Genomic DNA, 72089 nt, shown 5'->3' with positions numbered 1-72089 from the left:
AAACTTCAACTCAACGAGTTGGAAGAATTGAGAAATGAGGCTTATGATAGTGCCAAGTTATATAAGCAGAAGATGAAGATGTTTCATGATAAGCGTATTCTACGCAAATCCTTCACTCCTGGTCAGAAAGTCTTGCTGTATGACTCCCGATTACATCTTTTTCCAGGAAAACTGCGTTCCAGATGGAAGGGTCCGTACCTAGTACGCACAGTTTTTCCTCATGGAGCTGTAGAGCTGGAGGATGTTTCCAACAAGAACGTTTTCAAAGTCAACGGGCAGAGATTAAAGCCATTCCTTGAGCCATTTCCACCCGACATTGAAACAACCAACCTGGAGGACCCAGTCTATGTGGACTAAACTGGTCCACTCTTTCCCTAAATAACCAAAAAGTTTTCCAAATCTTTCCCTAAAAACCAAAATTTTCGTTTTCCCATCAAAACCAAATGTTTCCCAACAAAACCAAATTTTTCCAAAAAGTCCAATCCCATTAAAAACCAAATTTTCTTGTAGATAATGTGTTAGTTAAATTTCCTTTTGTGTATATTTTGTGCTCATCCATTGTGACTCCTAATATGATGGATTTTTGCCTTGAATAACGGAGTTTTAATCGAGCTTTCGCCGTACAATCGGGTATTCTCTCTCCTTTTACTCTACTCAGCATGTTCCTCTTCATATATTGTTTTATAATTCTTTCCATATTTTGAAACATTGAGGACAATGTTTAGTTTAGGTTTGGGGGTATAGAGTAGATACCATGATAATATGCTATAATTGAAAACGAACTCCTTCTTTTGAAAAAATCGAAAAAATTCAAAAAAAAATTAAAAAAATGAAAAAATCATAAAAAATGGAGCTCATTTACCTTGAAATGTTGACTCTTGTGCAAATATGTAATTATTAGGAGTCTTAGTCTAGATATTTAGGCACCCTGATTCTAGCACAATTCACATAGTGATAAGAAATTTGCACGCGCACGATCTACCAATACATGTATGGCCTCGATCTTCAAGGTGTTTGATAGGAAGTTACGATTGCCAATCACTTTAGAATACTGAACGAAACTTGACTAGCTTGTTCTTTGGTTGGTTGGGATAGAAGGTGGAGGTTACATTAAGAAAGACAACCATCGAATTTAACTGGGTGCATCAAAAAGGGCTACCTCTTGCAAAGTGTCATGTAATTTTGTTTCCTTTTGTTATGTATCAAAGAGTCTTTGTAAAAAAAAAAAAAAAAAAAAAAAAAAAAAAAAAAAAAATATCAGAAAAATACAAAAAAATCAAGTATTTATCAATTCCATCTCTCTTGTTCCAAAAATAAAAGAGAGTAGTCAATGTAAATAAGAGTCATGTAAATAGTCATTTTGTTGTTTCATTGTAATAAGCAAGGAGGGTGTATGCCATTGATGTACAACGCGAGTAATTGTGAAATACCTCCAACTCATTCACAATTCTCGTAAAGTCCGGACAGCTAGCTAGATTTCGACCTGGTTCTTAGCCTGAGAAACTATCTCTTGGTGATTAGTAGTCATAACTTCAGATCTTTCTTTACACATGTGTAGATACACTTTACACTCTTATCACATGTCTTTTTTGTTATCAGTGCTAGGATTGTGCCTTTGATAGCTAGATTGACATCTCCATTTTGCTGTGAGCTTAAACTGTTTGCACATGTCACATTTGATGGAATCTGAGCTTATATTTTGACCTAGAACTTTGTAGGTACGTTCTAAGCAAACCTTCACGAGACTTCAACTCGTCCACTAGGGACACTTAGTGGTTTAAAAGGCTTAGTGCATACGCTAAATGCATTCGAGAGACCAGCGACAGTGGTATAGGTAGGATTTCCTTAGTTTTGTTTTACTTGAGGACAAGTAAAATTCAGGTTTGGGGGTATTTAATGAGTGCCAAATATTGTATATATTTATCCCTTTTTGTTGGCATTTAACTCATCTTTTGTGCAGTAATTCTATATTTTATCCCATATTCTGTAGTTTCATTGTTTTCTAGAATAAATATTTTTCTTACTTAATTTTGCATTTTTAGGTAATAAATAAAGTTTGGATGAATTGCGGAGCGAAAAGAGAAGAAAAGTAGTGAAAAGACGGGAGGAATTACACAAGGAAGCCGCGAAGAATGTCGTGCACAAGACCAAAAGGCTAGAAGTGGGCTTGAAGAGGAAGAATTGTCCTTAAAGAAGACATGGGCTTGGCATACCCAATGCCCAAAACCTCACCCAAGTCCATTTCCTATATCCATACCCGTTTCTCATGTAGCGTCAGATTGGATCCATATCATCATCCAACGGTCGCTCCATCACGCACATCAAACTCCGAAGCTCCCGCTTTACATCGCAACACCCATCTCCATCTTGGGTCGTCCGTTTTGCTACATCCCTTCATCCGACGGTCGCTCCACGCTTACCTCCGTATCGCCGTTGGATCCACCTACCATCTTCCATCCATCGCTTCTTGTCGCAGATCATCAAACCTCGCTGAACCCGCTCAACACCCTAATACCCCATTCTATACCCATTAGCCAAACACACCCTTCTCCCAAAACCATCGAATCCATCTTCTTCCCCTCTTCTGCAACAGTGACGCTCCCCACAAATCACTCCACCATCTTCTCCCACAAATCACTCCACCATCTTCCCCCCCAAATCATTCAACCATCACCATTCGAGCCATCATTCCCCTACTCCTCTAGCTTTCTATAACATCAATTCCTCGATCTTTTCCTCTCACAGGAACCCTAGGTTAGGGGTTGATGAAATAGATGAGCTATAAAAGCAATTAGGGCATGGGAAGAACAAGAGAAGCATCAGGAGAAGGATTGGAGGCATGCGTCGACATCTACCAGTGTCAACAGTGATTAGGTAAATTTTAATAATTTTATAAGAACCCTAATTTTTCTGATTTGGGAACTTTTTGGGGAAATCAATTGTACGTCTAATTGAAGCATGGGTTAGTCTATTAGGGTTGTTATCATAGTTAGGTAGGATTTTCTTTGATTTATTTTGTATTTTCACCAAACCCTAATTGGACTGATGTGGTCCTGATTTTTGGGGATTTTGTTTTTTTTGTATAAATGGGTGATGAAGAGGGGTAGAGGGGGATGATCTCTGGACTAGCCAGAAAAACATTTGTTCTGTTTTATGTCACAATTTCAATTTCAGTTACTGCATGACAGTTGATAGTGAATGTTATATGATGTTTTGATTTTTATCTTCAATGTTGAGAATGTTGTTTCAATTAGCATATGTGATGAATGTTGATGCTGTTAACATGTGTAGTATGAGCTAATTAGCAACAAGCTAAGGCTTTGATGAAGCCTTGGTGCACTGTCAAATGGTAAATTGCTAGGATAGGATGTCATATGCTTGTTTTTCTTGTGCATTGGGAAGAAAGCAGTGCTATGATTGCTTGTGATTGATTGTGCTGTCAAAAGACAGTCAATACTAGGGGTATTTCTGTTAGCAAGCTGTTTTTCTTTCCTTTCTATTGTATGCATAGGACTCAACTCAACCTAGGAATATGCTATTTGATTAGGACACAAGGTGGAATCTAAGCCTTAGCTTAGCCACAATTCCTTTCTTCAGTCATTTATAATTCCTGCTCTGCTTTTATTCACTGCTTAGTTACATTGCTTTACTGTTTTGCTTAGTTCTTGCATTTTGAAGCCTATTGTGCACTGAAGTCAGTGCACAAACTCACCTCTGCCCTTGGCTTCCAAGCCTTGGTTCTTAGCTGTTTTCTTTGCTGCTTTGCTTTACCTTGCTGCTTTGGTTCTTTACTTCTGCCACTTTGTATGCCATATTACTTTGTCTTGCTCACTATCTCCATTGTTAGCTTAGGAAAACTTCTTATAGTGCTCCCACTCCCTGTGGACTTTACCCTGCTTACCTTCTATTCTATAAACTTGGCCTTGTATACTTGCAAGTTTCTGTGTGTTTTCCATCGGCACACCAACATGCCTTAAAATTCGCAATAAAAATGAAACTAGAAAATGCCAAGATCACTAGTGATTCGCAGCTAGTTATTCGCCAAATAAAGGGAGAGTATACTATAAATGAACCATCCTTGAAGAAATACAAGAAGCTGGTTGAAGAATTGTCAGCGAAGATCCCAAAAATAAAATGGAGGCACATTTCAAGAAAAGATAACAGACTCGCAGATGCTTTTGCTTTCATCTCAAGCATGATGACAGATCCAACTGCGAGATGCATAAAAATACAAACACTTCTGTCACCATCAATAAAGAAGAAGAAGACGTGGACGTGATGATAATAGACAATGAAGAAGAAGAACAAATGAACAATATCGCAGACTGGAGAATGGAACTTCATGCATATTTGGCGAAAGGAGAAACACCAAGAAATAGATTGGAAACACACAAGTTAAAAAGCCGTGCAACGAATTATGAATTAAGAGATGGGTTGCTATACCGAAAATCCTTTAATGGACCATCACTCAGATGTTTGACACGAGAGGAAGGAGAAAAGGTGCTAAAAATGTTACATAGTGGGGATGCTGGCAATCATAGTGGAGGAAGATCTTTGGCACATAGAGCAAAAATGCAAGGTTATTACTGGCCATATATGCATGAAGATGCAAAACAAATATCAAGACGTTGCGAAGATTGTCAGGCATGGAAAGAAAATACATGCACCTGGAGCACCATTGTCATCTTCAACTAGTGTATGGCCTTTTGGAAAGTGGGGCTTAGATATTGTGGGGCCATTTTTACCAGGATCTGGACAAAGAAGATACTTAATAGTCGCAACAGATTATTTCACGAAATGGACAGAAGTGAAGGCAGTACAGCATATTCGCGACAAAGATATCTTTACATTCATATTCGAAAATATCATTTGCAGATTCGGAATTCCTGCACAGTTGGTATCTGATAATGGGAAACAATTTGAAGGACAAATATAGAAATGACTTAATGCATTCAAGATAAAATGTGGAAAATCTACTCCTTTGTATCCACAAGCTAATGGCAAGTAGAAGCAACAAAACAATTGCAGATATATTAAAAGAAATTGGAAGGACATCACAGAGCATGGTGCGAACAAGTACATAATGCAGTATGGGCTTATAATACAACTAGAGAAGCTACTGGAATGTCACCTTTTTGTTTAACATACGGAGTTGAAGCGGTGTTACCAACAGAAGTTGTTATTCCGACAACAAAAAGAGAAGCTTGGGAGAAAAATCTTAGTGCGGGCTTGATTTTAAATAAACTTGATGAATTAGAAGAAAGAAGAGAAAAATTTACAACATATGGAGAATTATCAGCGAAGATTAGCCAGAGAATATAATAAACGTGTCAAAATACGCGAATTTCAACCAGGAGATTTAGTTCTGCGAGAAACACCAATATATCAGCGAGAAAATGGTGGAAAATTAGCGAAAAAATGGGATGGACCTTACATCATTAAGGAGATAGTTGGAACATGAGCTTATAGATTAATGGATCCAGAAGGAAGAGATGTTGGTCATAGATTAGACAGACCATGGAACAGGTTGTACTTAAAAAGATATTATCCGTAAGAAGCTTTGAGAAGTTATGAATTCTGAAAGAATAATTGCAGGATTACTCATATCAAAACAAGATCATGATGTGCGAAATTTTCGCAGAGATAATCACAGAAGAATGACATAAAAGAAAGGGGCGAACCTTTATGGCGTACACCCTAGTTCGCGAATAAAATTTCGCAAGAGGAAAATGTAAGACCTAAAGTACGTCATATTAGGGGGTACCTGTTACATGGCTCAGGGAAAGGCTACACCGCCACCGGAATCTGAGCCATGAAGATTTGGGGTCAATAAAGCCCATCCGGGAGAGGCACCTCGGATTCTCAGGTTAAGCATATGACTTGGGTTGGGCGACTAAGGTAATAAGGACTCTCCCAAGGAGTGCAGATCTGATCAAGGCGCCGAGGTACACGGTTGAGTCAAGAGTGCCAGGGACGTTTGAACCGTACCTTGCCATTCTTGACAAGTCTTGGCTTATACTGCACTCGGCCTGAAGAAAACCCCACTTAGGGTGCAGTCTCGTGACCATAAGCCTTATAGGTAAAGGGATAAGAGGCTTCGAAAACAACTGGTTGTTGTTAATACTGGATGGGAAGAGCTAACCTTGTATGGTAGAAGTACGCCTCCTTGAAGGGGCAACCAGGGGGAGATAAGAACGGCACCCTCCAGTAGGGAGATGATAAGTGTCTTAAGACGCAAATGTCATGAGGATTTTTATTCTCAAGGATATTAAGGTTTGTCATATTTGTGCAACAATCCTGAAGAGGCAATAATACAAAAGAAAAGGATAAGACGAGATCAATGGGTTTTCGCATGAAAGTGCGAAGACGTCCTGCGATTTCGTCGCAAGACGGAAATGTCATGGGACTTCATTTTCACAAGAATATTTAGGACTGTCATATTGTGGCAACATTCCTGAAGAGGCCATAATACAAAAGAAAAAGTTAAGGCAAGATCAATGGGTTTTTGCATGAAAGTGCAAGGACGTCCTGCGATTTTGTCGCAATGAAAAGAGGTGGCATAATAAGACCTTTAATTAGGAAGGCAAAATAAGACCATATGATCAAACAAAATATTTATAAGTATTCGTAACAGATTATTTTTTGCAAGAAAGATAATGAGAGGCAAGTATGGGAATCAATACACAAGAAGCATTATCTTTCTCAACAACAAAATATTAAAAGGAAAAGTGACTCCAAAGTTGGTTGAAAAATGTAACTCACAAAAGTGATAAAAATAAGACAGTTCAAGAAGACAAAGCTAAATAAGAAGCTCAAGCTTCAGTATTAATTTCAGTAGCAGGAGATAACAGAAATTCTTCGCCAATTTTCTCGCAAGCCTCTCCTTCATTTCGGTTTTGATCTTGTCCTTGACTAGCATCTTGATTATCGCCAGCAATTACTTCTTCAGGAGAAATTTCTTTCTCATTATGATTAACACCAGCAGATGCTTCTTTAGAAGGAACCTCTTCTTCATCTTCTAAGAAATTATCCTCTGCACCGCTTTCGTAATCATAATCACTATCAGCAGGACGAGGAACTTCATCATCATCTACTTCTAAAGGATCAATTGATGTAGGAGGAAGAGAGTTGGACAATAAAATGTCATTTACAAGGACTTCAGCCCGAAGATGAACTTGGCGAAGAAGTGCTCTCTGATGATTCCTATCTTGAATATCCTTAAAATAAGAAAGATAATCAAGTCTTCTTTCTGCTCGGTCGCGAGAACCAGTAAGGGTAGAGACGAGCAATGCATTTTCTTTGCGAATTTTTGGCATATTTAGCCTCCAAAACAGAAATGGAAGATTGAAGATTCTTCTCAGACTCTGCGAAAGATAGAATATAAAATTTTATTAAGATAAGGAATTCAGAGAGATATGACAAAGAAAAGATAATTAAGGCAGTCAAACTATTATGACTACCTTCCTTTTGTGAAATAAGGTGTTGAATCAAGGACAGACAACTATTCTCCCAACGGTCCATTGCGTCATCAAATTTATCTCCAACTAAACCTTTAAGTCGAGACTGAAGATTTTTCTCTTTAGAAATAAGAAAGGCATTTTTCTTCGCAAAAGAAGAATAAGATTCTTCTAATTTGGAATATTGTTCTTTAAGCTGATTCGCCGTTACACTTAAATCTATTCTACCTTGAATGAGTGTATCTCTTTCAGCGATAGATGACTTTGTTACTTCTTTAAGTTCATTCTCAAAGAGCGAAGGGATTGCTCTTGGTCATCACATACTTTTTGAAGAATACTAAGTTGTTGCGAAGATATCGCCATCTTGTTTAAATAAGTTCTCTTCTCTTGGGACAAGGTTTTATTCTCATCTGATAAAGTTTTCATCCCTAAATTAGCTTTAGTTAAAGAATAAGAAAGATGAGATACTTCATTACTTAATAAATCTTGTCTTTGAATTAATTGGGTATTTTCATTGGTAAGATTATTTATATGATCAAGAGAATATGAATAGAGGTTATCTAATTGGTTATATTGATCCATCAAGATTTTTTTATCAACACGGGCTTCTTCAACAGCAGATTCAAATTGATATCTCTCAATTATTCGTTTCTGGTTTAAAGCTTAACATGCGAAAGAGGGATTTCAAGGATAATTAAACATGGGAAGGATGAAACCATTAAAAAGGAAAATTAAAGACACAGATAAGAAAATTATACCTCTCAACTCATCATTCTTCTTGCGAAGATTATCACGATCCAGTAAAACATTCTGAAGCTTCTGATTTTTGAGACGAAGAGCATTACATTCTTTTTCCAAAGCTGTCTGCGAAGCAACTCTGTCAGAACCCAAATGCTTGCTCAGAATTTCGCAAACATTAGACTTGATAGGATCAATAGAAGACTTCTTGACATCATCCAAAAATTCAGATAAAACTTTGAAGGCAATATCTATCCCTTCCACGGTTTCTTTCGAAAGAGGAAGAGACTTAGGTGAAGAACTGGTAGAGATAGAAGGTTGAGAAACATTCTCAATGGGAAGAGAAGAGGTTTCATTCACAACAGGATCAACAAGGGGAGTTTCAATCATTGAGAGTTCAGCTGAAGAAATGAAGTCTGAGGCAACTTTTTCGCGAATTGGAGATAAAGGTTTATCTTGCGAAGATGTCGCAGAAGATTTAGAAGAGATGAGTAAGTGGAAGGGAACAGAAGTTGGAACAGTTTTAAGGCGGCGAGATTTCTTGTTTGGTTTATTAACATCTTTATCACCCTGCGAATTACAATCCAGATAAGAAACAGGGGCAACAATATTGTTATTATAAAATGATAGTGTTTCTTACTACCTTCTCATTCGCAAACTTTCTTTTATGCGCAACAACCTTATGCTGCGACTTGGGAATGTTAGAGTTCTGAACTGTAAATCTAGTGTTGGAAGCGCTTTTGATGAAATAACAAGAGTATGGGAATCACATAAACAAAGCTGAGATTATTGAGGAGATCGTCAACCAAGATGATGATTGTGAGTTGTTTCCTTCTTATTACGTTGAAGCAGAAACTGAAGAAGAAGATGAATTTGAATTGGTTATTCCTTCTTATTTCTATGAAGAACAAGATGATTCTCTAGATCTAGAATGGATTCCTTCGTTCTTATTTGATGAAAAAGAGTACCCAATCACTGATGTAGAAGAATATTTCATTCCTTAGTTTTTCTTGCATGAAGAAAATGATGATTCAACTAGTGTTGTACTCAACACAATTCCAACCAGAGATGTGAATGAGTTCGAGAGGAAGATTCAAATCGGATTGCGTAAGTGTTTTTCTATTATTATCAATTCTGCTTATTCTCTATTTCATCGTGGAAAGGAAAGTGATGGATCACTCGTAATGTGTAACTACATTGTATATGAGTTGTTTTTAAAGCATGGGTATCGATTCAGTTCATTTTTTCTGGATTCTATTGCATCTGTATTAGTTAGAAATACTAATAGACAATATAATTCTGTTACCTTATTTATCTGGGAGAATATACGATATGCAATGAAGTCTCCCAGATTTCCTGTAATACTATTTATATGAGTTTATGGAATAAGAATAATCAAACGGATTCATTGACATCCGACATGGTATCACGAGGCAAAAACCGGTCCTCCTTCTTCTTCCTCTAAAAACACCAAAAACACCAATAATCATCAATGGAAAATAATCGATCCATACCGAGTAATAAAAACACCATACATCCGGCTTTCGCCTTTTCCAACATCAAAGTTTTGATCCCTGTTACACTAGATATCAAACAAGACGAATACTCTTCATGGGTTCTCCTATTTCAACTTCATCTTCAAGCGCACAACCTCCTTTTTCTTATTGATAGTTCTTCTCCCACACCAGATCTTGACGCTGCCACCATTCTACAACTTGACGCCCTATGTCATCAATGGATGTTCTCCACCATGACCAAAGATCTGATGCTGACTGTTCTCAAAACTGGAAAAACTGCAAAGGATTTATGGAATCATCTCAAACGTCTCTTCCAAGACAACAAAGGAAACCGCGCTGCCAGCCTTGAAAGTAAGTTTGTAAATCTAAAATTTATTGACTGTAACAACGTTGATGATTTTTGTGATAAGCTACAGGCACTCTCCAATCGATTGAGTGACCTCGAGTTTCCAATGGATGAAAAACGACTAGTTATCCATCTTGTCAATGGACTTCCGGAGGAATATAATACTGTTGCCTACTTCATTCAACAATCGATGCCATCGTTTGACACTGCTCGATCTCAACTACGCACTGAAGAGATTCGCCGTGAACATCAATCCACATCAAATACTCATGCTTCCCTTGCTGCCGGAACACCGCACACCTCCCATCACCTTCCTGTTGCTGCACAGCGTCATCAACAAAGTCCGTTCTTCTCTACAGAACAATCACCTCACTCCCTGGATCGCACAGCGCCGTTGCTTCCCAACCCAACAGGCCCACTGCTTTCTCACCAGAAGCCCACTACTGGATCGAACATAAGCCCACTACTGCCCAACCTAGCAAGCCCATTTCCTCCTTACCCACGCTGGGCTTCTCCCTGGAACGCTGCTGCACCTGTCCCATATCCGGCTACTCCCTACTGGATTCTCCCTGGAATGCTGCTCCACCTGCCAATCGCGGACGAGGCCACCATAACCATGGTAGAGGACGGGGTCGTGGACGCCATCCAACAGCCGGCCGATCACCGCAAGCCTACATTGTTCCGACCACGGACTATCTACAACCGTCAGATATCGCCGAAGCCTACAGCTCTATGAGCATTTGGACACCCGATGATGATTTCTATATGGACACCGGAGCAACCTCACACATCACCTCGGATCCAGGTACATTACAAAAAGTTTTTTAATTCTAGTAATGTTCGTTCTATCTTGGTGGGAAATGGCAATAGCATTCCGGTAACTGCTAGTGGCTCTAAGTACATAAATCTTCCAACTCACACCCTTCACCTCAACGACACCCTTGTCGTTCCTTCCATCATCAAAAACTTAATCTCTGTTCGAAAATTTACCACTGATAATCATGTGTCTGTTGAATTTGATCCTTATGGTTTTTCTGTGAAGGACTTGAGTTCGAGGAAGACTATTCTCCGATGTGATAGTTCTGGGGAGCTCTATCCCATCACCACCTCCGCCGTGCAATCCTCTTTTTCGCCACCACCTCACCAATATTCTCTTGCCGTATGCTCACCTACCGTTTGGCATAGTCGCCTCGGCCACCCTGGCAAAGCTGTCCTCGATGCTTTACGCACAAAATCTTTTATTCAATGTAATAAGGATATTTCTCCCAATCTTTGTCATTCTTGTCAAATTAGCAAACATGTTCGTATTCCCTTTTATGACTCTCAATCTACTAGTATTGCTCCTTTTGTTATAATTTATAGTGATTTATGGACGTCTCCGTTGAATATAGATACGGGATTTCGTTATTATCTTCTATTTTTGGATGATTTCACCAATTATTTATGGGTTTTTCCACTAAAATTAAAATCCCAAGTCTTCACCAAATTTTTGGAATTCCAATCTTTTGTTCAAACTCAATTCGAACGCCAAATTAAATCATTCCAATGCGACATGGGTCGCGAATTTGACAATTCCACTTTTCACAACTTTGCTAGTAAAAACGGCCTGGTTTTTCTCTTCTCGTGTCCTCACACATCATCTCAAAATGGTAAGGCTGAACGCATGATTCGCCGTATCAATGATATCACTCGTACTCTAATGTCTCATGCCTCCGTTCCTCTCAAATATTGGGTTTATTCTCTTCTTATGGCTGTCTACCTCCACAACATTCTTCCTACTAGACTTCTCAATTTCAAATCCCCAATGTCCATCTTATATATACGCCAACCCACATATACTCATCTTCGCATTTTTGGTTGTCTTTGCTACCCTAATCTTTCCTCCACCACACCATACAAACTTGCTCCTCGCTCCACTAGGTGTGTTTTTCTTGGTTTTCCACCCAATCATCGTGGTTATCGTTGTCTTGACATTTCCAAAAACAAAATCATTATTTCGAGACATGTCACGTTTGATGAGAACGTATTCCCCTTTTCTATTTCTTCTTGTCCAGGCTCTTCCCATACTCACGACCCACAAACCCATCCTCTCTATTCATTTCTAGATTCCTCCACCTATCCATCACCTGTGCCTTCAAATTCTGTTGAGCCTGTACCCACGCTCACTTCCGCTCCACCTCCTGAACAAGGCCCATCTCCTTCGCCCTTGTACACTCCTCCACACCGCAGGCTAGCTTACCCCTCTCAGCCCATTTCTACTCAACCCACTTCCACTCATCCCACTTCTACTCAGCCCATTTCCACTCAACCCACTTCTCCTCTGCCCATTTCTATTCAGCCCATCTCTTCTCATCCCATTTCCAATTCACAGCCCATCTCCCTCGACACTCCAACAACCTCCCAAACTCAGCCCATCTCTGTGCCTGTCTCTTCCAGCCCACTTCATCCAGCCACACCTTCCTGCCCACAGCTTCGAGCGGCATCTCGCCCAACCACCAGGGCCTCCCGGGGCATCTTATGTCCCATCCAAAAACTCAATCTTCATGTCCAATCCATAATTCCCATTTCCCCTCTTCCCCGTTCTCATCTTTATGCACTTAGGGACCCCAACTGGAATGCTGCCATGCAGAACGAATATAATGCTATGATTATGACCAACACTTGGGAGCTGGTTCCTCTCCCTAGTAACGCTCATATCATTCGGTCAATGTGGCTTTTCCGTCACAAGTTTCACGCTGACGGAACTTTGCAACGTTACAAGGCTCGACTAGTGGCCAATGGAAAATATCAACAGGTTGGAGTTGATTGCTTTGAGACGTTTAGTCCAGTTGTTAAACCAGCGACTATACGCACTGTACTCAGTATCGGAACATCTCGTTCTTGGGGCATTCGTCAACTAGACGTCAAAAATGCCTTTCTTCACGGTGACCTGGCTGAAACAGTATATATGCATCAACCACCAGGTTTTGTAGATTCCGCTCATCCTGATTATGTTTGTCGCCTCTGTAGGTCTCTTTATGGCCTTAAACAGGACCCTCGAGCATGGTTTCAGCGGTTTGCACAATTTATTACTGGTTGCGGTTTTCGTGGAAGTGTTTGTGATCCGTCACTTTTTGTCTATCACTCTGGTTCGGACACTGCATACTTATTACTATATGTGGATGATATTGTCTTAACCGCTTCTAATGATGCACTTTTAGAGCGTTTCATTGGGTTGATGAAATGTGAATTTGCTATGACTGATCTTGGCGCGTTACATCAATTTCTGGGTATTACCGTGACTCGCTCAGATTCAGGATTATTTCTATCACAGTCCTCATATGCACAAGATATTATTGCTCGTGCATCGATGGCGAACTGCAACCCAGTCACTACTCCTGTTGATACACAACCGAAGCTCAGTACTACATCTGGCCCTCCACTCGAGGATCCGACTTTATACAGAAGTCTGGCCGGGGCTCTTCAATACCTGACGTTCACCCGCCCTGATATTTCATATGCCGTGCAGCAGGTTTGTTTATTTATGCATGATCCCAGGGAGATACACATGCAAGCTATTAAGCGCATTCTCAGGTATCTTCAAGGCACTCTTGATCACGACTTATTTCTCTCTGCTTCCCCTATCACGGGCTTGACTGCATACTCTGATGCTGACTGGGCGGGTTGCCCGGACTCTCGTCGGTCGACATCTGGCTACTGCATCTTTCTTGGAGACAACCTGATTTCTTGGTCATCCAAACGACAAGCTACTGTATCTCGTTCTAGTGCGGAAGTCGAATACCGAGGAGTTGCCAATGCCGTTGCTGAGACTACTTGGTTACGCAACTTACTTCTCGAACTTCACATCCCTCTACGTCGTGCCACAGTTGTCTACTGCGATAACACTAGTGCAATTTACATGTCAGGGGATCCTGTCCAGCACCAACGCACTAAACATGTGGAGATTGATATTCATTTTGTACGAGAGCGTGTACGTATCGGTGAGATTCATGTTTTGCACGTTCCTTCTGACAGTCAATATGCAGACGTCTTCACCAAGGGCCTTCCACGGGTATTGTTTGTTCGTTTTCGTTCTAGTCTTAACGTGTGCTCCTCTCCCGTTACGACTAAGGGGGTGTAATAGACAATATAATTCTGTTACCTTATTTATCTGGGAGAATATACGATATGCAAAGAAGTCTCCCAGATTTCCTGTAATACTATTTATATGAGTTTATGGAATAAGAATAATCAAACGGATTCATTGACATCCGACAAATAGTGATACTGCTGATATAGAAAACCTGTTTGGTAAAATGTCTGCAAGGGAGAGATATTTGTTTGAGTTTTTTCTTAAAAATGGGTATCAGTTGGATTTGTTGATTGCAAACTCGATTAGGATTTTACTGACCAACGAAGGTGAAGACTGTTACACTTGCAAGTTGTTTGATCCTGGTACACATAATTTTTATGGTCATGAAGGTATTGTGACTTTCTTACTTAGTGGAAGTGATTGTAATAAGATCTTGAGGCTCAATGGGCGTAGTGAATGGATGAGAATTATGAAGGGTTGTCCTGATGGTGTTGGGGGTGATTTTATCTTACAACTTCAGCTGGGTAAGGCGAGTTACAACTTACTTTCCACTGAAAATGTTTTCCTTATCGTTGCTGTTGTTTGTTGGGTTTTTGATCGAGGAAAAGAGGTCGACCTTATCATATGGAATTCTGGTTTTGCTAAATGTGTTTCGAAATTTGAGTATGATTTTTGTGGGTGTATGAATGGTAGTACTCGTTATGTTAGCCAGCTGTTTGATACAAGTCTTCGAGCAAGCAATGTTCTCTGGACTATTTTGATTCTTGAGGTGCCAAGACAAAGTGAGGCTAGCAATGCGCACCAACGGTTTAATCAATTTCTGGGAGATTTTAGATTCTGTCGTGATGGGATATTTACTTCTGGTTCAATATCAGTGGCTTACTATAATGAAAAATTATGTCATGAAATTATTACTAAGCATGGGTTTGCATTATATTCTAAGTTTTGTACTTCGATTCTTTTAGTGTTAGTTAAACCAAGTGATACTAGTACTAGCAGGGGGCAACTTGTTCAAATAGGGGAGAGCAATAAAATTTGGCTACTCTTGTTGGTTGGAGTGTGGAACTTCAAGTTGGAGGGTGCTTGTTTTTACCAACTACTTACAAGGGATGATTTTCCTCCACTTAAGTTGAATCCAGATGATGATTTTGTTAGCCTCCTTCGGTATGCAGTAACATTGTTTCTCTCAATTATTAGAAGTTCTTTTAGGCTTTTAAAGTTGGGGTTCTCTCTGCATAGTTCAATACCTATATTTGCATTACATGGTGGAGTTAGGATTCAAGTGAGAGTTATAAGGGTATTTCGGCATTTTTGTTCGAATCGTGGTAATTTCCTTGTGAAAATGTGGTATAGAAGAAGTATACCCAGCAGAGTGTTGATGCCTATGTGGCTGCGACTGCTAGATATTTTGCAGAAATATCAACTGCTGGATATGTGGAGAGAAGCATTTGTTTTTCTGCAACTGAAGTGTAGTGTGCTTGATAAAATGGCGTTTTATTCTCTTGGATCTTGTATCCTTCCACTCGATACTTCAATGTTATTTAATCTGGTGTTGCTGTTTCACAAAGATCCTGGTAAGTGGTTGGCCCAGTTTGCTAGAACCTATTATACATATATTGAAAAGATATATTTGTAAGTACTTAAGGTGTTAACTTCAGAAGGTGGGTTCCTTGAGACTTGTAATTGTTCTACTGAAGTTTTCGAACTTGTGAGAAGCTGTTTTGAACCTTCAAGAGTGGGTTTCTCCTTGCACTATCCATGGCCTGCTAATGTGATATTGTTGAACTCTGTCATCAGTGATCTTTGTTACTTGTATCCTTCTCAATATGACTGTTCGGGTTGTATTCTACTGTGGAGTTTGAATATTGGTGAAAATGATATTTTCTTGCAGCAGGTCTGTTATGAAGACTTATTGCTGGTTCGTAATGGTCCTTCACATGCGTTTTATAAAGCCAATCAAGCTCCAGTTAGACAACAGAGTATCAAGGTAATTCTTTATGCTTGTGGGATAATTTTTTCCACCTCTTTATATTTTCCAGCATGTTGTTATCAATTGTTGGAAGTTCATAGTAAATCTGGATACTTGAGGAGGAGGGCAAGAATTTTTGTAAGCAAGTTGGGAACTCAGTTCATGCTCAAGGTAATTTTTATAAGAAAGTTGATGGAGTACTTGAGGTGGAAGTTCAGATTGGTTCCATCTGGTTTATGCAGTGTGAGGAGTGTTGACATAACAGTTCATTTCTCAGTCTTGAACTGTGACAAGAAAAGAATTTGTAGGAGCAATATGTTCTTCAAGGCTGAGGTTCGTCATCAACTTGCATCCACTTTCATAATATTACCAAGTTGGCTCCTTGCTGCTACAAGGGGACCTTTTAGTATGGGAAATGATACTGGTAATTTAAATGGTAGCTGTTTGTTATTTGATGGTGGAAATTGGTTTGACTCCATATTCTGGCCATCTCATTCTACTAGATGGATCTGTTTGCATTCTCCATCCAAGCTCAAGCAACACCTCAAGTGGCTAGTTCTCGTTATACCAGTGCAGAGTTGCAACCAGGCAACGGTTAATGGAGACAATCTTTGGGTAATACAAGCCGGCAACAGACAGCTACAGATTTGTGGTACTCAGACAAGAAGGATACTACAAGTGACAACAAATGGATCTGAAATCGGGTTGTGTGCAGCAGTTGTGAACTGTAATCTGATAAGTCACACCTTGAAAAATGCTTGTTGTTGTTTTCCTTGTTGCAGTCAGTTGTTAGGTTTCTTACTTCGACACAAATGGCGTTCTAAAGGAGTGTTATTCTTCGAAAGAAAGGTGGAGACGACAAGTAATTCCACAAAGGCTGTTGGCGTAGTTTTGGATGCTTATATTGAGCTACAACAGTATACCCAGGCAAATAAGGAGTTGATGGCTAGACTGGGAGTTAGAGTTCTTACAGGCCTTAATGGGGACTTCTTTAACCTTGAGGCTGAATGTTTGCTAAGGGCGATTTGAATTGTAAAGATGTTGCTACGTGTGGATTACTGGAAGTGGGAATTCAGTTTGTTTCATATGGGCTTGTGGAATGTAAGAAGTTTGGCGGCTTACGCGAAGTTTTTTTTCATGAGCTTGGCTATTCATGGTGCTACAAAGGTAGTGACAACGCGTCATCATGTACCTCATATGAGAGGGGAGAGCCCCATCATTTACTTGACACAAAGGCAGCGACAATCTTCTCCATGTCAACTTACCAAGCAATTTTTCTTAACCCTCATCCTTGAGGACAAGGATGTTCTGAAGGGGATGGTATTGTCATGTAGCTCATATGAGAGGGGAGTCCCCTTATCAATTATCTGTCTGAGTGTAGTAAAGTTTATAATGGTGGTGTTTAGTTCATTAGTGGGTGCTATTATCACTTGTAAGGATGGTCTAGATGGAACCACCTGGAGTTGTATTAGGCATAGATGTTAGGGTCTGAAAGTTTATCTTTATAAGCCTGTGTCTGTATTGCTGAAGGCATCTAAGATTAATGAAAAGAAATTAGATCGTTTATTCGATCAAACCGTGTTCGCTGAACCGGGAGGCTTGATCCGTGAGGATCTTGACGTTACTATCATCACTACCTTGTTGTGAATAACTAGGTTCATAATTGTCATGTACCTCATATGAGATGGGAGTCCCCTTATCAATTATCTGTCTGAGTGTAGTAAAGTTTATAGTGGTGGTGTTTAGTTCATTAGTGGGTGCTATTATCACTTGTAAGGATGGTCTAGATGGAACCACCTGGAGTTGTATTAGGCGTAGATGTTAGGGTCTGAAAGTTTATCTTTATAAGCCTGTGTCTCTATTGTTGAAGGCATCTAAGATTAATGAAAAGAAATCAGATCGTTTATTCGATCAAACCGTGTTCGCTGAACCGGGAGGCTTGATCCGTGAGGATCTTGACGTTACTATCATCACTATCTTGTTGTGAATAACTAGGTTCATAACACATGGCAGCAATGGCGAAAGTTGAACTCGAATTGTTGGTGCAGATCAGTGATTATTTTTATAATAAAGATAGGATGGTGATCGGTGGTTGAATGGCAGAGAAGAATGGAGCTTGGCCGTGGAAGATGGCTGTTGCTATTCCCAGAGATAATTATCGAGGTCAGTAAAGATGGCAGTGGAGAATAATAAGGAATCGCAGCTGGAAGGAATGGAGCCCGAGTGACTGAATAATGCTGAGAATGGTGGTTGATGGAATGTTGCTGCCAAGGTTAATGCTCGAAGGAGGAAGAATAAATGTCAGTGACACTGTGATAACCGGGAAAGCTGGCATGCGAACTTGAGCAGGTAATTGGTTCTCGAGAAGACAGCGATGAGAAGATGGACTTACGGGCTGGTGGTTTGTGGTGATGATTTAGTGGTCATGTTGTGATGAGAAGATGGTTGAATGGGTTAGCTACGAATCCGAGAGGAGAATAAAGTTCGAGATGGACTTGAGTCGAGGAGTGGCGTTGCTTCTGTTGATCACGGTGTTGGAGGATCAAAGATGAACGATAGGGACTGTTGAATATGGATGATGGAAAAAGGAAGAAAGGCTCGAACGAGTTGGAGGCTATGATTGCTGCTGTGTAGAAGAGTCGAGAATGCAGTTATGTATGATGTTGCCATTGAGATTGAGCTGCTGCGGGTGATGGCTACGAAGGACTGAGATGATGAAGACGAGAATGGTTCGAGTCCGAGTGAGAGAAAAACGAGATTATCTCGTTTAGGAAGACTGAAGGGTATACTGTCAGTTCCATAGAACTGACAATTGAACGAATTTAGGTGGGATGGACTTGTCCACAACGTGAGCCCATTAGCTGTTTTCAGCTACTTCTTTATACGCAAGCCCACTTGGCTGTTTCAACCATTCTATGTGCGGCCAGCCTTGGACGTGTGATTTTGGCCAGAGTTTGGCGATCTACTTTGCACGGGGTTTGATGCACGGGACACAATTTTTAGGAGGTGCACTTTCCTATTTTTGCTAGGTTTTTAGTTTCTTAAAGAAGAGGTTACAAAACTCTATATATAGGGAAGCCTAGAAAGAATTTGGGGGATGATCTTCTCTACTTTTAGCCTAGGGTTTAGAAAGATGAAAACTTTTATTTTTCTTCTTGTGATGAACCCCTTTAACATGAGTATCTAGATTTTATTATTGGTTAAGGAATAAGTTGGATTTCCAAATATGGGTTTTCATTCAATAAATTAGTTTTGTCTCCATGTTTTGTCGATTATGATTCGCTAGAAATATCGCCATGTATGATTGATTGTTAGTTTTGTCAAGTTGCAAATTGGTAGAACTCGTAATCATATCTATTGCTAGTTTAGGGTATATTATACGTAAACGTGATACACCTTGAATACACGTAGCATAATTGTGATTATTGCTTGTAGTGATACATCCAAGTAGTCACATGTGAGTCATAACCTTTGTTAAATCGGATTAGTGCTTTTACACGTTCGATTGCTTTGATTGTCCTGATTTCATAAAACTTAATGCATCTAGGGAATTAAACTTGATTAGTGTTTTTACACGTTAGGTTGTTCTCTTAGATAGAATTCATATTCACATCTTTTAATTTGTTTGTTGATGATTAGAGGAAATTAGCGGGATATTCTTGCGATCAAGATATCCTAGGGCCTTTGATAAAAGTTGAGATTAAAATATCAATTCTAGTTATTGTGTAGAAAACATGTTTGTGAATGAAGATGAAACCTGTGACCAATATTTTCTCATCCTTGATTTGATTTGTTTACCTTTATTGTTTGCTTTTATTTATTTTAGTATATAAAAATCAGAAAAAACCCCCTAGCTTTACATAAGAAATCGAAACATATTGACAACCTAGTCCTCTCTGTGGGAACGATCCTTTCTTACCCTTGCTATATTATTTATTTTGAGTTGTGAGAAAGTGAATTATATTTGACGCATACGACTGCGATCATTGGCCGGGGGACATGCCCGGGGAAGATGGCCTGGGGACATGCCCGGGAACTAGTTGGCAGTATCGCTGGCGATATTGACGAAAATTGTCTGGAAGTGCGACTGGCAACTTTACTTCGACCGTTGACCGATGGTTGACTTTGACCATTGACCGGGCGTTGGCTTTATGTAGTACTGGGCAGGATGGTGGGCTGTTTTGGTTGACTGGTTAGTGGGCTTGGATGAGGGACGAAAGATGATTCAAGTACCGATTGGGCCCATTATGTGGCATTTTAGCTTATGGTACAAACAGGATTCTTCCTCTTTGTTAAAGGGAATTTATTTTTTTAATTTTTATGGAATGAGGGGCTTAAAAAAAATCGAGAATTATTTGTCAAAAGACCTCGTTCAAATTGAGGTTTGGATTGTTACATGGAGGTGGTAGAAAAACACACCCTTTTGTTACATCATTATACATTGCACATTGATACAATCAATCTACAATATGATTTCTTTGATCTACATTTAACTGAAAAACATGGAAATATCTAACTGAATCTTTAACCATCAGGGGTTAGCCCAGTTGGCTAGGAGCCTCCCTCTCAAGTAGGAGGTCAGTGGATCGAGTCTTCGGTCAAGAGTTTGGAGATCATATGTAATTATAATTATTTAAAGCTTGAGTTATTAATGTATCTTCATTCCTAATTTTAAAAAAATATATCTAACCCAATCTTTGAATCTCCAAAGAACATATTCTTCATTTTCAGAATTTTGCTCAATATTATCTACATCTCCTTCAGCTATCACATCAATGAGATTTGTATCTTTAATTAATCTAGTTTTCCTTTTGGCCTCAACCATCAAAGAAGTTGTATCAAAATCAATAATATGGTACCCAAAAGTCTTCGAGCATTAACGTGAATAACCTTCCACATAAATAATTGAATCTCTTGTATGAAGCTTGGGATTCGCATTGAATCTCTTGTAAGAAGCTTAGGATTCGCAAATTTCAAAGAAAATCATTGATATCCGAAGTTTCCCGAAGGTTATTGACTGAGAGATTGTTTGACATAATTTCGTCCAACATGAGATTGTTAAGACAATATTTGGTGATACAATATTCAACAAATCCATATATTTGATTCTATCATCATATTTCATCGAAACTGCCCTAAGGCTATGATAAATCTTTATAACATCGCAATAAGATACCAAATGGCTTGAAGTATCCATGTATATTATTTATTCGAAGAAAATAAGAAATAAAAAATCTAAATCCTTTTATGACAATAATTTATCTTATTGAAATTAAAATCTACTAATTATAGAGACCCAAATCTACTCGAAAAATATGAAACCTCAGATCAATCAGAGTAGATCCATATTTGAAGATGCAAAAATCTAGAAGAAAAGTTTTAGATAATTAAGAATAAGAAACGATTTTGCAAAAAGAGAGAGAAAAATAAGGAAATAATTTTGTTTGTTAAAGTAAAATTGTGACTTTGGGTGCTATTAAAATGGCAGTATATGTTGGCGTTTGGGTTCTAACTTTGTTCGAAACGGAATTGGTCACAAAATTGAATCGGTTGATGAAAATTGTTGGTAACATTATCGTATGTAGGGTAGGAGGACCTATTGGTATTGTACATATGGATCAAATATTGTATTGTAATGGCGAAGAATTGTTCGTATTCTAAGATCAAAAGCGGATCGCTACAAGTGAATTGGACTTTTGAGCATTTGTTAAAGGGGAATTTTGGCTTGGTTGGGTCATATTAAGTGGAGTTAGTGTATGTCGTCGTTAGGGTTCTAACTTTTTAAAAAACAGAATAGTTTGCAAGACTGAATTGACTGAGACGAACATCACAATCTTATAAACATTAAAGACAATTAAAACTTTACAACCGAAATTGCTCAACTGGGTTCTAATCATTCCCGATTCTTGATCAAAAGTAACGAAAGTAACGAGACAAGGTTAAGTGGACATTTGTATTTTAGAAATATAGCCAAACCTATGAACCAAATTTCGTTTTAGCCATGGAGATTTGTTTATAATTTTAACAAATTATTGTGTTATAATCACTGTCCATATTGATTTACTGTCGTATTTTTAAATATAGAGATACCTTAATATGCATTTAGGTCAACTTAATTAGGGTTTTTCATTGTATTCAAATTCATCTTAGTGAAAGCTCTTATAGCGCGTTTTAATATGTGTCTAAAAGTTAGTTTTTGACTTCTAGAAGTTAATTTGGATATAAAATTTCAAAACAACTTCTATAAACGAAAAAAAGTTAACTTTTTGTAAAGAAAAATAGTTTCGCTTCTGGAGAAGCAGACGTAATTCTACTTCCGGTATCCAAAACGCGTTATTAGAAAGTCTAATGATAAAAATGGAACCCAAACTATTCCAAGCATGTAAAAAATGAGAAACGTCGAGTCTAAAAGTAAGTCTAATGGTGGAAGAATTTCATCTTCCTAGTTTCATCATGAAAGTACAAGTCCAATAATGAAATTTAAAAATAGGCATCAAAACAATTAATGTTGTGTGTTAAACTTAGTTGAAATGACACACAACATCAGTTGAAATGATGTCTTTTGAAAAGTAAAACAAAAAAAATGAGGAAAATCCATATAATTCTTTAAGTAAGATAGAAAACTACACGTCTCATCAAATCAACAAAATCTAAACTATTAAAACACATTAAAATATTAAAAATATATATTTTTAAAACAACTTTGAAATATATATTAAAAATATTAACCCTCTTTGATATCATACATTTCGAAACAACTTTGAAATATCATAAATATATAACGACTCGCATGTGAAAATCTTGTAGAAATTTTTTTGGTGTGAATGGGATGAACGTCAAATGTTATTCCAATTAACATTTTATGACGGTTTATAAATGATTGTCTATCTTCTTGGGTAGCAAGCTTTCTACTAAGTAATTTTGATGCTTTTATTAATAATGCATCCGGACTATTACCTCAGCCATTTTATTTATTTTTTGGCTGGAAACCAAGTCGAGCACAATTCTTTAATTTTCTTCCATGAAAACCACATATAAAGATTCGATCTTAATTAGAAGTATTTATATAAGACTTAGCTTAACACCTTGGCCTACATTCTGTTTTCTAATGACCGGTCCATAAAAAAAATAGAAAATTAAAGCACAAATTTGTTGCACCCAAAATAAAAATGAAACAGCTGAAAAGACAGAAAACGGTATGGATTTCAGTAACTGAAAGTAATTATTTCCTAATCACAATTATTGACTGTTGAGGAAGGCGAACAACGAAATTATGAAACCTTTAATATATAATAAAGCCTTTCTAATTCTCAATTTGAATAGTTTCATTTTGAATTGAGCAACAGGAAGAACAAAGACTTCATTCTCAATGGTGCAAAGGACTGTTTTGAAGATAGATTTCTCATGTCCGAAATGCAAGAAAAAGGTACTCAAGGTTGTCACTGGATTACAAGGTAAATTATACGATGTGATTTCAATTTATCCGTGAAGTGATTTAGTTACGCATTGTTATAGATTCTCAATTTATCTGTGCAGTGATTTAGTTACGCATTGTTACAGCATTCTTAATTTCAATTTATCCGTGCACTGATGCTACTAGTTAATTTCTTACTGCGGGGAAAAAGAATACAGATGGAGGAGCGCCGAAGAGAGACAAGAGGCAAAGCAAAGGCTAACAAAGGAAAAAAAGTAAACACAACAAGACCTAGCATGGCAGCCTAGGAAATCAAATTGCAAGAATGAATAAAAAAAATATAAAGGATCTTACTGCGGGTTGTGCCTGTCTTTCCATCTCTGTTTCTTCTTCTTATCCCTCTCTATCTCTCTCTGCAAATGGTTATATGACTCTCTTATGGTAGGTATATAGATGCAACACCTTCTGTTCGGCTAGTCTAGGTGCATTGTGCAGGAAAGAAATCAAACGAATTACAGTCGTTCAAGGATTTTCAACGGCTGAGATTTATAACTCTAACAACTATGTACTTTTTTCCTTACTCTTATGAGCGAAATTTCTAGGAAGGTGAAATTTCAATAGGAATCCATAAAAGGAAATTTGACAAATATTAACACACCAATATTAAAGTGGTGTATTTATCTATCATCTGCAATGGGGTTTGTTCGCAGTAGTTAATTATGAGATTTAAGGAAGTAGCAACATTAATTCGTGAAGTCTGCCATGAAATCAAAGCTAGGGTTTTCTAGTGTAATCTGAAATGGGGTTGAGATCTTTACAATTGAAGAAGTAATGGTGCTGGCAATGATGACAGCAATAACAGGTGGAATTGGTGTTTATGTGGTGGTGGATTTGACGTTTGGGGTTCGTATTGCAGTATGAAATTGGGTTTGTTAACGACGGAGATTGATACAGCTCTTGTAGATTTCATGTGCTTGAAGGAGGTGACAATCAAGTTTCATGGAACATATGATTAGATAGGTACCCATCCATCATTTTATTTGGATATATATGGCTTCTGAGAAAATCATGTCTAGCCAATCCATGTTAGGGTGAAAGGATGAACTTGTAGGCTAATATAATTTTGTTCTTGAACAAGTTTTTTTTTTTAATCAACCGAGCTTGATATCCATGTTTGTGTGTCTCTTCCAATGATTTACTTTCTTTATTGTTAGGCTGTTAGAAGATCTCATAGAAACTTGATAATAATTGTCTTATTAACATTCTCTAACTTTGTATATCATGTATAGCTAATATTTAGAAGTTCTACTTTAGGTTGAGAACAAATATATCTTAGTGACGACTTCTGTCTATGATTCTTAAACGTTATATCTTGCGTGTAATTGATCAGATTTATTAGGTTGTTTCCATATCATAAAATTATGAGTTCCATTTGAATTGAATTTGATTAGAAAGTTGTTAGTAGTAATTAGAAGTAGTATTTCACACTCCTCGTGCGACGGACATTACTTATTATTTTAACTTCGTGCACTTGCGGTAAACAAAGTCGGGTTTCCAACGCGTTAGCAGTTCCTCATATACCTTAGTTTCATTAAAAGCATTTGGAGAAAAAATCACAAAAATCGAAAACACTGGAAGCCAGCGGAAGCAATCAAAACTTAAGAACATATCATAAAAGGAAAAACATGTGACTTTTCTGTTAGTCGTTTCATCATACTTTGCAATTAACATTTATGTATTTCCCTTTTGTAATGGAATAAAACCGTGTATTGTATCCGGTCTTAATTCAATACATCTTACTATACAGGAAAGTACGTAGTGAAATTTTTGTCATTCACTTATGAAGTTCCAACATTATCATGTATCATTATGTATGGTTCATGTTTTATGCTCCTATGTCTGTTACCAACTAGCAAATATCCATTATCATACAACTTTTCTAGTCCACTACTAACCTAGATCTATAAAGCGTAAAATGTATTGCAAAACCATGCTCAAAATTTAAATTAGTAAGTAAGAATTATATTGTAGATCTAATTATTAGTTTTATCCCGCCTTATTTACCATGCCATTTGATCGCTTTCGTATGCGTCAAAAATAATTTCACTTTCTTACTACTCAAAATATATAATATAGCAAGGGCAAGAAAGGATCGTTCCCACAGAGAGGTCTAGGTTGTCGTTTGTTTCGATTTCTTATATAAACAAAAAGGGGGATTTTTATGATTTTATGTAAAGGAAATTAAACTAAAAGGAAACAAAGCAAAGCAAGCACGCAAATATGTGAAGATATTGGTTAAGGATTTCATCTTCATTCACAAACGTGTTTTCTACACAATAACTAGAATTGATATTTTAATCTCAACTTTTATCAAAGGCCCTAGAATACCTTGATCGCAAGTATATCCTGCAAATCTCCTCTTGTCCTCAACAAACACATTAAAAGATGCGAATATGAATTCTATCTTAGAGAACAACCTAACGTGTAAAAGCACTAATCAAGTTTAATTCCCTAGATGCGTTAAGTTCTATGAAATCAGGTCAATCAAAGTAATCGAACGTGTAAAAGAACTAATCCGATTTAACAATGGTTATGACTCACTTGTGACTAGTAGGATATATCACTACAAGTACTACCCACAATTATGCTACTTGTAATCAGGAATCTATCACTTTTGCGTATAATAAATTCTAATCTAGCAATAGAGCTGAAAACAAACCCAACCGATTGGCGACTCGATCAAACACACATTCAAATCATGTAACAATATAAATAGTGAATCATAATCGATAATATGGAGACAAAACTAATTTATCATATCAAAAAGCATGTTGTGTGAAATACAACATTGGCTCTATCAGAAAATTGTTGAAAATAAAAATTGATTCTTTCGTACATCGAGAAAAAAAAACAAAAAAATGATGAAAATTGGGTGGGCAAATTATTGTGGGTAGAGTCGGAGGGATCTATTGACATTGTACATATGGATCCAATGTTGTATTTGTAACGGTGGAGATTTGTTCGTATTCTTACCAGTAAATCGGACTTTTGATAGGTATTTGTTAGGTCGGCTTCTATGGGGTGGATAACCCACTCATTTCCCATGCCAGTTGGCCTGGCAAACTGGTCGCGTCACTATGGGAAAAAAAGAATAAGTGATCGAGTCTCCACCTAACGGTCCAGACTACACTGTTAGCGGGCTCAATCTCCTGGTCTTGTTTATATCGGTAGCGATTTAAACTGCACCGTCTTCGGTCGGTGCTCTACCATCTATAAATACCACAATTCCCTTCAGTTTTCATTCACAAAAAAATTCTTTGTTCGTATTCTGGGATCAAAAACGGATGCTTACAAGTAAATTGAACTTTTAATAAGCATATGTTAATTTTTTGATGGAACTGAGGGGCTTAAAAAATCGAAAATGATATTCAACTCAGTTTTTTGTACTTCCGTATTCACCTCCCTCCAATACAAACCATATATTTTGGTTTAGATTCACATTCAGTTTAGGTGGGGTTCACTATTTTTCAGATAATGGTTTAAATTGGAGGGAGGTGTAAAAGAGAGAGTTGAATAGCACTGCCGAGAAAAAATCTAAAAATTATTTATTTTAATATCTCATTCAAAAAAAAATGATGGAAGAGGCTAAAGCCTTGTATTTTCATTGATATGAAATTGCTTACATAAATGAACAAATTAAGATAAAAGGTACGATTTTTAAATAATAAGAAACTTAAAAAACTGAATAATGAAAAAATTAGTAAATATTCGTAATTTGACAAGGAATCTAATGTCATTTTAATGGTTTTTAGTCGTTTTTATTTAATTAATAATGGTTTCAAACCATTACGGTTGATGTTCGCCGTAGAACTTAGATGCTTCCACAAAAAGAAGCAATATGCTCGAATTCCTCTGATCGGTCGATATCTGTTGATCTTGTCTTCAAATGAACAAATCAGTACGTTGCTGAAATAGATCATCCTTCATAATGAGTTCGATGATAACGTGGCACCACCAAAATATTCCTACAACGCTATTAGAAACCACTGGAGCAGTGTATTGGAATTCTGAATAACAATTATAAGCCATCCACTTTTATTGAATAAGATATATATATATATATAGATAAGAACAAATCTTAAAATATTTTACCTTAATCCTAACAAAGAATCAAGATCCAGGCAGAAAACTTAATTTAGATAGAGAAGGAAGACATGAAAGTCTTTGAAATATGAAAATTCTTTGAGAGAGAGATAGGGACAGAAGAAAAAGGTGAACGAGGATTGCAGAGGGAAAAGGGGCCACGTAATGGTATTCAAAAAGGTACCTCATTCAAATTGAGGTTTGGATTGCTATATGGAAGAGGTGGTAGAAAGACACACCATTTTGTTTCGTCATTATACATTGCACAATAATAAAACTAATTTGGTATCCCAAAATTCTTCCAGCATTAACCGAATAACCTTCCACATAAATAACTAAATCTTATGAAAGAAGCTTGAAATTCCTTAAATTTTCTTCAAAAACAAATCACTGATATCCGAAGTTGTTATTGACTGAGAGTTTACTAGAACATAATTTCGTCCAACATGAGATTGTTAAGACAATATTTTGTGTAACAATCCTTATCTTTGATTTTATCATCATATTCCATCAGAACTACCCCAAGGCTATGATAAATCGTTATAACATCGCAACAAAAATATCAAAATGGCTGAGAATATCCATGTATATTATTTATTAAAAGCAAATATAAGAAATCAGAAATGTAAAGCCTATTATGAAAATAATTTCTCTTATTAAAATTCAAATATACTAATTACAGAGACCCAAATCTACTCGAAAAAAAAAACATTTTGCAAAAAGATAGAGAAAAATAAGGAAACAGTTTTGTTTGTTAAAGGAAATATTGTGTCTTTGGGTGCTATTAAAATGGTAGTATATGTTGTCATTTAGGTTCTAACTTTGTCCCAAACGGAACTGGTCACAATGTTGAAACGATTGATGAAAACTGTCGGGAAAATTATTGTAGGTAAGGAAGGAGGACTTATTGACATTGCACATATAAGTCCAAAATTGTATCGTAACAGTGGAGAATTGTTTGTATTCTAAGATCAAAAGCGGATTGCTACAAGTGAATTTGACTTTTGAGTGTCTGCTAATGGGGGATTGTGACTTCCGGTCCTATTAAGTGGAGTTAGTGTATGTTTTCATTTTATTTCTAACTTTGTTAAAAATGGAATCGTTTAAAAGACCGAATTGACTGAGACGAACACAAAGATCTTAGAAACATTGAAGGAAATTGAAAATTTACAATCGAAATTGCTCAACTAGGTTGTAATCATTCCCGATTATTGATCAAAAGTAATGAAAGTAACCAGACAAAGTGAAAAAGCGAGGTTACCCTAATACACCATTATATTTTGTTTATCAACCTATAAGTCATGTTCCGAATTTGGTCGTCTATGGACTGAGTCGAGACAATATGATAATTCAGTTCACACTTTGCGTGATCGTCTATGGATATGAGATCGAGACAACACAACAAAAAAATCACTTGTGTGACAAAATCACTTGGTAACTACTCTAATCACTTGTTAACCACTCTAATCACTTGGTTACAAAATCACTTGGTAACCATTCTAATCAATCCTGCTACAAGATAATATGAGTTGTTGACAAAGGCTCTTATGTTTAAGCTAATAAACTCCTTTGTCTGGTTAGATCAATTTATCCAACAGTTACGGGAATAACTAAGTTTAAATTCTCACTCAATCAAAATAGATCTCAAAGAGAAACTATTGATAATGTCGATGTCACGCAACTAATCAATCAGATATGTCAAACATAAATCGATTCTAGTTGGATCCCTGCCGATCATGGTTTGTGCATTAAATCCACAAGATACGAAAACTAATAAGAATTCTTCTTTATCTTCAAATCTTCCTTTTCCTTCAAAAACCTGCACAACAAAACTTAAATCTTATTGTGATCAATCACACTCAGAACGGAGTCTGTTAATGATGTATTATCACAAGATGTCTTTAGATCTGACAACAGTTCTAAAGATCACGTCGATAATTTGGTCTAGTATGAGTGAATCTTATATCAGAAGAGAAGATTCTCAAGAATAAACAAGCTAGGTGCAATCAAATTTTCAACAACCATTAGTCAATCATATCAAATCGAAAACTAGTAACACTGCAATTATCTAGTTTCCAACCAACGGTACTCGTAGAGATTCTTGATCCCACAGAAGTCTTTAAACGAGCGATCATAAGAGATTTCACCTAATTAGGATACTTTCCTCTCCGATTAGACGGCTCCACCAGAAACAACATGAATTAAAGTTTGCTTGGCTCTTAGGATAGCTTGCTAGAAATGCAAACTTAGGTATTTATAAACCAAGGTTTTTTGGACGCCAAAGAATTTCCAAAACCGAAAATATTCTTAAGACATGCAATGAATGCCCAAATTCGTTTTTCCGAATTCCAATAAATGTTGTTCAATATTTCCGGAATCTCTCATAGAAAATCTCCAATTAGTAAATGCACATTACTAATTTTTATTCTCTAGAGCCATGCATTAATTGCTGGTAATTAAAGAATATAAAACCAAAAACCATAATTAAAAGATTCTCGATTTATTTTGGTACATGATCACCTTGAGTACCAAGAAATATCTTTGAACAATAAATGATAAGAGTTACTGCTCATGTTCAAAGTATTTTGACATCTTTACACAACAAATCCCAATTCCGAATCTATACTAATTTTCATCTTGGAATCGGTTCTACCACACTTCCAAAAAAGTTTAGAATTGGTTCTATCAAAATTCCAAGACTACTATGTGATCGATCATACCAAGTTACAATGGTTGTAGTGATCGGTCTTACCAAGTCACATAAATGGGTTCAAATCGGTTATTATACCAATCACATGAATCGGTTCTACCTAAACATGGTACCTACTTGTGATCGGTCATGCCAATTACAAGGATCGGTCACACAACCTCTTATGATCGGTCCCATCAATTACTATAATCGATCACAACAATTACAAGGATCAATCATACCATCTCATGGTGATTACTCCGGATTAGTTACACCAATTACCAGAACCGGTCATACTTGAATCATAAGTCTAGGTATTGTAATTGGTGATACCAAGATACATAACCTGAGTTAAGATCGGTTATACCAACTCACACATATTGGTCATCAAAGAATATGCAATGAATAGGCGGACCAATATACCTATTGAATTCCCTTTCAATTCATGAAACAAGTTCACAAACTTACTTCCTTTATAAAAATGTAAAACATTGTTTCCTAGGATGAATGCTTCATCATAACCCATAATCATAAAACTATACAAGATTATGTCGATGTCATATCTATGAAGTTCAAAAGATAAGAGTTATATTTCGTAATATAATTCCTCAACTATGATGATACTATTATGATCATCTTTATCCACTATAGTAATATTATAAAATATATTCAGCTTCGCATGTTATGTTCTCAATATAGCACGACTTGAAAGATACGTTATCAATTGAAACAAGTTCAAGTCAATATTACTAACTCAAGTGGAAGGATGATGTCGTCGTTGTAGTCGTTACTTCTTCTCATTATTTAGGTCTTCAGAGTAATACTTGTATGTCTCAACATTCATAGACTTTCTAGTCCAACCTAAACGGAGTTGACTCTAGTATTTAATCAAGACTCAAGATGAGTTCTGATACTAAAATATGACAACCAAACTTGATATACCAACGCTTGGTGAGATCAACCGATCAATGCTCTAACACAAAGTTAAATGTCGAGTTGTATTTTAGAAATATAACCAAACCTGTAAACAAATTTGCGTTTTAACCGTAGAGATTTGTTTATAGTTTTAACAAGTCATTGTGTAAACAAATTTTCGTTTTAACCGTAGAGATTTGTTTATAGTTTTAACAAGTCATTGTGTTAATATCACTGTCCATATTGATTTACTGTCATATTTTAAATATTGAGATTTGTTTCCGTTTGTGGACCAAAAGTGTTTAGTCAAACGTAAATAAGACGTTTAATAGGCAATTAAATCAACTTAATTAGGGTTTTCATTGTATTCAAAATCAACTTATTGAAAGCTCTTATAGTGCGTTTGGATGTGTGTCTACAAGTTACTTTTTGACTTTTAGAAGCGAAAAGCAAGAAGTTAATTTGGATATAAGATTTGAAAACAATTTCTAGAAACAAAAAAAAAAGTTAACTTTTTGTAATGAAAAATAGTTTCGCTTTTGACTTCTGCTTTTGGAGAAGCAGAAGTATTTCTACGTCTGATATCCAAAGGCATTATTAGAAAGCCTAATGATGAAAATGGAACCCAAGATATTTAGGATCATGCACGAGTTTAAAAAACTATGAGTATTATATTCATACAAGAGAAGAAACAAAAGAAAAAATGAAAGTACTATGTCGGTAGTAGTGGTGAATGGTGAGAGAGAAACGAAGCTGCATGCAGCTTTATCAGTCTAACAACAACGTCCATTTATTGCAAATCCAATCTTTTTCTTGGGAGAAAAGATACACTTTTTCTTCCTATTTATTTGATATTTTACTCCGATTCATTTATATTCTTTCATTCTTTTCTTAGTTGTTTAATTTGATACCACAACCATTAGTTTTTCTTTAAATAGCTAAATCCAAAAGGTGATGGTTTATTAAACCCTTACCAATTAATTAATCTCAATTATGAAAATTCAGATTCCGTACTGGTATATAAGTTTGGATCATGCACGAGATTGAAAAACTCTGAGTATTATAAAGAAACAAAAGAAAAATGAAAGTATTATGTCGGTAATTGTGTGAATGGTGAGAGACAAACGAAGCTGCATGCAACTTTATCAGTCTAACAACAACGTTCATTTATGATATTTTACTCTGGTTCATTTATCTTCTTTCTTTCTTTTCTTTGTTGTTTAATTTGATACCACGACCGTTAGTTTTTCTTTAAATGGTTAAATCCAAAGGGTGATGGGAAAAATTTGTGAGGAATATTGTTGGAAACTTGTGAAAAATAATATTGGAAACTTGTAAGTCTTCATAACCAAGTTAGCATTCTACCTAATGATTGTGATGATGTACGTGAACTAGATGTATCAATTTTGGTTGGTGGATATGAGGATGAACAAATTGCCCACAAGGTGTTTAATAAAGTGTCCCCACCAAAATTTGATAGTTATTTAAGTCATGGAGAATATAAAATAGTGGGTGTTCTTCTAAACTATCAAGATGGCATGAAAGCGGCTCAAATATTTTATTATTTTACTATCATGGACCAAGTGTTATCAACTAAAAGTCAATAGAAAGAAGAATATAAATCATTATTATGTCCCACATTTGGCAAGGTACTTAGTGACAAAATAGAAGATGAGGAACGATTGTATGATATTAAAGAAGATGTTATCTTGAAGAGATCTCAAAAACAACTCCAAGTAAGCGAGCCAATCACCATACTCAACATACAACTAAAGTTATAGGAAACCTGAAATAAAACAACAAGCAATCAGTTTTTATAAGATTAAATGAACAATACATACAACAATGTATATCCAATCTCACATGCATATGACAAGTGTAGCTACCAGTTACACTAGTCAAATACATGTGTAACTAGTAGTTATATACATGTTTCCTGCGGTACATGATGTGACTTGATTTCTTTCCACATTATACAAACAAAAACCTGTGATTGAAGTTACCATCAATTTATCGTCTTCATTTTATTCTAAAAAAGAAACTTGAATACCTAAGATTGAACATTAGGGGAGGAATTTACCTTAGCCTCCGTGTCTCCATGCTTTCACTTCTCGCTATAAGCACTATCTCAGTAGCCATCACTATTGTGATAATTAGAGCACAAATCAGTTCTAAGATAGATACAACGATGCAAAATATCAGATTAATTCTACTTTGTATTCAGAATGTGAAGTAGTATCACCGTTGCTAACTCCAGGATAAATCCCACCAGTTGTTATGACAAGTATGTTAGCAGCTACTGCTTTCTGGTGAAAGGATTTAATAATCTTAGTTACCTAACGCACAGTGTTAACAATCCAAGTAATGGAAGCAGACAGAGAGACATACAGTTCTCGAACGTGTAGATAACCGTCGAGAGGAGAGGAAATTTTGAAGCATAACACACCATTCCAACTGAAGGTACATGGGTTTGTCTGCTTATTCCATTTCCTCAAGGGATTCCTTGGATCAGTCAGTTTTTGTTTGATTGCTAGTAACGCATTTACCGGTACAAGAATATAATTTGACAACTCCAATTAAAGACGAATAAGAATTCATTCTTAAAACAAAAACACCTTACTTTAAGTATATCATGGTAAAGATGAGTTAGTGTCAATAAAGCAGAAGTAGTTACCTTCGATAGGAGCGGAAATCTGTGCCTCAATCTCACGGAGAAAATTAACAAAAATTTTTTTGCTTCTGGTATAAAAACACGCACCCTATAAATCGTGATTTTGAAAACACAATCGGTCTAGATGATAACAACGGATTTGTTGAGATAAATCCTGATTCCGACCCTTCGTATAATCAGACGTTTAAACAGAATAGGTTTCTCGTCATACGAAAGGAAGTAGCCCTTGTTCTCCTGGTTCTCTATAAATTCTGGTGTGAGTTCAAATGATTTTGAAGTTGGATACTTATAGGGGCGAATTCCTAACCATTTGATCATGAACTGCCGAACGGTGATCTACTGACAAGCGATAACAAAACTAGCGCTGGTGTTATAATGACCATCGAGTGATGGACTTTCTATGCTCACTAAAGATTCCATTATGCATTCCTAAGTGGTATATTTGATATTTAATACAGGCATTTATCACTTTACCGTGGATACAAAAGTGGCAAACCATGGTGTTTGACATGCGCATCGTACAAATGGCGCCCTGATGTAATGGTGTAACCAGAGTGTAATTAGCTTTTTATCTAGTTACCCTTTTATTTAGCCGCCTGTGACTCTGTGTTAGGCATCCTCAATCCCTAAAATCATTCCTCCTCGGCTCTTCCACTTTCTCTTCCTTAGTTTTTCACGGATCATGGCGTTTGATGTCGATGATCATGAACAACAGCAACAAAAGCATCGCAGAATGACAATTTCTACTCTCACAACGTAAGATTTACTCCATTTCATTTCATTTCATTTTATTTTGTTTTTAGATTTAAAATTACTCAAAAATGATTGCAACGATCAGCGGGATTTTTAGAATCAGTGAACTATTTTCAGTAGTATATCTTATTAATTGGCTTCTCTCTCTCGTTTCAACTGCAGTACAAAGATCAGCGGGATATTTGGTTTTCTCCATTGATGTTAGAATGATTTTTCAATTTCAGCTGCATTTGTTGGGGGATAATAGTTTGGCGTGTTGATGCTAATGGTGCTTCTTTGTTTTGCTTGAGCCTCCAATTCCATCCACAGAATTGTAGTAATGCCGAAATCCGTCAAATCTGGCAAAAACCAGCAACGAAGGGATCACCAAAAAAACCAATCAGAGACAACCAAAGAAGTGGTTGTGGTTTAGAATTCACAATTGAGGATGGCCGTCCAAGGTGTTTGATATACAATGTATTGTAAGGCGACGAAGAATCATTGTGGTGAGTTTCATAGCTATATGAACGTCTAATAACCAGATTAAACTTGTTTTGAATTTGGTAGATAATAGATGATTTTGTAAGATGCACATGGTAAGAATTTTGACTTGAATGAAAATGAAGGCCTGATGCATAAAATGCTCTATTTTTCTTCTGATGATTTTTTAAAGCAATCAATGAACAATTGGAAGATTGATTAGTTGAATTTTGTGACAAGTGATGCTATAATACATGTGTGCCCATGTATTGGTAAATATGGTTTTGTGTTGCTAAGATTTCTTAATAAACTGTCTAATCACTTTTCTGGTTGTACATTTCGTATTTGGTATCTTTTATATACTAACTTCATTAGTTTTTTCATATGTTTTAGGATATATGGCAGGTCACCAAGAGAAGCCAAGTAGAAAGAAGGGCACAAGTGAAAGATCAAAGATCTAATGCAATTTGTGAAGTGGACCTCCACGAAGTTGAGAAGCTTCAAGTTCACAACCTAATGGAGATAGCACAGCTAGCCTGGTTCAATATATTGGCTAATCTAGCTACCACTTAATTCTCCAACTGATTCACTCCGTATAGAGCGCCTAAATACTCCTTCATGAGCTGCTTCAAATTTTCCCATTTAGCTCAGTTCTGGCACTTGAAGACATTACGGTAACACTATTAAACTTTTACTCTGCATGTTAATATAAGTTATTATTGCAATAATGATAATGATCTGTAATCCTGATTGGTTCGTATGCAATAACACTATTCCATGTTGGCTTCTTATGGTTTAGCAACAAATTAGGATTTGCATTAGCTTAAGTTAAGCTGGGTTGGTAATAATCCAGATTAAGGTCTGGTTTTAGGTCTAACTGTGTACTAAAAGGTGAATGTTACTTTAAGTTTAAGCAGTGTTGAGCTGTCCTATGTAGCTATTGAGTAGTCTCTCTATCTCATGATAAAAAGGCTAGAGTGGCAGGGTCTCTACTCTACAGGCATGAAAGATTTTTTTTTGATTCTCCCTCATAAGATGTTTGTTCTATTTCTTCTTGCTAAATCTATCAGTATAGCAATGCTAGTAACTATTTACACCGTCTGTGATGCTTTCTGTTCACTTGTAGAGTATAATTATACTAGGAGTAATTCTGTTTTCAGCAAAGTAGGCTAAGTTATAATGATTTAGGAGCTGATGAAAATCTAGCAAACAAAAGTTGCTTATGCAATAATGATAGTGATCTGTAGTTCTGAATGTTTCTTCGTGTTAGATGGCTGTTAATGTAAGATGATATTCATCCTAAATAAGTATGATGCCTATTGATTTGTATCAGAAGGCTGTTAATGATAAAGATCTGTAGTTCTGAATGGTTTTTGGTTAGATGCTATCCTGTTTTCTGTGTCCGTATTGGACTTCCTGTAGTTGCATAAAACAAATTTTTTTCTTCAATGCTTCTTGCATCAAAGCGAAGTGTGGCAGTTTTGTGAATGAGTGCTAAGCCAAACTGAAAGAATTGCTTTGCAAGGCAACTTACTTGCATCACGACCACTCACTCTCTGCCCTTGGGTCTCTTTAACAGTTTTGTGTGTTCCGTTCAATCTGAATTCTCCCATCTCAGTTTCTAATTGATAGTCAGATCGACGTGCTTGGACAATATTTTGCTGTCCATGTCAGTCTTTTACTGCAGATATATACGATGTTCTGCAGTCTCAGACAAGATTTGAACTGAGGTATAGCGCCAAACACGGTTATTACTTCTAGTTGAGCCAGAGATGTACAGTGTTTCCAATTTTAGTTTCTTTTCTCAAACATGGTTGTTGCATTCTGTGTGTGCCGTCTGTCATGTGTGGGTGGGATTGTGTTTGTACTCTGAGTTGCGAGATACATGCTTTCCTGTTTTAAGTGGTGTAGTCTTGAACTATTGATGGCTTTTTTGTATTCATTCCCCTGTACTCTCTGTTGTATCCATGTCTTTGCTTTTTTGTTCTTGAATTTTATCTCAATTTGCTTACATCTAGATGCTTATAACTTTGCAGTGGAGTGGAGGAATTTTTCTGCTGCTTTGGGTGCATTTTCTAGGCAATCTGGAAGACCAATAATGAGTTGATTTTTGACAGGAAAATCGTTAATACTTCCCAGATTATTCAGGAGGCTCATTATTGGTTCTGTCTGTCAGACTCCAATTTCTGACGATAACCAGCTGATGCATGCTGTAACAACTGAAGTTCCTGGGTGGTCTGCACCTCAAGCATATCCATTTTCTAACAGGCCCTGTAACTGTTCTTTCAAGTGCACTGTTGTCCCTATCCGCAGTAAACTTCTGAATATTAGAATCATCACAAAACAAGTACTACTATGTCTACAAAATTTACGGACTTGGCATTATATTTGACTTTTCATTGGAATGAAGTCCTGTAGTACTTACTAGCAGAAATAAGAACAGTCTTTGGTCCTTCTCATTGAAAGGAATTTAGGCGCGTAGGGTTGATAAGGAAGAACCAGTAAAAGCTTATATCCGTTTCAGGAAAAGGGATACTATTGGATTTTCGATTTGGCCTGGAATTTGAGTCCGTGTGCTTTAATTTGTTTGCTCTTAAGATTCACAGTTATAAACACAGCTTTTCACCTACACGACAGATACTCATGAAGCTGATGAGAAGTCTCTTGTAGCTGCATCCAAGTTGGACTTGACAGATTCCTCAGGAGGAGGCTGCCAAATCGGTGGGCCTGGAGTTGAGATAAAGACTGTTTCAAGAGTACTTCCTACGCTACACTTGTAAGAGAAATGCTCCACTTTTGTATATCCTTTCAGTGGTACCACGCACTACTGCCGTACTTGAGCTTTAAATGTGGAACTCGGCTATTAACTAGAGTATATGAAGCTGGGTGACTTGAAATATGCATTGCGGCGCAAATTCTGCAATTAAGGCAAATCTGCATCGTTACATGGAAACTCTCATTCTGTCTCAAAATTTGTTTCATTAACCAATACATGCCCAAAATTTTCAGTTTATCATTGGCGTGTCACGGATTCGCTTCTCAATCCAAAATATCTCATAGTAATAAGTGGCGACTCAACCCCTGCCCGCAATGCCAAATCTGTCTTTCTAATAGGAGTACTCGGTGGCTCAAAATCCTGAGAAAATGCTCTCGAGTCTCGACTATATCCTAACGGTGTAACCAAGGTGTAATTAACTTGAAGTAGAAAGGTAAGGAATTAGATATATTTGAAAAATGCAAGGGTGCATGATGGTTGGCATATAGCCTGAATGTACGAGTTTATGAAGAAAAGCAGAAATATCTTTTAATTGGTTGCTCTGTGAGAACATGGCTAACTGTGTCGTGTGTATTGCTAATTGCGAACCAAGTGGAAAAAAGAAGAAGAAGTGGAACCTGAAATTTTGGCTTTAAAGTTGAGAGTGGAGTCCTGCATGAATTGGGCACTTTCTAGTGATTCACGAATTGTCATTTGCTATAATTACATAGCATAACAAAGATTATAAGAATCTTTTTTTATTACAGAGAAGGTGCTTTTAGCTTCGCGCGAATTGTCGACTTACAAATCTTTTTTTATACTATTTATTTACGTCTTCAGAATTTCACTCGCACCATAATATAATATGAATGAAAATGTAATTGTGGGGGTTGTCTCCTGGGCCCTGGCCTATGTTTTTTGTGGTATTGCTCTCTATGGGTTCTAAAGTAATCTCTCATTGTATTTTTGAACCCTGATTTTGGGCATACCAAAATCTTCTTAGGCATACAAAGTACTAGTCCTAATTTGGGTGACCTTATAAGGGGTACCCTATGGGGTGGTTCAATTATCTATATGTCCTTAAATCCTTTAAATTACTAATCTATCCCTAATCCTAATACAAAAACCTATAATCAATAAATCTAAAATCAGTTTCATAACCAAAATCAGTTTCATATCCCTAACCCCTTCTTCTTCCTCCTCCACAACAGCCGAACCCTTCTTCTTCTTCTTCTTCTTCCTTTTTTTCTCATCGTATCATCGCGGAAATTTAATCGTCGATTCGTGAAAATTTAGTCGACGATTAAACTCATCTATATAATGGGTCGCCGTAAGCCAGTATCTCGTTCAAATCGATCGACTGAACAACCTATTGAAGAAGAAGAAGATTTAGAGAGTGAAGAACAAACTCAAAATCAACCACAAAATCAACCGAAAGAAGAGATTGAAGAAGGACCAACTCCGGAAATGAAAATAAGAAGGTTAGTTCTACAAACCCATCTCGTATTTGATGTTTTAGATTGGTTTGGTCGATTTAATTCGTCAAAATCATGTTTCTGCGGCGGTGACAGTGTATAGTTCGGCGCAAAACAAATCTTAGATGTGCGCCGAGGTGTTCTTGAAACTGAACCCTGAAAGTGCATATGAACGGCTCGGCGTAAATCTGAAATCCGTTTTGAGCCGAACTTAGTGACACAGAGACTTATATTTAGGATCGGCTTATTCGATGGTGTTAGTTTTGTGCCGAATATGTTTTGTGAATTTCAGAAATTTTGCATGTGCGTAGGATCGGCTTGTATGGTAGTATTAGTTTTGTGCCGAATAAATGTTGTTTGAATTTCAGAATTTTTGAATGTGCTTAGGATCGGCTTGTATGGTTGTATTAGTTTTGCGCCGAATAAATGTTTCAATTCATAAGTCTAGATTCGGCTTATTCGATAGTATTAGGGTTGCACCGAATATCATTGTTAAAATTTCATGTTGCGCCGATTACATGTTTGAGTTCATAATCATAGATTCGGCTTATTCGACGGTATCGGTTGTGAGCCGAATATATAGGATCGGCTTATAATTGTTTTGTGGTATGAGCCGATCCACTCTCTGCTCATAGGATCGGCTTATAATTGTTTTGTGGTATGAGCCGAATATATAGGATCGGCTTATAATTGTTTTGTGGTAAAATAATAAAAATTTCAAGACATGATTCGGATCATATGTATTATTTCGAGTAAGCCGAGCCTTCTTATTTTCTTACAAGTTTTTGGCTTTCCAAATCTCTTTGTTGTTCGAATTAGTCTTATAACTTTCATACTTGTGTCAGGACCAATGCAGCTACAAAGAGGAAGAAGATGGAGGTAACACCTTCTACTTCTAAAACTCCCGATCCTAGAGGAGGAGGTAAGAAAAAATTGGGAGCGGGAGGTAGATGAGGAATTTTAGAAGAAGAAGTTGAACAAGTAAGAATTGAAAGACAAGAAGAAGGAATAGCTGAAGATGAAGAAGTTGATGATAATCAAGAAGTTCATCAAGAAACACAACCCCAAGGAAAACCCAAGAAAGACAAGAAAGGTAAGAAGGTGGCAGAACCCGAGAAAGAGAAGGATGATGATGAATCCCACAACATCTCATTATGTTCATATGCTTTCAAGAATTCCTTCTTTTTCTTTACTCGTGTCTCCAACGGTAGCTTAGCAATATTCTCTAATTCTTTCAACTTAAGTGGTTCAATTATTGGTTGACATTTTTTCCTCACATTGCACCATATGTGAACGTACAAAGAAAATTGAATGCATCCGGAAATACCTTCTTAATAGCATACATCAACGATGAATCTTGATCGGAAACGAACACTTTAGGAAGAGCACACTCCCGGAAGATTAACTTCAATTGTTCTAACCCCCAAACATAACTCTCTTTCTTCTCGTTTTTCATGAAACAAAAAGCCACGGTGAACGGTGCCTTTGTCGAAGTATGCCCCACAATGTTCATCAACGGCATCTCATATTTATTATTCTTGTACGTGCAATCCAATATAATAACTTGTGGGAAGCATAGAGCCAATTGGGCGCATTCCGGGTGGGCAAGGAAAAGGTGTGTGACTTGACCGAAGTCATCCAACTTCTTTTGGCAAGCGTAGTTATTCTTCACCCCTAACCACATTACTTGTTGCATCACCATCCTACCTTGCAAATTGAGTATTCTAATCTTTTGTCTTGCATTATAGATAGTTTGCATAGTCGACTTGTTATTCTTGTTGTCCGCCTTCAATTTGCTAAGAATCCTAGAAGGTGGCAAACGTGCTCGTATCATTTTATCCACTTCTAGCATCTCATCGGGTTTGAGTCGCGCTACTTTCGCATGTCCATGAAGGTCTTTGGGACGTGGGTGGTTATGACGACAATCCATATCTTTATTCATTATCCAATATTGATCTTCTTTGTTCATGGACTTATTCTTGAGGTTGAAAACGATCTTGAAAGGGCAATTTCTTTTCTTCGTCTTCGTCCTATTCTTTCTCCCGGTCTTCCCAACGTATACAGTACCCTTTTTAACCTTGCTAGCGCAGGTTCCACTACGCTCACAAATCATTTCAAACCGATCCCATCGGCTTTGTTGTCCTTTAACTAGTACACAATTTATCTTCATCGCGTGTTCCTCAAGCCAATCCAGAACTTCTGGTTTAGTTTTCCATATCTACGTTCATTCCAAAACAAGTAATTTGTAAGAAAAACTTTGGAATATTCCAACAACATTAAGGTAAACAAAAGATTCTTACATACCAAATCATTTTGGAAGTGATCCTTGGTATCCTCGTGAATTATTTCTACTGGATCGGGTTGACTTTCCATGGGTCCAAGCATGATCTATAAAGAATATCACAAGGTTAAACACTAGAAAGGGAATATAATAACAAGGTTCGGCGCATTCGATAATCACATTATGTGCCGAACTATAAACATTTACAGGTTTCGGCTTATACGATATCCTCAATATGTGCCGAACCACGAACAATATTTTAACCCAAAAATTAACAAATTCATGTTCGGCTCAGACGATAATCATATTATTTGACGAACCTTGAACATAAGAGGTTTCGGCTGATACGATATTCTCCATATGTGCCGAACTAGTAACAATATTTCAACCCATAAATTAAAAAATTATGTTCGACACATACAATTTTGGATGTATAAGCCGAATTAGTAATGATTCTATTCCGGGCTATTCAGGATGTTGTTCGGCTTACTATGAAACTTTCATATAAGCCGAACTAGTGTCTAGCAAAAGGGTTGGAATTGGAAATTACAGGTTCGGCGCATGCAGTAAACAGATTCAGTAAGCCAAACCGTTCATCAATTGGTAGATTCGGCTCATAGATGTTTCGCCGAACCTCAACCTGTTTCGCCGAACCATGATTCAAAAAACCTAACTTTTGATAATTGAGAGCTATAGAAGTGAGATTAAGTATAAGATATAAGTGTACCTGTGTATTAGAAGCACTGGGTTCCTCATCAATGTCTTCATCATCAGGATTTGGCTCATAAAAATCATCATCTTGAGTTTGTGTTTGAGTTTGAGCTTGAGTTTGAGTGGGTGTAAAATCATTCTCATAATCTAAGAAATCAGCCATTTCTGGATCATTGTTGTAGTTGATATGTATTTTCCTAGGTTTTTTAGATGAATGATGACCCTCCTCATCTTGCATTGAATCAAGAATTAGAATTTTCTCACTTTATCCTTCTCTTTCTCTCCTTCTTAACCAAACCAAAACTTTGATTTTTTTTCCTCAAATTTTTCATCTAAACAACTCTTATAATTCTGAAAATTATTTTAATCACTAAACAAAATATTTAATCACTAATCAAGATTATTAACACTAATACGTAAAGGGCAGATTTGCCATTAAAATTTTTTGGGTTAAGGGGTTATCTGATTTTGCTATTTCACAACCTTTTTTGTCTTCATTCAGTATGCCTTGGAAAATTTTAGTATGCCCAAAATCACAGTTCGTATTTTTCATCAATATGTAAATTTGCCATCTTGACATGAAATCTCTCATTGTGTTTCAAAGTTTCTTCATGAACCTAAACACTGACGGACCTACAGCTGGGCTAACCCAGGATTTAGCCAAAGTAGCCATCACAATCCAACATCCTAAAAAGAGAAATGATATGGTCGACCAAAGCCATTAGCCCGGACTGGAAAATGAATTAAGATTTTCTGGGTCCGTCCCTGAACCTAAACGTGTCTCGGTGAATAAAAATTTACAACTTTACCCTAGTATTTTTTTCCGAGGGTGAATGTTAGGATACCGATCCTAAACTCGTCATAAGTCCATAGGTAGAACTCAACTCGAAAAACGGTTGACTAGATGAGGGAACCAATGGACTTATAAACTACCAATTATGCCCCATTTAGCCCAGAGCATAATTTTCTACTTCAATTTAGCGAAAATGAAACCCCGTTTAATTGATTGGGATTTAGGATTTTTTGTTTCACCAAATTTGGCCTTCTGAAATTTGATTTTTATTCAATGGAAAAACAGAGCTATCCCATCCCGTATGTGAAGAAGACGTTGGATTATGGATGCGGTATTTCACTATAATACGGATACCCGTCTCTTCCAGATCCGACCCGACCCGACCCGTATTTTGATTGAAGCTAAAGCAGAATCAGCCCGCAATTTCAATTTTTTTCAGGACAAGTTTAAGACTGAATCAGTCCCACTTTCCTTCCAAAATTTCGACTTAACGAAAAAAAACAATTATTGACTGGTTCTTATCTTTGAAACTTGTAATTCGTTCAAAGCTACATAAGAACTTCCACTGACGTAAGTTGTTTTCTCTCTTTTGTTTTTTATCCATTCTTTTTGTCGAAACCAAAACCTTCGATCAGTAGCTATAGATATGATCATGCATAGGGTGTATCATAAAACTATAGAGATGATATTGTGTGGTATAGTTACAGGATTTATCATAGAATCATGATTATGGATAAATTTGAAAAATTTAAGAATAACTTTACATTGCTCAATCAGTGTTTGATAAAATTGCTGAAAGAAGTGCCTTGAAATTGAGTGCAGTTCCAGGAATTTTAAGAGATTTTGTTCAGTGGGTGTTGTTTACATACGATTTTAGAGTAATGGGTCCTCATAATATGTTCTTTACATACGTGCATCCAACTTAAAACCAATTGGCAATGAGTGGAAAGGTCCTTCCATATTATATTTTAAGTTTATTAAGGGGACATTAATAGTGTGGGACTATTATCCTCAACAAATAGTACCTTAAGTCTTTAGAAGCTTGCAATCCATAGCTGATAGTGTATGAGTACATTGGAGCAGCTAGAGACCAACTTTGTCTACTTTTGTTTCAGAACCCTTTTCTCAGTTCCCTTGTGGGAATTCTTGGCCTTAATGTGTCACTAATAGTTACAGTCACGTAATGTTGGAACTTTACACTTGTATTACATTTACATGCGATATTGTGCAGTGTCTTTTATGCACACCTTCGTTGAAAGCTTTGTTTTGTCTTTGGTCAATTTTGTTGCTTAGAGTGCTGTTATGATGTGGACAGGGTTTTCGATATGTGTCATCTGGTTCCATGGTCATATCTTCATATAAGGAAGGCGAGTTTCACATCAAATCCATTATAGACGGAGATCGAGCCAAACGTTCTTCTGCATTTCCTGTGTTTCGTAAGCAAAACCCAGATTACTCTTGCTTATTTGGTAAGCACTTCAATAACGTAGCCTTTTTAATATCTTGTCTCATGCATTGAGAAATGCCAATGAAGTCGGGTCTTAAGATATCAAATTACTCTTTGCTAAACTTGTTGCAAGGACTTTTTAGATTTCCTCCAACTACAGAGCAAATTTTGGGGTTCATGACAAATTTTGCAAAATGTTGGTCTTAAACTCTAGGCATTGTTATTAACTGCGGGTACAGCCAATCCCAGTTTAGCGCTGGATCTCTTTGTTGCTTTGTTTTTCTTTGTTTTCGAATGTGTATTTATATACGAATGTGTATTTATATTTTTGTTGATGTGTATTTATATTTTTGTTTTTCTTTGACCATGTTTTTTAGTTTGGCAGGTCGGCCTCCCCACCGCATGCGGTCATCTAGTATATCTTTCCTTTTAATGCCGCGCAAATTGGTTTGCTTGCATCAGAACCATCAAATTGTTTAAGCTGTTGTAGTGTTAACTCCATGATTGAATCGATCCATAGATGAATTTATTTGAGAATTTCAGAGAAGAAAGGAAAGGGTCTGGGTTATTATACATTCCTGGATACAAGATGCGTCAATCATGACCGTGGGATACACATTAAGTTATTGTGGACCATACAAATAGAGACCAGAGTCAAGGTATTTGAGACCTGAACCATAGGTCAAGTAGTCTGAGTGAGGATCTCTACAAAGTCTAAAACCAAACCCTGCATCCATTTCTCAGATTTCGAAGGTTAGTTGATTTTTAACTCTGGTATGTATCTGTTCATCCGGATTCTAACGCATACAGATTAGTTTATACGATGATTGAGTGCTGTAGGAAGTAGGAATCTGGATTCACATTTCTTCGTAATTTATATATGTTTGATGTGTAATCTTGAGAAACCATAGACTTTTGGGTGTTTGTTCATGCTTCATAACAATTTTATAATTTGATAGTTAATATGTACGGTTTCGACTTTCGAGTTTAACCTTTCCAAGATAATCTGCACTTTTGAAATTCTTGGTTTCTACCGACATAGATATTGGGTGACAAATGTTCGACAGAATGTTGGTGAGGGGTCACATTGCTAGGAGACTGATTACTTGGCACATAGGCTTGGGGTGTTCAACTGGAGTTTATTTATTAGGTTGAGAACTGTTATAGAGATTGTGAGATTCTAGGGAACTTGATGTACTGAATAGGTTTTGAAATGTTATAATCGCTTTTGAAATTCCATCCTACTTCTGTGTTTTAATCCTTGCAGGTAGATTGACATAGAAATGTTTATAAGGAAACCCCCACTTCCTCGGATGCTCCTAAACAACGGCTCTTGCATGAGAAATGCCCAATTAATTCTTCGCAACATCAACGCCTCAGTTCATGACGGAGGTGCGCTTGTGTTAACAGGAGCAAATGGTGCAGGGAAATCCACTTTTTTACGAATGTTAGCTTGTTTCTCACGACCATCAGCTGGAGAGATCCTGTGGAATGGGCATGACATCACGAAGTCAGGAGTTTTTGAGCAATACAAACTCCAACTCAACTGGTTATCCCTCAAAGATGCTGTCAAAGAGAAGTTCACTGTTCTGGATAACGTTCAATGGTTTGAAGTCCTTGAAGGAAAGTCTGGTAAATCAAAGGCAGCTTTGGAACTCATGGGTCTAGGCCGGCTTATTAATGAGAAGGCAAGGATGCTTTCCATGGGTCAAAGGAAAAGACTCCAGCTTGCTAGAGTAGTAGCAATTGACCGTCCAATTTGGTTGCTCGATGAGCCGTCAGTGGCATTGGATACTGAAGGTGTGAAATTGCTTGAGCACATTATTACTGAGCATCGAAAGAAAGGTGGGATCGTGTTCGTCGCAACTCATTTACCTATCCAGATAGATGATGCGATGATTTTGAGGTTGCCAGAGAGGTTCCCAAGAAGGAAAACCATGGTGGATTTGCTTGATTGATTATGAAGTGGTGTATTGAGAGGGTTACTTGGTGGTTTTGTTTTGTGGTATTGGGAGAGGGACCTTTTTAGTCATTGACTGATCAATTCACTCAGCCGTCATTCCCTATCACGGAGTATTAGACTCTGGAGACACACCTGGACTTGTAAAAAAACCAAGAACTGTTGAGCAAAAAGGGTCCTTACGTTGATCAACTGTTGAAATAATTATGATCATCTCATGACAAAGACCAATATTTTATCAAGAGCATCATGATGCACAATTTTCTTATCAACTGCATGCTTGATCTGTCTGTCTATTCATTTATCAGCCACTGTTCTTATAACCACAACAGAAGATTAAGACAAAAATCAAGCAAAATACACATTTCTTTACAGGAAACATTTTTCAAATCATCAGTTGCCAACATCATTTTTTGAGAGCATGCGACGCAATGTTCTCAAGTTGCGGAATAAATCGATGCTTTATCTAACTGGAGAAGATAGTTCTAAAGCAGAATGGCCAGTCTCAACCATTTGACTCCTTAGTAGTCAGACTTTGTATCTGGAGTCCATGTATACCTTGAACACTCGGGTGTTAGATCCGTGCTTAATCTTCAGTTTTTGTCACTTCCTTCCTAGTGCATTTCTTAGCCTTGCTGCATGTAGGGGCACTTCTTCGATCGGGTGTGAAATTCCCCATGTTCAATTTTATTCTCCGTTCTGGTAAAAAGAACTTGGAAAAACTCAAGAAACGATTCTTATGATCCCATCAATGCGCATTCAATTTTTCAGACCATAAACCAATGGCTCCGTATTTCAGGTCTCTTTAACCATCCTCATTTCCGCTCTGATCATCACAATTCAACAACAACAAACAAACACCTATACGGTAATCTCATTCTCGATAACGATTCAGCTTATTTGTAATGTCAAGCCTTTTATTTCAAGATTCGAGATTTGTTTTGGTCTAAGTTTTCTTAACCCTAGTAGTTTTTCTGATTTTGATATTGGGTTTTACTAGGTAGAGCACTGTCAAAGAAGATTCATGTTTTTCTAGTTAACAGCATACTTCCCGGCAAATATAGACTACTTTTTGAAGAATCGATTCTCTCTTTCATTACGTAAACCAACTTTTTCTAATGATTATGTTCAGGTATGAATAAGATGGTAATTGATCATAGGGACAAGCTATTTGTCACAAATGATGCTGCCACAATCCTCAACGAGCTTGAGGTTCAGCGCCCTGCAGCCAAACTCCTAGTGTTAGCTGCTAAAGCGCAACAGGAGGAAATTGGAGATGGAGATAACCTCACTACATCATTTGCTGGAGAGCTTCTCCAGAAGGCAGAGGAGTTGATCAGAATTGGACTGCACCCGAGCGAAATCATCAGTGGATACATGAAAGGGACCAATAAGGTTTGTACTAGTATTTATCAACTAATCACTATCCGTTAGAACTCTCGGATATCTGGTTAAGTGAGTTACTGTTTAGTATGGTGCATGCTCTTTCCTGACTTTGTTTTATCTTTGTTTTGGTTCAAAGACAGTTGAAATCTTGGAGAGCTTGGTGGAGATGGGTTCAGAGACAATGGATGTGCGGAACACAGAAGAAGTTGCTTCTCGAATGAAAGCTGTTGTTGCTAGCAAGCAATTTGATCAAGGAAATATATTGTGCCCTCTTATTGCTGATGTAATAATTTACAACCAAGCCAACTCGTCATCCTCTTGTTTCATTGTTATTCTTGACAGAGACACCTTTGGTTACCATTATTACTAGATTCAAATCAGATTAACAGCAGTGAACTGTTTTCCACTTCAGGCGTGTATCCAGGTATGCCCCAAGAATCCGACAAACTTTAATGTGGATAATGTGCGTGTCGCAAAGCTTCAAGGAGGAGGCTTGCGCAATTCGATGGTTATCCAGGGCTTGGTCTTAAAAAGTGATGCGTCTGGGAGCATAAAAAAGGTGGAAAAGGCAAAGGTGAGGCGAAGAGAAAAACGTATTTTCATGATCCTAAAATGTTTCCTTCCATTATTTGGTAATGTAGATGAACTATGAATAGACTTATGATGATGCAATCATATGAGCTATCCTTGTTCTGTAGTTTTCATCTAAAAAGGTAAGACTTAAAATGTATTCAGTGGCCTGTAGTTATAATTCAACTTCGATACGGTTAATTATGTGCCGAATAAAGGTTATGTCTACGCGCTTTAAACCTGTACCGGGTGATAACTGCACTTATATCTCACTCTATTCTCCATTTACACCCAAGTGATTTGTAAGGACATTCTGTTGGAAAAAACAATTAAAATTCAATAAATCAAACAACTAATTAATATAAGAGGCACTTATCTGATTTTTGTGTCGTCTCCTGCAATTGTTGATGTAATGAACATCCCTGTTAAACAACATAGAGAGAAGAAACTTGTAATGGTAGATTGAGGCGCATGTTCAACATACTGTCCTTAAGACAAGAATGCCCGGCTACACTCTGAAAAGATGATGCTATAGCCCTACGGGTACATCTGCCTCCAAGATACAACAATCTTAACAAGTTTGAATAGCACATTCAAACTTGTCCTTTTAGAACTTGGCAGCGGAAAACTCATGGAATTGTTAGCACTTAAACCCTAGTATCACTCATAGAAAAACGAAGAATAAAAAGTTCTCAAAACGCACGGATACAAGAGGGGTTTTTCTGCATACAAAACCCTAACACAAATCCAAAATATATAAGGTAAATTTATCCCGTAAAAATCTAAGTGATAAATTTGGAACGTATTTTAATTATTTTGAAAAACCGTTTTATACTAAATTTTAATTCACATAAAACCGGTGGTTTTTCCAACAATCCCCCACATGAATGAAAATACGATAAAACACGGAAAACAGGAAATATCACGAATATGCATAGGTGTCCATGAGGTCTTGAACCTTTGTTTAGTGAGAGGTTACCTGAACTACTTATTAGCCAGTGTCCATAAGGTCTTGAACTGTCTAACATTTGGTGTAATTCGCGATAACAACCACGCATGATATCTCCAAGGTTGCTGCCAAGCTCCGCCGTTGTGTCCATTTTGGCCCTGGACGTCTTGTTTCTCAGAATGCTCTAGAGAATCAGCTCATATTCTCATAGGAAGCGACCCACTTCCTCATTCAGATAGGTGAGTTCCATCAAGAGTGTTCACTGCTACACCCCACTTCAATCTAAAATTGAAACTATATAACTCATTAAGACTTATTAAAAGTCACCCTTCACATGCAGTCACACTATCACATCTACACCATAGAGAAGGGACAGAGAGAATATAATTCTCTGATAGTGTTTACCTTTACCTACCATAAATTAGTTGTCTCATTCAAAACCTTGATCTTGGGATCTCCAGTCAGCAAGGTTGAGTATCCTTCATGGCAAGTTTATTTTATATGAGCTTAAGTCCCATTCCCCCTTGATGTATAATTACTAACTATCTCTTTAGAAAATCCTTTCGTCAAAGGACCACTAATTTTTCTGTTGACTTCCCTAAGTCTGTGAGGTTCTCTTTTGACTTTACATGTCTACTGAGACCTCTTTTTGACTTCACGAATCAACTAAAATTACTTCATTAAAGAGTATAGTTGTCTTACCGAATTAGCCTTCTCCGAGTATGTCTAGACTTTGTCATTGCTCATTTACTTTAGACTCACATAGTCAATTGAGTTTCTGCAATGATGGCCACAGGCTTCGGTCACAGAGGAATATCTTCTAAGAAGCATCTTAGTAATCATTCGTCTTCCTCTTATGCTTGAATTAAAGCACACGAACTTTGATTTCTTCAATATACAAGTTCATCTTGTCTGTTTTAAGGACTTCCTTAGACAAACACTCCTTAAGAGGATACACACATATGCTAAGATTTTTCATAGCCTGAAACAACAACATCTCTTAAGGTCAGTACAATATGTATTACATACACAATTTAAGATGTACCCCAAGTATGACAAGTCATATCACAAGTCTCTGATCAGATTATCCCACTCTTTTGAGATACTAGTGTATTTGTATACACTTGATATACTGCACATTTACAACACACATTAAACACATCTAGTTTGACAAAGACCATCTCCTTCAGAATTTCTTCTGGTTCCCTTCGATCCTTTAGATCATATCAACTAAATTGGTCTTTCAGTCAAATCGTAAATATCACATATTTCATAGGTGGTTATAAAGCATAAAAAATACATGTACTATTCAATAGTATATTCTTTACAACTTCCTCAAGATTAATGTTAGTGCAATATATATTACATATTTGAAATTAAATATGTACCTCGTGCATTCCAATCTCTGATCCTTTAGACAGAGCATCCCTGTGATTTCCCAGGATAAACACGGACATGCAAATCTGTTTTACAACACATACTAAACACATTAGACAGAAACTATATCCTCAAAATTTCTTTTGGTTACCTACTGATCCTTTAGACCACGTCAACCGTATAAAAGTTTCCTGTCAAATCTTAAACAACACCGATTTATTGGTAGATGTAAAACATGTTTATTGTATCACAAGATATTCATAATAGAGACAATCCATAGGATTAGTATCTTATCTAATACAAATATATATGTAAAATCAGATTGCATCATGTACACTAAGTTTTCTCCAAACCTTGTAGTTGTCCCACATATGATTAACCTTTCAAGAATATTATCTCAAAATCCACTCGTGTATTATTACACAATGATACATCAGTGCCTAATCATGTGATTTTGACATGTGAGAATATATATATAAATAATCTTTGAATTACTTCTCTAAACCACATGTTTCAGCTTATTTCTAGAACTCTTGCAAGAGATTCTACAAGAAGACTCAAAAATTAGTCTAAGTCAAATGTTCCTTTATGGAACACTGAGGTGGAGTACCTTACGGGAATCAGACCCCTAACTCGTGAGTGGTGTTTGTAAACAACACTTTAAGGCTTTGACAAAATTCTCAACGATCTAAGCATATGTATCGATGTTCATCAAAACCTGCCGATACTATGGATTAAGGTCCCCCACATTTTAGTGATTCCCTTAAAAATTTAAGCTTAGTTCTTAGTACTTACTTTCAGTAAGTTCAATTGGCAACTAGCACAGTAAATCAACATGATAAACTGACCCTCGTCTCACTTAATTGAAATTCTCAGCTTAATTTGAAGTATCATTATATAGGTGACGACCTAAATAGCTTTTCAATCATCGATTCTTACTCCAAGAAGAGATTCACATAAATCAAAATAAACATGCAATCAAAAATATCTTTGTAGATGGGGTGCATCCACTGTACCTTTGCATGATATTGAAAGAGATAAAATACTGCACAATACTTACTAGTACCGTCACAGATGCTTTTGCCAATGGAGAATGCACTTAGGTTGGCGCAACCTAGTGCTCCTATTCCCCATTCGTCGCCTCATTTTCCAGGGAAGTTGCTTACCTGACTTAATCTCTTCGAATATCTCATTTGTATAGGACTTGTTTGGTCCGCTTACTCCTATCTGCAGTCACATTATCAAAAAGAACCAATCGGTTTTTGCACAAATGGGTCGATTCTTTAAGGTTTCTGGGGCCTTGCGATCCACAAACTCAATGCCTTGTTGTCATCTCTTTTGAAGAGATCACCATGAGTAAACACAACAATATGAAATAAAGAATTGTTTTTCTCCGAAATGAGTCTGGAGATTTCTAACAGCTTCTTCTTCTTCTTCTTTCGAGAAACGATTCTTAATCGAAAAAAAAAAAGAATAGCGTGGATTCCATTCTTAGCAAAATTAATACATCTACTGATCTCTTCAATCGTCTCTGTTGGCCCTGGTGAAAATCCAAATAACCCTGGTGTATCAATCATATTAAGAATGTGTCCATCTGGAGATGTGGTCGACTGCAACTCGCACTTAGTTGTAACACCATCAAGACTACACTCAGAATTGAAATCTTCTTTGTAAAAGATGTTGTTCCCTGTTGCACTTTTTCCGTTGCCGGTTTTGCCAAGAAAAACTAGGGTTCGGGAATGGTTAAGGTGAACTACAGCTTTTTAACTCCATTGGAGTTCCTCAACCTGGAAGGAACCTGCTTCCTTGTCTGGTGGTCGTTGTTGCCTGATAAGTGTGGTTTGGACTGGCTTCACTCATCAAATTCGGCACCTAACTTGAACGAAGCAACCACATATAAACAAGCAAATTCAATCTGTTGATTACTTAACAATCCATGCTCCTAGTCACTTGTCTAGACTAATACGCTCTTTGATAAATCTGGTTCGAGAACATCCTGTACCAATTTTTCCAAAACATTTCTTTTCTTTCTTTTTTCTTCTTTGAAGTTGGCTGTTGGTGAGATTAAAAGCAGCCAAACTGACGAGATCTTCAGTTCTAGCCACCTTCAAACCATAATAAACCATTAGCTTGTCGGCATTAGTTTCGCTTCCAGATCCAACAAAGATAAGATCGGTATCACCATGAAAATACTTGAGTGATTCAGGATCTCTTTGATCACATCACGATAACTGGTATATGAGACAACGATTATCCCCACACAATTGCAGCACAACAACTTTTCTTCGTCTACTCTCCTCATTTCTTACCAATCGTCTCCATTTGATATCAAGACCCACAAGGAGATTATCCAACCAGTCATCTCTTTAAGATGCGTATATATCAAGTCGGAACGTCGATATCTTGCTGCTGTCATCTCTTTCTCCAAAGTATCAAGTTGAAATGGTGATACACTTGTTAAGGTAGCAGGCATGTGGTGGTAGCTTTCTGCCGACCAAAATTCAAACACCTGATTTTTTGTATCATGGCACCCATTAGAAATTTGACTAGAGACAAACCAAACAACCAATGCATAACAATTTTGCGTGGTTTCAATAGAGTACGAGGACTATATCTCACCGGAAAAGTACCAAACAGCTGCGTGACAACATAAACTAGGTTCCACCTTATCACTTACATGTTTGATATTCATGAGTGTACCAAAGATTTAAGCTTTAACCATAGCCTAATTCACAGTTAATTTATAGCGCATACAAAAACTAAATCTTTTATATAGATAATAAAGCTTCAACTATAGCTTAATTCTCTGTTGCCCTAATCAGATAATATTTTTGTCGCAGGGTTTAACGGTCGTTTCTCTTTAGATTACGACCAGAGAAACAAAGTTAACATTCCTTGTTTGATTTTCTTAATTGTTACTGTGAAATAGTCTTGTCTTAAGATTGTTGGAAAAAACAATTAAAATTCAATAAATCAAACAACTAATTAATATAAGAGTCATTTATCTGATTTTTGTGTCGTCTCCTTCAATTGTTGATGTAATGAACATCCCTGTTAAACAACATAGAGAGAAGAAGAAACTTGTAATGGTAGATTGAGGCGCATGTTCAACATACTGTCCTTAAGACAAGAATGCCCGGCTACACTCTGAAAAGATGATGCTATAGCCCTACGGGTACATCTGCCTCCAAGATACAACAATCTTAACAAGTTTGAATAGCAAATTCAAACTTGTCCTTTTAGAACTTGGCAGCGGAAAACTCATGAAATTGTTAGCACTTAAACCCTAGTATCACTCATAGAAAAACAAAGAAGAAAAAGTTCTCAAAACGCACGGATACAAGAGGGATTTTTCTGCATACAAAACCCTAACACAAATCCAAAATATATAAGGTAAATTTATCCCGTAAAGATCTAAGAGATAAATTTGGAACGTATTTTAATTATTTTGAAAAACGGTTTTATACTAAATTTTAATTCACATAAAACGGGTGGTTTTTCCAACACATTCAACTACCCAATTTGATTTCTAAATGCGGTATCTAAATTAAATCGGCTGTTCCCAGCATTTTATGTATTGGGGTGGGGGTCATATATTGTCTGGCAGGCACCCACAGAATATAAGGACAATGCAATTCTTATGTCTTTTCTTTTTTTTGGTATACATGTGGTTCATCACCCTTGTGAGCATGAAAGTAAACCAACCAGTTTAAATTGTTTGGTTGTTTTACTTTTAACCTGTATTAATTGCCTGCTCCCGAATATTGGTATCTTGTATTTCAGTTTGTGCTTCTTTCTAGTTATCGCATATCAATTGCTTTCTTGACTTCCAAGTAGGATACAGGTGGCGTTAATTTGTTGATGCACTGCAGTGGTCATCTTCTTGCACTGGCATCATCAGCATGTTTATGATGCGGGGACAGTAATATTTTGGATATTTGCGTGTGTACGCTGCCTGATGATTTCTCTTGTTCTTCAATCAACAAATAATGAAAGTTACAAAAACCCGAGCTAGTTACATTGTGGTACTTATTTTAACAAATTCTAGATGATTTACTACCTAGGTCAGTCAAAGTCTACTACTGTGGACGGAGAGTTGTAAGCAAGTGTGAAGGTTTAAGGTCACAAACCCAAAGTATGTAATAATTTGTCCAGCATTGTGTAGTAAACTAGGCAAGTCTTTGAAAGGCACTTCATGGGATAAGTAAGCGTATCCAGCGGTGTCCACACCTATGGACATAGGACATGCACACCACACCAGCTGTCTTCCAAACAATCCGAACAACCCAATCTACAGACATCGTTGGTTCAAATTTAATTCTTAACTAAAGATGGATGGAGCATTAAGACTTACGTGGTGGCAGATGCTATAAACTAATCTATGTTGATGCACTGCAGTGGTCATCTTCTTGTTCTTTACTGGGTGCAAGATGATTGGGACTTCAATAGTACCCACCTTGTATGTCGATGGTTCATAATTATACTAGTACTACTTTACTCATTCTGTTCACTTTTTTGTTCCATGTTTTATTACCTTCCTTGTGGAACAATTAATTTCCTAAAACCTTTTCTCGATTTTGACTGGCACTGGCCTGGCATCACTGTAACCTTTTCTTGATGGTTAGGGAGCTATACTCTAGATCTTGCTGACTGGCACTGGCCTGTCATCACTGGATGAGGACTAGTTTAGCTGTCTTTATTTCCTGTTTGTCGCCCCCAGGTTCTTCCAACTTAAATGTGACCACTAGTGGAAAAAAAGAAGCGTTTTTTTTGTAAGGATCACAAGGCTTATATTATGATGCTTCTTGAGGCCCTAATTTTGTATTTTGCCATTGTTGTCCCCTTGGAGTTTTCGCAGTCGTAGTAACTTGTGTGTAGTTTCTGTGAGATGCAATTTGGTTCACTTGATACGAATGTTTTAGTTGATTTTCTGCGTCTGTAAGTTGTCCATTCCGTGGTTTAAGACTAGTGTATTAATTGATGTGATCCATCTAAGTTTTCCCTCATTGTGTTAAACTTTTATCAGTCGGTGAAGTAACCATCAATGTTTTTCTTTTTCACTGACGAGCCCTCGTTTCAGTGATCACGTAAAATGTCTACGGTTTTTGAACATCTAATAAAAGGGAAAAGGGCAAAATCCAAAGGTTGGGACTGGACTAAGCTGTGGCTCTATCTTACCCAATTTCCAAAGCAGAATGATAAAGGAAAGGTAGGAATTACCAATAGGAATTACCAATAGGTACTAATATAATGGTCTTGGTTAGTGGCAGGTCCACCTATTAAGAAGCTTAAATCCGAGGTCCATAGTTTTAAAGAAACAAAATTTTTGGACCCAAATAAATAATCTCTGGTCCTATAAACGTGCGGAACCTACTGAGTGTATTTTCAGAATTCCCAAAATAGCCTTCAACTGTAACACAAATACTTCCTCCGTCCCTAATTAGATGACCTATATCATAAATAAGTGGAGTGATAGATTCATATTATTATAAAAAATATGTAAAAGTTGATAGTCATATTTATATTCATTAGATAGGTGTTTTAAAATGCTTTCCGATGATACAAAGTTTACGAAAATCATTTTTATAGTTTGAGAGATAAATCATTTCTACATTTACTAGTAAATTTTAACTAGGTCATCTTATTAGGGACGGAGGTAGTATAATCTAGTTATTTTTATCTTTCTTTTCATGCGTTTCTCAGATCCGTTTTTCTCTCTCCCTCTCCTCTTCTCTGCTGCTGCCGCTTATGAAATCTTCTGTCCAATTCATCTTTGTTATGAAGATCGTTTCGTGGTTTGCAGGTAGTCTTTTCTCCTATTATGCGTACGTAATCTTCTCTGCACATTTTTTGTTATGTTTTGTTTTGTTTTTCAACTGAACCATGAAGATATGATCGATTTCATGATGTTTTCATCTTCTTATTTCGTTTTTTGGTAGTTCGTTTCCATGATGTTCTCTTGTTTTTGACATATTGGTGATCTTTAGATTATCATCTAGCTTCACATCCAATATTTATGGAGGACTAAGCCTACAGGTCAACGAGGATTAGGAACATGGCAACGAGCTCGATCTCAAGTAATCCATATTAGGTGATACATATTTTGGTAAGACAAGCCTCACTAAGGATTACTCACCATAGATATACAGACTAGAATAAGCACTCCTGATTTAAGTTTGCACAATGTTTGTCTAGGCACACGAGCAATTGAGTTAACCTATGGAAAGTTTTATCTTTTTCTTTTTTTTTGTTCAGTTAGAGTGAAAAAGCCAGCAATTCGATAATGTTTGCAATCGGAAGAGTGAAATGAGCAGTAAAAGTGATTTTGTAACGAAGAAGAAGTTCAATTAAAGAGAATCTTAAGATAAGAAAAGAGTTGTAAAAAAAGAAAAAAAAAAGTCTCTCATCGCATGGAAAAAAAATGAGCTCATATAGGCACGTTCTCGATAGCTACTTTGTTGCTGGTGATATTTAGACAAAACATTATTTCATGCTGACTGAACGATGTGGGACTATAAAATTTAAGATAGGATGATTTGGAGGAAGAATTTTCCTGCTCTTGTTCACGATTGCAGAAAATGTTTTTTTTTTTGTTTGTTTCTTCTTCTTCTTCTTCTAATTTTAGTGACAGTCTGTTTTCTTTGGTTCTGCTATCTTACAGCCATACTAAGTGATTGCAATTACTCAGATGAGATACTATAGTACACGCATTGTTGCATCTTGTCTGCTCCTTCTATTGTTTTGCTGGTCAGGCGTACCATGCTGTGTCACTTTCAGACCCCTCCTATTTGGATTGTTAGTACAGAAGTGTAAATGATAGTTGCAGTGGTTATTCATAGTAGGGAATCATAAATGTATGTTTTTTTTTTCTTTTTTCAAAACAATCACTATACTGCTAAAACTAATAGCGAATGCATCATGCTTCTCCGTGCCTCCGGTGATCTTTCAAAATCATCGGAAGCTTATCGGTTGGAATATTTGTATTGTTTCATGGAGTCGACAATTCAGAATGTTTCCACGTTACAAAGATTTTAGTGCAGCATATTATGACTTTGTTCCAAAAAATTCATCAGTTGCAACCATTTCCTTTCAACTTCTAATATTTTTTTCTTCATTTTCCTCTGGATACGCTTCTGCTTGGGCTGTCGGATCGATTTCCGAAACAAAGAAAGGCACCATATGACAGAAGTACAAATCTATGCCCATGTATGTTGAGGTTTATGCAAGAATCTTGGAACATAGAAATTTGTGACGATAGAGATTCGAACTCTTGATTCAGAAAACATGCCGACGCGTTTTGAATATCAATTGGGGATGGGCATTGGTTGATTTAGTCCCACAGCGCCTATATTGAGTGTACTTTTGAACTTCATAACTTATGGCTGGTGCCATCACTACCATCTACTTTGAAGCAAAAATGAAGCAAAATGCCCCAGCCGGGGTACTATTCTACCCCTAGACCACTGGTGCTTATTGAATACCTTTTGTTCCTTACCAAGACATTTGAATTGTTTTGCGAAACCTGATACTCGTTTTCCACGCCAACTTGGCAACTTGCATTCTAAAACGGCCGGGTTCAGGCTTAAGTTTCTTTGAGAAACTCTAAATGCTCTTGTAACATCATTTTAAAGTACAAGGAGTTCCCCTTTTTCTCTCTGTTGCTGTTTTTGTTGTTCCACTTTTGAGTTGTAAAACGCGCAACAGGATATTTTACAGTCAATAACTTGTTGATAAGAAAAAGGATGTATCTTTTTCTTACTAGGAAATATGAGATGGTGGTCGTTTATAGGCCTGTCACCACAAGGATGCTGCAGCAACAACAAGTCTAAAAATGTGCAGTCAATGGTTCTTAAAACAACAAGTCTAGGTATCGGGGTGTTAGCATTCTAAAGCCTTTTCTTTTCTGATGGTTCTCATTCAAACAGTCAAATATTGCTCATAAATAGGCGTTCTACGAGCGTCCGTCACCTTAGAATATTAATAATGCTCCTTGATCTCCAGACCAATATATTCACACTAATGTCTGGTCTGAAAACAGTGCCTATCTCAATGACACGCCCAAAGTCACCACAAATTGTCATTTGCTTGTGAAGCTGTGGTGATTGAGCTAGGCAAGCAGGGCGGCTTTTATAGTCAAGTCTGACAACAAATGCACCACCTTCACTTAAGCCTGCTGTCAAAAACTGCTAAATCTATTGTCAACTTTACACTGAATGTGAAAAATTACTTGGTTAGCAGGTTCCCACACATCTGAACCCATAAAATTTAAACGTGTTTCCTGGGTAACGCGAACGAGCTGTTCTCCAGCCTGCAGAGCTTTCTCGATATTAGCTTCACTGCGTGCAACAGTAACAACACACTGAATAGTGAAGGTTTTCTCTCTCAAAACTAAGAATCCAGCCACGGAACTGTTTATCCTGGAAACTTTTGATTTAACAATCCAATTTCTGTCTGTATCTGGACACTAACAGGTTTTGGTTGCAAATCTTGAAGCGCGAGTTCCCCATTTCGGAAATAAATCAACAATAAGACAATCAGAAAGACTTAAAGTCATTACTTAAAGCTCCAAATCATCCTATCTTAAATTTTATAGTCCCACATTATTGAGTTAGCGTGAAATTTTTTGTTTAAATATCGCCAGAACAAAGCATCTATCGAGCAATGATATAACAAGCAAGATATGGAAAGGGTTCCCATAATTTTCGGATCTTCTGAAGAAAACGTGCCAATATGAGCTCATGTTTTTTTTTTTAATGCAACTTTTTTTTTAATTCTTGTAATTAAGATGCTAGTTAGCACAATGACAAGACTTAACTGCACCCATATATAACCCACAGCATAACCCAGAACTGCATTTTTCCCTTAGGTATGGGGCCGGGCATTGACAGAAATGTGTTTTACTTAGTTTTGGTAGGGGTGCGCCAGGCCTTTAATGGGCAATGTTAAGCTATTGTAAAGCAGCTGTACAGATGGGAGAGAGTTAGCTGATGGTAGCAAGATACACTGGTAACACAGTTTTTTCTTTGTTTGAAAACCTTCTTTGTAGTGCAGGAGACATGTCTATTATGGTGCGGCATATACTGCTCTACATTTGTTGATAGTGGAACGTATGAAATCAACACCAACTTATGCACATTGCAGGTCCCCCATCCAAAACCTATTACAAATTAAGTTATGTCACAAAGAGCTCAGAGAAGAATCCAGGCTGGCTGCTGCCATTATGCTGTAAAAACTGAAACCATACTACGATTATACCATGATGCTGGAAAAAAAAAGTGACGTTGAAAGCATTAAAGATTAGAATTGGTAGGGTGCGCCAGGCCTTTGCAGTAGTGAACCGCAGAGGCTACTCATGAGAACCCCAGCAGCAAGCTGCCGTGATGGGAACTCCCCCATGAAAAAAATAAATTTAATATCGCGTCGTCCAATAGACAAGCATATCAGATATTAAACTGATAAGAACATATACTACACTTAGATCTTAGCCAAAAGGCCGAGAAAGGTATGCTTCTTGAAGTCTCACGATTTCGGTTTTATAGGTCACAGTATTCACAATGTCTTATACCTTAACCAGTGTGGGACAAAGCTGTAAAACAAAAACATAAGGAATCACAAGTATCCTGACAGATCTCCGTTACATATCTGTGACTCCATTGAAAGTGACTCCCTCTATTTTCATCCAAAATATAAGGGTGTGTTTGATAACAGAGAAAGGAAACAATTCTATGGAAAGTGTTTCCATGGAATCAGTTTCCTGTGGGAGCCAAGGAAAAAATATCCATGGAATTCCACGGAATTGAGTTCAAAACATACTTTAGGCCACGATTTTTGACCAAACAACAGAAAACATGCTATTTCCGTGGAAAGATGGTTAATTCCATGAAATCAACTCCTATCAAACACAACCTAAGAAGTTAGTTCTCCTATTTCTCCCCATTATGGATTTAACCCATTATGTTCAAACAACTGTTAATTTGGTTATGGATTCAACCCATTGTGTTCTGATTGCACCTAAATTATTGACAGAGGAATCCAAACACAGTCTACCACCTTATGCAGTGTGTTTTTCTTTTCCCTGAACACCAAAACAATTTTTTGTTCAAGTTTGCTAATGAGCAATGACAAACCTGAATGAAGAAGGAAATTGATTAATTTTTTTTTTGGCTCAAGAGATATGAAGAACATAACTGAATCAAAGCCGGATTTTATGTTGATTATCAAGGTTTTTTGCTCAAGTTACGTAAAAAAATCAAGTCAATGACTAATAATTTCAACTTAAAAGAACCAGTAACAAATCAAGTCGTTGTAGTATAGTGGTAAGTATTCCCGCCTGTCACCCGGGTTTGATCCCCGGCAACGGCGTACCTTTTTAGTTTGCAATTTTCATATTGATTTCAGCACACTTAGTATTTCTTCAACTCACTTTTGATTTGTCTCGTCATTGTTTTGAAATCCTCAAGCTTTTTCTTAGCTTCAAATTGTTTATTCAGCTCACTTTTTTCAGTGTTTTAGCACCAAACAACATAACTTCAAATTGTTTATTCTGCTCGTCTACTACTTCAACCCATTGCAGACACTCAAGAGAAGATACCGGTTCAAAAATTACTTGAAGGTTTTTTACATAATCGGATATTTATAATGAAATCAACGCTTGGGTTTAAAGGATCATGCAAAAGCACATGGGTAAATTTATAATGAAGAGTCGCTAGTGGCTAATGAGGCACAATTCAAAACAATGGCATCGGCCCTCGCTGAGCAATTTCTTCTTGTGTATATATCAAGCTTCTGATTTGAAAGGCCATAGTGCCTGTGTGTGCATTTGGTGCAGGTGTTCCCCCTCAGATTGTTAGAATCCTAGCTCCGCCGCCGAGTAGGTGCAACACTTTTTTTTTGCTTGTCAATACGTTCACAAGAGAAATTTGGGTTATCAATCTAGAAAAGTGAGCACCAGAAGAGGCACTTTGTTTGCATAAAATGCCAATAAGAAAAAGAGGTGAGCAAATGCACCTACTTGAACAGCAGTTTGACAAGCAAATTTGCTCAACGGCAACAAAAATTACAAAACAGTGAGAACTGATGAAATTTATATCACAAGGGATAATGGTGTTTTTCCATTTGAACGGAGATCTATAATTTGGACACATAAAGAATGACCCAGATTGAGGCACATATTTAAGTTATTCAATTACATTTCTGAGATATAAAGAACGGTCCAGATCGAATTACATATTTAATATTTTCAATCAATATTTTAGGCATATAAAGAAGGGTCCACATTAATTTGGGAGTTATTTTAACAAACGTTACAGATTTTTAATGTGCATTTATTTGGGAGTTATTTCTCCCATTTAATGTTAAACGTTACTTTTATTCAAAATAAATCGTCTATTAACTTAATCCCTTTTATAATCATTTTTTTTCCCAAGGTTCATCTTTTGCACAACTCTATTCCCAATGTATGATTCTTTTGTTTTTATTCAAAATAAAATGTCCATTAACTTAATCCCTTTTATAATCAATTTTCTTTTCTCAAGGTTCATGTTTTGCACAACTCTATTCCCAAGATATGATTCACTTTTGTTTTTGTTGATTGAGATGATTGTTGTTAGCTTTTCTTTTTAATTTTTTGTTTAACATCCATGGATTCATGGTGCCTTACGCCTAATATTTTTCTCATTTATGCAGCTTCATTTCTCTTTTATTTTTTACGTTAAGTTTTTATTTTGTTATCTCGATTTTGTTTTTCATTTGCAGTCAAATGATACTGATCAGATATATGATTGCTAGGTACTCATTTTTATTCTTTTGTTCGGTTTATTTTTAATACCATACCATACCTTTTAATTCATCATTTGCATAACTCTATTCCCAAGGTATGATTCACTTTTGTTTTGGTTGATTGAGATAATTGTTGTTAGCTTTCTTTTTAATTTTTTGTTTAACATCCATGGATTCATGGTGCCTTACGCCTAATTTTTATATCTCATTTATGCAGTTTAATTTATCTTTTATTTTTTTCGTTAATTTTTGATTTTGTTATCTCGATTTTGTTTTTTCATTTGCAGTCAAATGACACTGATCAGATATATGATTGCTAGGTACTCATTTTTATTCTTTTGTTACCATTACCATATCTTTTAATTTATATTTTCTTACACAATATTTTTTATTTTTCTCTGGACAGGGAATTGCCCAATAAGACTTTGACTTCTTCAATCAAATATTATAGGATTTACATGGAGTGAAAATAAATGACAAAGAAAATGACGATTCCATTGTTATGCCCTTAATTTGGGTCGGTAAATGGCATTTCTTAACTGTATTGTTATTGTCGTTGAAGAGTTCATACTCTTAACAATAAGATTAGAGTCGTGTACATGTTGGTATCAAATAGATTGAAGTTCCTTGATTATATTTGTTATTCTTCTAATTCTTTGTATCATATAAACCTTGAAATTACATCTCTTCATACTTATAACCTTTTATGGTTTATAAATTGAGTACTATTTGTTTATCCTATATTCTTCACGCATAGTCAAATAATGATTATATGCAGTTGACACCAAGAATGGTTATTATCTTAGAAGATCATCTTAAATTATTTATATATTGTTAACCATCTTGATAAGCCTGAAATTTACTATTTTCAAGTTTTCATACCATTGGTATTTAGACTGGGTCTCTTATTTACTTTTAGGTCTCAAACGCATATGCTGACAAAGAGAAACTCTCATATACATGTATCATTTGTCGATTCATATATTAGAGGGGTAAATCTCTTTTTTTTTGATCTGCAATTTTATTTAATGCGAGCCTTTTACTATTTAATAAGACTACAAGATTGTATTATTAATTTGCAAGGAAAAGCATACTTGGGATATGTTGTATGCAACTTCATCAGGTGCATCGGTTTTCACCACTACGAAAGATTCAAGGACGCTTCATACTACTAATATCCAAGGAAATGTTGTAGGATTCAATGTTTTTCATTTTTATCTACGTTTCTATTCTGTAAGCTGGACGTTTTTCATATGTTAGTTTAAACCATAAATGTATGGTCATCATTCTTTAACAAGAGGCCTTATAGTACAATGTAACGTCTCTCAAACCTAGACCATTGTTAATTACCATATTTATGCAAATGACATGTTTGATGGCCATAAAATGACTGACCGTCAATTATATTTACCCAACCGATTAACCATTTTTACCATGGGTTCGAGTATTACTAATGTGTAACATGCCAATTATACATTGAAAATATTAGGCGGTTCCAAAAATTAATGCAGATATAACAGTTTTCAGGGATATGAAAGAAGGGTTCACAACTCAGATTTAACTTTTTGAATCTCGAAAAAAATTACACTTGACTGAACTGAATTTGTAATTTGGAATGTAATCGACGATTTGATTTTATCAAACTATGAATTTCTACGAGTTCCCGATTGGGACTTTAGGTTTTCAATTTTGTTGATATTATTTGGAACAACTGTGAATGGAAGGTTATCTCAATTACCATAAATGAATCTTTGTGGAGTTCCGATGTACACACTTACATGGGTATCTTAACCACCGAAAAAAATACCCTTTGATGTATAAATATGAGTGTATATTCATATATGGACTAATCACCATATAACAAGAAGTCGATCACGCAAATGTTAATAGTATCGATCAAATCTTCAAATTCAGTTTAACAAAGATTACCACTCACCCAAGTTTCCCACGCTCAGTTCATGGTAGTCTCGCAAGAAAAAATAAAATAAACAACACCAAAACAACTCATAGTCCCGTGCCGTAAGTGTCCAAAAAGAAAGAACATAAGTTACCACTCCATCTACAGTTTTACTTTCTACCATAAAGCTAAGGACACTTTATTTATGAAATCCAGCTTTCTCTAGTATTCTAAGGAAAAAAAAATTGTCAAAGTGTTGCCCCCTCATATAGTCAGTGTCACAAATTCAGTCCTACTTCGTCATTGAGTAGATGCAATTTTTTCGAACACATGCACAGCTGCGAGCCTCTCTCATATAGTGTTTCTTAAGCTCTTCTGTACTTTTGAACTTCATGCAGCACACAAATATAAAAAGAAGAAAAATAAAAATGCACCAGCCGGGAATCGAACCCGGGTATTTACCGTGGCAGGGTACTATTCTACCACTGACCACTGGTGCTTGCTGGTTCTATTGCATAACATCTCAAACTGAGCTAATTCCTTCGGCCTATTTCTTTCAGAAACTCTAAATGCACTTACAACATCATTTCAAAAATGTGCTGCATGGATGCTGCACAGCTGCAGCAGCAAGACAATTAAAAATCTGCAGTCAATGGTTCTTAAAACAACAACTCTAGGTATCGTGTTAGCAAATGGTCAAATCAGATGGAAAATTAGATGCTACACTCCACTTAATCTAATCTAATCTCTAAGTGATCATAATGAATTATTTCTTTATTAATTGAAGATTAAGATTGCTTACAAAATAGATCCAAGTCTTACAACAATTCAACTTGAGACCTAAATTCACTTTCTCTCTCTCTACTTCTTAATCAAGACTTACCCTAGAATCCTCCCAGAAATAATGACTCTCTTTTTTATATAGAATTTTACATAGTGGATGACAGCTAATAATCCCTTTATTTTCGGGATCTTTATGCGACACATTCGCTCATATACAATCGCTCATCTTCGCATAATTCTTCACACATTACTCGTGACTTTGCTGACATCATTTGGCATGTCATCTCAATTTGTTGTGTGTGATGCTCCTCGCGTATGTTATATTCCTCACTTCGCGTAGTTATTAACGTGTGCGATATTTAGCTCCTACATTTGCCTCTTCTCATATTGCTTATTCTTCAGAGTAAGCGATATGAGAAATTCTCCATTTACAAATCGCACATACCTATCTTTTTCCATTTTATTTTGTCTACAGTTATCCGGGTTTCAAGTTATCCTTATGTACGCGTGTCCTTTTAACCACTCACCTTTCGACACGTCCTTTTTAACCGTATGTTTTTATCTGTTCGTTTCTTCGCATTAATGTGAATGAATCTCGAAAAACGGATCGCTCTTTCCTATATATTCTCTTCTACCTTATTCCTTTTATTCCTTTCATCCTTCTTCGTCTTCTCTGCAAATTTATACTCTTCATTCCCATTCTTTAATGGCTCCTGCTGGTAAAAAGATGGAGATCGAATTTAACAGAGTGAAAACAGACTTCAATCAGAGGGGTTATGAACTCTCCCTTCCTCCTTCATGTAATTTCACGTCCAAACTTAATCTTGATCTCATCAATTCTGAGCAGTGGAATAACCGAAAGATCATCGTTTCATTAGGTCAACTTCAATTTCTGCCAATTCCTTTATATAACCTTGAGATTCCTCTTTTCTATAGAATTCTTGCTGATGAGAGATTCACACGAGGAATATTTCAGATGAGTGGTGATGATATCAGGATACCCTTAGAGTATGCTCGTCGCGCAGCTGGTCTTGGAAATTCTTATCCTGATGAAGTGCGAAAAGAGGATCATCGTGACAAAGTTTTAGATACTACTGAATATACTCTTGATAATTTCTTTAGGAATTATTACATCACTATCATGAAAAATAACGTGACTATATGGGTTGTTCGCATAAGGAGAGTATATGGCATCGCTGAAGATGAAAAAATTATGCGAGATGTTGATTGGAATTCAAACTCCAATCGTACTGCTCGCGGATCCAATTTGTTCTCCAAGCTCAAGAAAGAAAAAAGGAACTCATTGGGATGCAACTTATACTTTCTCACTCCTTTTCTTTTACACGATCGTCCGCATTTCTTAATTAGTTATCTTCGCAGACCTGTATAAACTTTCAGATGAAGCGGCTAATCTTCCCGATGCTGAAATTCTTTTAGAGCACCTCCATTCTTCTTTAAATAATTATCCTACTCGAGGATTTGAAAACCTTATCTTGGAAGAACTAAGATTAAAATATACTACCATTAGAGAGCGTCATAAAAATGCATTATCCGCTGCTAATAACTTCAAACGACGTTTTTACGAGGAGAGAGAAGCAATTCAAGTATTGGAGGCGAAGAAGAATAAACTTATTATTGAGAAAGATGAAATCACTCTTAAGGGTGCGAAAGCACTAGAACAATTTCAAGAATCCATTATTGAGGTTAAGATAGAACGTGACTCAGCTTGCCATGAGAGAGACATTCTTATTGAGGAAAGAAATTTAATTCGATCTCAACTCCTTATAGAAAGTGAAGCTGAATTTAAGTGGGCTGCTAGAGTTCTGAACGATGCTAGAAATAATTTAGGTGTAAATGTTAGCCTTCAAATTGAGTATTCTACACTGGTCGCAGACATAATTTCTAATTATGAAGGTCATTTGTTGTTCTTTGATCTTTATTCATGTGTTTTTTTTAAGAATAATTGTCTGTTATCTTAACTCTTTTGTTGATGTTTCGCAGAGAAAGAGAAGGAATATCAAAAGAGAGTTTCAGAGCTAGAAACTCGCTTGGATGCTAAGGAAGAAGAATTATCCGTTCATAACTCAAAATATCTGCAATTGAAGGAAAATTGGTGTAACTTGGTCGAAAACAACAGTAATGATGCTAATCGTTCTCGCGAGGCTGCTGTTAAAAGAGTTTGTTTCGAGAATGGTATTCCTTTGTCGAAATACAGCTTTCCAGCGATTCCTGAAAATCTACCCATTCCTGATATCCAAGTTACTGATGAAAAAGAGATTCTGAAGAAGAAATTAGTGATTCTGAGTCTGAGCAAAATGAGAGAGGCGAAAATTGATGTCTTCTTGTTGTTGTAACGTACTTGTGAATTCTTGTAAATTCAGTTTTCATCCTTTTAATATGATTCTTGTTTCTTCCGCTTCATACTTATAACTTCATACGTATACAAGACTATCAAAATGTGGCAAATAACACTTCCTTTTCATTCCCATTCTTGCCTCTTGTTATTTGTCGTATCTTTGATAGACCAAATATAATTGATATCCTTTATCCAAAATTTCTCTTGGTGCGAACATATGTGAAACTTTTTTAGGAATAACTCTTTTCGTGTATTATCTATGAGGTCTTATTTGTGCCTTCCTATGTAAAGGTCTTATATTGCCTCTTTTTATGTGCGACGAAATCGAAGGCAGTCTTTACACCATAATGTATTGACCCATTGATCTCGTCTTATCATTTTCTCTTTGTATTATTTCCTCCTCAGGTTAATTCGCATAAATATCACAAGTCTTAATACTCGTATGAGTTATAAGTCTTTTGACATTTATTTTTGACACAATTCAGCTCCCTAATGGAGGGTGTCGTCCTTATCTTCCCCCCGATTGCCCCTTCAAGGAAGTTTACCTCTATCGGGTTAAGATTATGGCTCTTCCCATCCGGTTTTTCAACAACCAGTTGATTTCGCAATCTCGCATACACTACCTATAGGGTTTATGGCAGCAAGATCGCACACAAAATGGGGTATCTTCGGACCGAGTGCATCATAGTCAGGACTTGTCAAGAATGGAAAGATACGCTCCAGATGCCCCGGGCATTCTTGACTCAACCATGTACCTCGGCGCCCTGATCGAGTTTCTTCACTCCTTAGGAGAGCCTTTCTCACCTTAGTTTCTCAATCTAAGATTATTATCTTAGACTAAAATTTTAAGGTATCTCTCCCGGATGGGCATTATCGTTTAATTCTCACCCCAAATCTCCACAACTCAAGTTCCGGGGTCGGTGTAGCCTTCCCTTGAGTCATGCCTTCTAGGTCTTTCCAATTATGACGTGCGTTAGGTCTTACTATTTTGCCTCTTGCATATGAGCGAACTAGGGTGCACGCCATATTTGGATTCCTAGCCAATCTGATAATAAATATTATTTTTTGTAGCCTTTTATAAAGGTCTTATTATAAAGATTTTTCTTTGTATTTTTTTTTACTAAGAATTTACCATATGAAGCCAAAGTTCCTCATTTTAATCGACTCTAGTACATAAGTGTTTTTATTGAATCAACTTGCTCAAAGAAAATCATACATTCATTCTACGCATTTGTTTTCTTCACTTTTGAATCTTCGTAAACTCGCATATGTTTATAATCATTTGATTGGCATTGTGCGAAAATCCTTATGTTTTCCACCTTTTAATATTTTGTCTCCACTTATTTTCTCGCTCTTGTTGCTATTCATCTTCACCTTTTTATTGTCCATTTTTGCTGCTGTTGTTATTGATTTCTTCTTCATCTTCATCTCCACTAATTTTCTCCCACTATGAACTTTCCATCGAATTTTGTTTCATTTCCTCCTTATGATTCTTGATATTAAACATTCCCATTTAATAAACTTCAGCACTTCGCATACTCGTTTCTCAACTTTATACACCACATCAGACATCAACCATTAATCTCTCTGCTCTTTTACTATCTGCTGCATTCTTTTGTCAATTTCTTCGCTTGGATTCTCTTGCTTCGCATCTATCAATATCAATTTTTTGACAATTTTTACTTTCAAATGTGTCCCCTCTTATAATTCCAACACCCTGAGGTAAATGAATCTTGATGCACTGATGAAATGTTGATGCGACAGCTAGTATACCATGCAGCCATGGTCTTCCAATGAGAGCATTATATGGTGATTCAATATCCACTACACAGAATGTGATATCTGTTGGTAAGCTTTGTAGAAGAATTCGCATAGTCACCTCCCCTTTTGGTTTGTTCGCAGAACCATTAAAACCATATATTTTGTACGTTGAAGGGATCAACTCATCATCTCTTCCACCCATTGTTTTATATGTGTGATAAAACAGAATATCCACATAACTTTCAGTGTCTATAAGAATTCTATTTACCCCCAGGTGTTCTTTCTCATTTTCTTCCTCATCTTCTTCTAACGGTTTTGGGTTAATTCCCAATCTCACCACCAACGGGCACTCATGTGATGCTTTTCCTCCTGGTACTTCATCTGCACTGAACGAGATTTTCTACTTTTGCCAGTCCTTCAAAGATGGTATTTTTGCCAAGTTGAAAATTTCCCTTCCTTCGACATCTCTTGCATATACTCGAATTAAGACATTATCATGAAAATCTTCTATGTTTTTGAACGAATGTATGATCGAGTTACAATATAGATTCTTCGCCTTCGCTCCCACTTCAATAACAAATGTACTCCTATCCTCCTTTACATATTTATTTCCTTGAGGTGGTGGTGGATTTCTTGCCTGATTCAGTAAGAAATGGTCCAATTTCCCTTGGTCGATCATTCGCAATATAAATTTCTGCAATTGCTTGTTGTGTGACCGCGGAATCTATGATAGACACAAAATTCTTTACTCCTCCTCCCTGGTGGTGGCTCTTCGCCTGCATTATGTGGTTCTGGAATATCATCCATTAGGAAAGCAGCTTCCCATACTTTATCCATCGTAGTGTTCAGCTTTGGCAGATTTACTTGTTCCCACACTATTCTTCCAGCTTTCTTGTTATAATGTGTTTTCTGTCCTGCAGAGATTCCTGGTTGATTAGCATCAGTACCTACATATTTTTGAAGTTGCTTGTCTTTGTACTCTTTATCAAACTCTGCTTGATCTGCACTTCCCATAGCCACTAACTTTTGTTCCATTTCCGCATTATTCCTTTCTTGATTACCCTGCGATGTACTCGCAACAACATTTGTGAGTCTCGGAAGTAAACTTGTATTTCCACTTTTCGAATCAGATATCACAACTGGATAAGATTCCATGTCTCTTTGCTTTTCTTCGAGGGCTATATATTCTTCTTGAAATTCGCGTAGTTCCGACATTGTGATTGTATCCTTTACTCTGAAAATTTGGGTATATAATAGGTCTGTTGCAAAGAGAGCATTGATGAACACAAGAATAATATGTCTCTCATTCACCAGTCTTCCTACTTCACTACACATTGTTCTCCAACGAGTCGTTAGATGACGCAAACTTTCATTTGTTCTTCTGCGAAGTCCGAATGCAGTCTCAATCCCTGGTCTTGATAGATTATTACTTATGTATTTCCCAAAAAAGACATTTTGTAAATGATGAAACGAACCAATGGATACTATATGTAGTCCTTCAAACCACTTCAAAGCTTCACCTGCTAAACTTGCAGCAAAATACTTGCACATTACTGTATCATAATTCTCCCACTGTAATAAACATCTAGAATACGCCTTCACATGTTGGATCGCACATGCACTTCCATTAAATATACTTGTAAATGCTGGTAAACTACACTTATATGGTATCAGTGCTCTTTGAATTTCTTTTGTAAATGGAGTTTTTCCAGCTTCTTCCACTGCTTCCTCTAGTTGTCTTCTTCCATCATTTCTTTTTGCAGTCATCATTTCTCTTAATTTTGCCATCTCCTTGAGAATTTCCTTGCTGAATGATTGATCCAAATCTTCTTGCATGCGTCTTTTTAGTCTTGCTTGTCTCAATCTATTTTGATGATTGTTTTGGTGTATTGCCTCTTGTATCTCCTGTTGTTCAGTTTCTTCTCTTCTTCGCCTACGCCTTTCATTATTTCCTTCGATTTGTGCTCTATCATGTCTTTCTTCATTACCTGTGCGATCATATCGATCTTTTGATATTTCTCTTTCATGTGGTGTCACTCGATCTTGATCTGTATGCTCTATGCGATGACGCTCGCGTCCTCTTATTCTATTATCAATATGACGCAATCCGCTTTGTAATTCTCTTTCTTCTAATTCTTCCCTTCTTCTTTGTCTATCTCTCGCACGTGCAATCTCTCGTTCACGCTCATATTCGTCTCTCAACATTTCTCTACCATGTAATATCATTTGTCCTTGCCTTGGATGCTCTTCTTCCCTTTCAAAATTAGTATTTGTCCGACGAAGAAGTTTGTGTGGGTGTTCATATCGATTAGTTTCCAAGTCATCTATACGTCTCCTTTCCCTTTGATCTTCCAAATTTTCATCTTCTTGCGAGTTTTCTTCAATGACTTTCATGTGTTGTCTTCACCTATCATTTCTTCGATTAGATTGACTCTGTCGGGAAGAACTCCTATTGGATCTTGATCTTGAGCGTGTCACACTTCTTGACCTTTGTTCTTGCAACCTAAGATTCTCTTCTCGTAAATCATCATTTTGACGGATTAAATTCGCATGCTCCTCTTCTTCTCTCTTTATTTCAATTAGTAATCTTTGTCTAAGTTCTGCAATCGTTATATTTCCTTCACTCGCTGTAATTGGTTCTTCGTTCTCAATTCCTTGTCTTTCATC

At 36.7% G+C, this 72089-nt stretch overlaps 3 protein-coding genes, 1 long non-coding RNA gene and 2 other non-coding genes across 7 annotated transcripts; 3 read left to right on the top strand and 3 right to left on the bottom strand.

Moving 5' to 3' along the window:
- The first annotated feature begins 34553 nt into the window (after positions 1–34553).
- LOC113300178 lies at positions 34554–38740 on the top strand. The gene is made up of 4 exons (XR_003335523.1): positions 34554–34687; positions 34847–35169; positions 35537–35817; positions 37180–38740. It is a non-coding gene; the product is annotated as an uncharacterized LOC113300178 (long non-coding RNA).
- A 4862-nt stretch (positions 38741–43602) lies between these two features.
- Positions 43603–46815, top strand: LOC113293673 (ABC transporter I family member 1-like). Of its 2 annotated transcripts, none has more exons than XM_026542232.1 (4): positions 43603–43728; positions 44474–44627; positions 44991–45358; positions 45873–46815. In XM_026542232.1, exon 4 carries the CDS (start codon positions 45889–45891, stop codon positions 46561–46563), a length of 675 nt encoding a protein of 224 aa, XP_026398017.1. In that variant the 5' UTR covers positions 43603–43728; positions 44474–44627; positions 44991–45358; positions 45873–45888; the 3' UTR covers positions 46564–46815. The 2 variants fall into 2 exon arrangements, with proteins under 2 accessions (XP_026398017.1, XP_026398016.1); XM_026542231.1 differs by having other exon boundaries at positions 44983–45358.
- An 893-nt stretch (positions 46816–47708) lies between these two features.
- LOC113296420 (T-complex protein 1 subunit theta-like) lies at positions 47709–48820 on the top strand. The gene is made up of 4 exons (XM_026544728.1): positions 47709–47960; positions 48088–48234; positions 48364–48525; positions 48740–48820. The coding sequence occupies exons 1-4, from the start codon at positions 47709–47711 to the stop codon at positions 48818–48820; spliced, it is 642 nt and encodes a 213-aa protein (XP_026400513.1).
- Positions 48821–52036: 3216 nt separating this feature from the next.
- On the bottom strand, positions 52037–52973 carry LOC113296419 (immune-associated nucleotide-binding protein 9-like). Its single transcript, XM_026544727.1, has 3 exons — positions 52850–52973; positions 52267–52600; positions 52037–52139 (listed from the first exon to the last, which is right to left on the bottom strand). Exons 1-3 carry the CDS (start codon positions 52971–52973, stop codon positions 52037–52039), a joined length of 561 nt encoding a protein of 186 aa, XP_026400512.1.
- A 7180-nt stretch (positions 52974–60153) lies between these two features.
- Positions 60154–60353, bottom strand: LOC113300926. The gene has a single exon (XR_003336017.1). It is a non-coding gene; the product is annotated as a U2 spliceosomal RNA (small nuclear RNA).
- A 4598-nt stretch (positions 60354–64951) lies between these two features.
- TRNAG-GCC lies at positions 64952–65021 on the bottom strand. Its single transcript has one exon. It is a non-coding gene; the product is annotated as a tRNA-Gly (tRNA).
- Between the last annotated feature and the right edge of the window lie 7068 nt (positions 65022–72089).

Source organism: Papaver somniferum, chromosome 7 (genome assembly GCF_003573695.1).
Source record: "Papaver somniferum cultivar HN1 chromosome 7, ASM357369v1, whole genome shotgun sequence".
Classification (NCBI taxonomy): domain Eukaryota; kingdom Viridiplantae; phylum Streptophyta; class Magnoliopsida; order Ranunculales; family Papaveraceae; genus Papaver; species Papaver somniferum.
This window is presented reverse-complemented; position numbering and strand designations above follow the sequence as displayed.

What these genes read in the sequence shown, in the direction of transcription:
- LOC113293673 (XM_026542232.1), top strand. Translation starts at nt 45,889, where the DNA reads ATGTTTATAAGGAAACCCCCACTTCCTCGGATGCTCCTAAACAACGGC.
- LOC113296420 (XM_026544728.1), top strand. Translation starts at nt 47,709, where the DNA reads ATGGTAATTGATCATAGGGACAAGCTATTTGTCACAAATGATGCTGCC. An exon ending in TGTGCCCTCTTATTGCTGAT is followed by an intron (nt 48,235 to 48,363) that starts GTAATAATTTAC and finishes TTTCCACTTCAG; the next exon opens with GCGTGTATCCAGGTATGCCC. An exon ending in AAAAGGTGGAAAAGGCAAAG is followed by an intron (nt 48,526 to 48,739) that starts GTGAGGCGAAGA and finishes TGCCGAATAAAG; the next exon opens with GTTATGTCTACGCGCTTTAA.
- LOC113296419 (XM_026544727.1), bottom strand. Translation starts at nt 52,973, where the DNA reads ATGGTTTATTATGGTTTGAAGGTGGCTAGAACTGAAGATCTCGTCAGT. An exon ending in GAAATGTTTTGGAAAAATTG is followed by an intron (nt 52,601 to 52,849) that starts GTACAGGATGTT and finishes AAAAAGCTGTAG; the next exon opens with TTCACCTTAACCATTCCCGA. An exon ending in AAGAAGAAGAAGAAGAAGCT is followed by an intron (nt 52,140 to 52,266) that starts GTTAGAAATCTC and finishes GCAAGGCCCCAG; the next exon opens with AAACCTTAAAGAATCGACCC.